This window comes from Rattus norvegicus, chromosome 8, assembly GCF_036323735.1.
Source record: "Rattus norvegicus strain BN/NHsdMcwi chromosome 8, GRCr8, whole genome shotgun sequence".
Classification (NCBI taxonomy): Eukaryota; Metazoa; Chordata; class Mammalia; order Rodentia; family Muridae; genus Rattus; species Rattus norvegicus.
The window spans coordinates 47,556,672-47,628,760 of NC_086026.1; the positions used below are offsets into that span (position 1 = coordinate 47,556,672).

The 72,089-nt window shown below is 36.8% G+C and overlaps 5 protein-coding genes across 5 annotated transcripts; all 5 read left to right on the plus strand.

Moving 5' to 3' along the window:
• The first annotated feature begins 2,793 nt into the window (after nt 1-2,793).
• Or8b46c (olfactory receptor family 8 subfamily B member 46C) lies at nt 2,794-3,714 on the plus strand. The gene has a single exon (NM_001000807.1). It carries the CDS (start codon nt 2,794-2,796, stop codon nt 3,712-3,714), a length of 921 nt encoding a protein of 306 aa, NP_001000807.1.
• Nucleotides 3,715-17,480: 13,766 nt separating this feature from the next.
• Nucleotides 17,481-18,413, plus strand: Or8b46 (olfactory receptor family 8 subfamily B member 46). The gene has a single exon (NM_001000452.1). The coding sequence runs from the start codon at nt 17,481-17,483 to the stop codon at nt 18,411-18,413; it is 933 nt and encodes a 310-aa protein (NP_001000452.1).
• A 13,633-nt stretch (nt 18,414-32,046) lies between these two features.
• Nucleotides 32,047-32,979, plus strand: Or8b46b (olfactory receptor family 8 subfamily B member 46B). The gene has a single exon (NM_001001020.1). The coding sequence runs from the start codon at nt 32,047-32,049 to the stop codon at nt 32,977-32,979; it is 933 nt and encodes a 310-aa protein (NP_001001020.1).
• Nucleotides 32,980-50,006: 17,027 nt separating this feature from the next.
• Or8b49 (olfactory receptor family 8 subfamily B member 49) lies at nt 50,007-50,939 on the plus strand. The gene has a single exon (NM_001000806.1). The coding sequence runs from the start codon at nt 50,007-50,009 to the stop codon at nt 50,937-50,939; it is 933 nt and encodes a 310-aa protein (NP_001000806.1).
• A 12,058-nt stretch (nt 50,940-62,997) lies between these two features.
• On the plus strand, nt 62,998-63,927 carry Or8b50 (olfactory receptor family 8 subfamily B member 50). The gene has a single exon (NM_001000453.1). It carries the CDS (start codon nt 62,998-63,000, stop codon nt 63,925-63,927), a length of 930 nt encoding a protein of 309 aa, NP_001000453.1.
• The last annotated feature ends 8,162 nt before the right edge of the window (nt 63,928-72,089 follow it).

Consider the following 72,089-nt stretch of genomic DNA (forward strand, 5'->3'; position numbering starts at 1 on the left):
AGTTATTACCTACTAGAGAAGCAGTAGTTTCTTACAGTATAATAGCCACTGGTACTTTCCATGTTCTATTAAACAGAGCATACAAATAGTAATATGGTTATACTAAAATTTTAATATTAAATATTTAATAAAGGGATAGGGATTTAGCTCAGTGGTAGAGCACTTGCCTAGCAAGCGCAAGGCCCTGGGTTTGGTCACCAGCTCCGAAAAAAAATTTAAAAAATTTAATTTATTGTATAGAAATCAGGTTATATTACCTATTTTCAAAATATTCATACACACACAACATACTATAGAAATATTGCAACTAATTGTCTATCCTAGTTGTCATCACCAAATATATGGGGTCACATATGTATACGATCATATAATCTGCAAATAGTTGTACCTTTATTTCTTGTTTGCAATTTGAATCCCCTTGATCTGTTTCTGTTTTATATAGCACATGGAGTATTATATGTAATAGATATGGGGAGAGTGGGCATCCTTGTCTTTTACCTAATTTTAGGTATTAGATGAGTAAAAAGACTGAAGCCCTGAGGGCCAGCAGAAAGAATGGAAACAGGCAACCTTTGGAGGTAGGAGATTGGCAGGACCTTCTATAAAGTACCAGAGACCTAGGAGGTGAGAGACTCCAGGACTCAAAAGGGAGGGTATCCTAGACAAAATACCCAAGCAGGTGACATATTACAGACCCCAGGTCCAGCCCCAAATCAGGGCATTAAAGTGAGGGATGGGGTTGCTATCCCACAGTCTAAACCCTGACCCATAATTCTTCCTGACTGAAAGAACATCTGGGATGGAAATGGAGAAGAGCCTGAGGAAAAGATGGCCCAGTGACAGCCCAGAGTGGGATCCAGCTCAAGGCGAGGCACCAAGGCCTGACACTATTATTGAGGCCATGGAACACTCATGAAAAGGAACCTACCATGACTGCTTGTGAAAGACCTCACAAGCAGCCGAAAGAGTCAGATGCAGATATGTGCAACCAAGAAATGAACAGATGCTGCTGTCCCCTGTCCTGGAACAAGGGAAAAGCTAGAAGAAAGTGTGGAGGGCAACCCTATAGGAGTACTAACAGTGTCAATCATCATTGACCCCTGAGATCTCTCAAACACTGGATCATCAAACAGGCAGAATACACCAGTTCATATGAGGATGCAAACACATATACAGTAGAGGACTGCCTACTCTGTGTTCAGTGAGAGAAGATGCACCTAACCCTCAAGAGACTGGAGGCCCTAGGGAGTTTAGAGGTCTGTTTGGGTCTGTGGTAGGGGCTGTCTTCATAGATACAGCAGGGAAACTAGGAGATGTGGGATGTGAAGCAATCAGAGGGTGGACCAGGAGGGAAATAAAATTTGGAATGTTAAAGAAATAAGGAAAAAAAGAAAGAAAGAAAGAAAGAAAGAAAGAAAGAAAGAAAGAAAGAAAGAAAGAAGCAAACAAACAAACAGGCAAACAGAGAAACAAACAGGCAAAAGACATTCATAAACAAAACCAAGAGGATCCAAAACAACGATTTCCCTTAAGTGATGAGGTCAGTGGGAGTTCAATATTAGCCTAAGGACAAATGACACATTAGTCCCTAAAGAGAAGGTAATACCTTGGTCCCTAAGTTCATAAAGTTATATCATGGCCCAGTAAGTTAAAAAGTGTCTCATTTCTGTTTTATAACTGCAATCTGTGTTCTAGGAAGAGTCTGAGGAAGATTTGACTGGGGATTCACAGGTAAGTGCAGTGCAGTATAGAAGTAGCTAAATAAAATTTTTGGTGTCTCCTACAGTTCGAGTGATGATGAGAAAAGCTATTTTTTTTTACATAGCTCATTAAAGGATTAAGGAATCACTCTAAACTTTATGATTAGCCTTTTATAAATATTTCCAAGCAATATGAGAAATTAGTTTGGTGCTTCAGATTCTTGAAATACTAGAAACGTAGACTTGTGGGGTGATATCATCCTTTAGTATAGCAAGAAGATATACAAAAAAAAAAACCCTCTGTTTTCTATCCTATGATAAGTTTATAAAACGATTTCTACCATTTTCTGAGATTGAAATAACTACATCATTTTCTGCTTCCTCTTCCTACTTTCAAACATGTCTATAAAAATCCTATCCTATGTTTTCATTCGTGTTATCTTCCTTTTCACAAATATGCATACCATACATACATGTACATACAGACACATATGCACAACTTTCTCAGCCTATGCTATTTATATGTATATTTTGGAGTCTATGTTAATGTATAAGTTTTATGTAAGACCTTTCTTGAGACATCCCCTAAAACTGATATAAATCATATAAGATTTACAACTTATTTTGAACAATATTTTCATTGTGAGATGCCCAAAATGAAGCCAATTCACATATTATTCCCCCAACATAGAGTATCCTTTTGTGTTTGGTGTGAATATAACTTACATAAAGTGAGTAGACAATTTTAAGATGTAATTTGTTCAGACTCATATACATATATATATACATATATATATATATATATATATATATATATATATATATATATATATAATCTCAGAGCATTGTTAAGTATTGTTAACATGTGGAGCACAGGGACTCCAGAACTGAATCATATTTTATAATTGAATTGATTTAGCCTTGATTAAGATTTCTTGACTTAGTCTCTGATGTACTCCAGAAAGCAGGAAAGTCATGTATAGGCCTTCCCAGCATATGTGTCACATGTATGGAAAAACGTCAGTTGTAAATTCTCTGTTCCACTTTACTTTCACTTTTTCCTTTTTATCTCCACAGATTCTACTACAGAAGAATGGTCCTGACAAATGGCTCTGTGGTAACAGAATTCGTTCTCTTGGGATTAACAGATAACTCTGACCTCCAAATACCCCTGTTCTCAGTTTTCCTAGTTATGTATATGATCACTGCCTTTGGGAACTTGACCTTGATCCTTCTAACTGTGCTGAACTCTCACCTTCACACCCCTATGTACTTTTTCCTCTTTAACTTGTCTTTCATAGACCTCTGTTATTCACCCAAAATGCTGATGAACTTTGTACTAAAGGAGAATATTATTGGTTTTGCAGGCTGTATGACTCAACTCTACTTCTTCTGTTTTTTTGCCATCTCTGAATGCTATGTCCTGACAGCAATGGCCTATGATCGCTATGTGGCTATTTGCAATCCACTCATGTATAATGTTGCCATGTCCCCTAAAGTCTGTTCTTATCTTATGCTTGGTTCATATTTGATGGGATTCTCTGATGCCATGATCCATACTGGATGCATCCTGAGACTGACCTTCTGTGATGGGAACACCATCAACCACTACTTCTGTGATCTTCTGCCTTTGATGCAGCTCTCCTGCACAAGCACCTATGTAAACGAGGTAGAGATTTTCATTGTAGGGGGGAAAGATATCACTGTACCCAGTATTATCATCTTTATTTCTTACGGCTTCATCCTCTCTAATATCCTCCAAATAAAATCAAATGTGGGCAGATCTAAAGCCTTCAACACCTGCAGCTCCCATATAATTGCTGTTTCCCTGTTTTATGGGTCAGGTGCATTTATGTACCTAAAGCCCTCCTCAGCTGGATCTTTGAATGAGGGGAAAGTGTCTTCTGTCTTCTATACCATTGTGGTCCCCATGATGAACCCTTTAATCTACAGCTTGAGAAACAAAGATGTTAAACTTGCCCTGAGAAAAACTTTGAGCAGGAAAAAGCTTTAGAGGTAAACTTTTTATCCGTATGACAATTGTGACAAATGTCAGTTTTTCTTGGTGTAGTCCCTGTTTCACTCCCTTTCTTTGTCATCACAGTGTAGTCATTTCTGTTTTTGCTTCCATATTTTTGGCATAAGTCTTTTATTTCCCCATGGCTGTCATGTGTACTTTCAGTATTTCAATGTTTAAAGATAGTTATTATTAATTGAAGGCTTTTTAAAATTGCTATTCTAGAATTTGTTCTGAAAAAATAATGTGCCAGTGTTTAAATAAAATAAAAATGTTTATTTATTATCATTAGTATCATATTTGACAATGCTGTTTAATTATTTTTTAAATTCCTTTGTTCTAATTCATTTGTTTCTTTACAAATTACAAAAATTTCTATATAAATATAGAACTCAGAACCACTTTTAAACACTTTAGCCATAATGTTATTATAAGGATATATATATATATATATATATATATATATATATATAGAGAGAGAGAGAGAGAGAGAGAGAGAGAGAAAGAGAGAGAGATCAAGATTAAAGAGTTTAATGAGATTAGATATACTTCGTGTAAAAATGCTCGTTAAATAAAATAAAAAGTCCAGGGTAGTCTATTAGACTTGATATCATGTCTATCACCTTTTAATATGGACTCAATCTCCTGCATTATTAAAATAACTTTTCACTAAGACAAAATTGGTATAAGCAGTCTCTTTTCGAATTTGACTGTGGATTCTTGCTCAATTAAATGCTAATTCAAAGATCATTCCTTTGTTTTATTTTCTCCATCATACTCTTGGTTAGAAAACAAGTTGATATCTCTCTTTTTGTGTAGGAGATTACATATTTTGACAGTGCAACCTGGAAATGATTGGCTGATATTTGATCCTGGCATTCATTTCTTTCTCTTTTCTTTTCTTTCTTTCTTCTTTCTTTCTTTCTTTCTTTTTTCTTTCTGTCTTTCTTTCTTTCTTTCTTCTTTCCTTCCTTCCTCCCTTCCTTCCTTCCCTTCTTCCTTCCTTCCTTTCTTTCTTTCTTTCTTTCTTTCTTTCTTTCTTTCTTTCTTTCACTTTTGGAAAAACTTGAACTTTATTTTATACTTTTTTGTTTTTGTTTTAAAAATTAGTATATTCTTTTTTAAGATTTTTTACTTACATTTCAAGTATTATTCCTTTTTCTGGTTTCCTGGAAATAAACCGCTCATTTCTTACTAAAAGATATTGCAAGGCTTTCAGAACGTTCTATAGCTCTGCTGACAATGCTTTATGCTGTGGTTTCTATTTCAATGACTGATTCACACCTTCTCTTTGGTTCTTTTCAGTGTATTGATTTCTATCTTCATTTCTATGTTAAGGTTTCCTCTTTGCTAATGTGTTGTTTTTGACATGTGTTCCTGCATTGTCTGGGTCTTACATTGATTTCTATGTTTCACTCATTTGCGTATTTGAGAACTCTATGTAGTCATGGATCCCTTTGTAAAGTATGCATTGGAAGTTTTATAGATGTGTATTTTTCTATTCTAGACTATTCACTAAATAAATCTGAATAGTATACTATTCTTTCTGATTGCATATATATATATATATTTGTGATTCATCCAAACTTTATTATGAGTCTGTGCTTTATTCCTACTTACAAATAAATATATTATGAAGTAGAGATGTATAACATTTTGTTTCTCCACTCAGTAGTTAATATATACCTGTTAAGTTTATACAAAACAACCCACATATTTTATTTGGTTTTGGCTTGTTTGTTTTGTGAGAGTTTTTTGGAGGATGTTAATTTTATTTCTTTCAGATTTGGCATTATTTTATACATATTCTCTCTGTTTTTGTCTCTGCTTGAGAAACATGAAGTTGAATAGATACAGAGGTGAGAGGATCTGGAAAGAGATGGGTGAGTGGAAAAATTATGAACATAATGTTTATGAAAAATTGTAATAAAATTATAAAACCAATAGGTAGTTACTCATGAATAATGCTCTAAAATACACATATTTATAAGAACCAAGTTTATTATACAGACATATGTTTTCAGTTCCACTCACTACCACTTAGAGGTAGACCTGCTAACATAGTGTCTATTCATAATTTTGTAAATATTATCTTACACAATTAAGCGTTTCTGTTTCGTTACATTTCTCTTCCATTGTTAATGCTTATGTACAGAATGCAAAAGATGTCAGATCCCCTCCGCTGCCATAAAGACTTGTCAATATCTTTCTTTTTTATTACCTACCACAGGGAGTAATATTGGAATTCATAGAAAAACCAGCTTAACTGAGTGTGTATCCTGTGAGATTAGTAGCAATACTTAAAATACTCTGCAAATATACTTTCAAATCAACTGAAAAACACAATCCACTTCAGAAAATAGAGATAATACCAATGCTCACGACACTGACCTGATCCCATAGTCTGAGGCACGTTTCAGGGATCCAGGAAAAGATTTCCCTAAATGTGATACTCATGAAAGCAGCAGAAGGATCAGCAGTTTTGAACTATTGAGAAAGGGAAACTTGGGAATCCCACTGAAGACATGCTGATTCACAGATTTTGAGATGCACCTCAGCTGTACTGTCCATAAATAAGTATGATATTGGTGGGGCTGGGGATTTAGCTCAGTGGTAGAGCGCTTACCTAAGAAGCGCAAGGCCCTGGGTTCGGTCCCCAGCTCCAAAAAAAAAAAAAAAAAAGTATGATATTGGTGTGTCCAAGATTATCAGAAGGTAGATTTATTTCAAAGCATATTCCCTATAAACCTCAACTCTACTGACTGCTAGTTAAGAAAGCACAATTAACCACAAAAAAGGATGATGAAGAAACACGAAAACAATTTTTTGAAAGGAACATTAATTGACTGGAAAGGATCAGCAACTTCTAATAGTGAGATGTACATTTTTCATACATGTTATAAAGAATTAATTAGAGACATAAAATTGGCTAGGAGGTAATAAATTTGTAAAAAGAATTTCTGGGTTTTTAATGTAATTCCATGAATACTTACTTGTATGTTTTATTTAGGATATTTTCAATTGTCATTATTCATTATTTCATTAATGGTAAAAGGGAAATTATAGGACTCTCACACATTAGCCACTTTCAAGGGTGAATATAACATCATGGAGCCATATCTCTGATGTATGTGCAATGGAAGTTTAAAAATAGTGGAAAATCATTTTGGTTTTTATAGAACAATAGGTTCTTTCCTTTATATTCACAATTGAAAAATCATCTGTTCTTTGGCTGCTGACCCAGCAGTGACATAGCTAGATCCCTTGGTAGACACACTTTTAGTTTTGAGAAAATGTCTATTTTGCTGTTGTACTTCATTTGCCATGAGATGCATGGGACTAGATGAATAAATTATTATTATAATTGACCAAGGCATGCAGTGTAAATGAATGAAGACATCATACCTCTGGTTTCTTTGTAGACAATTATTTTTCAGTAAGAGAATCTATTCCTTTCTAGAAAATTAGTAACAATAAGCATTTCTATATCTGAAAGAATTGTAGTGATTAAATTATTGCTATTCCTTTCAAATATTGACAATTTCACTGTATCTTTGTATAGTAATCAGGATGATATGTTCAAAATATAACTTTAAGGAAGTTTCAATGGAGGCAACTTTTATGCTGGTTACTTTTTATATAACTTTGACATAGGCTAGGGACATCAAGAGACAGGGAAATTCAGTTGAGAAAATGACTCCATAAAACAGGAACACGAACCATATTTGTGATTGATGATTGGTGGCCTAACACACGATAGGGTAATACCAACCATGGGCAGGTGTCCTTGAGTTCTGTAACAAATAGGGTGGGCAAGTCATGGAAGAAAATGAGCAAACAGTATCCTTTCATGACCTCTGCCAGATAAATCTTGGAGTGCCTGTCCTGACTTCTTTTGATGATGGATCATAAAGATACAAGCTGAAGTAACCCTTTCCTTCTCAAGAGGCCTTTGTTCATGATGTTCTACTACAACAATATAAACCTTGGCTCAAACAACATGATGAAATGGATAGGACTACTCCCAGAAAATCACATATGATTGGCAATTGTATGATACCTGTGACTTGTGGTAGGATGTACAATAAAAGGCATTACGGATTATCTTAATTTACAACTAAGATTGGATAATATTATCCTATGGATAAAGGTACCATGCATTTTAGTCACAGGACACTGAGAAATTAAGAAAGATATGAGATAGAACCTATTATTCTTTTGGCCAGACGTTGTGATGCTACAGTATATCATGTAGGATGCTGGTAGAGAAACATTTTCAACAATTTTATTCATCTGTGAACCCTGGAAGCTGGAGTACCTTCCTGCCAGGCACAATGTGCTCATTATCCCAATAGTAGCATTCCTGTTCTAGAAATAACCATTCATTACATTTCTGAGGTTCAGTCAACAAGAGGGAATTCTACATGTTATTGTATATGTAACCCTGATTAATAATAGCCCATGGCAAATGTTGCCCACACATATTTTGAGGAGATGTAATAAATTTGTTTTGCTAATGAGCAAGGTGTAAATTGTAGTTTTTAAAAAGATGCTTATATCCAGAAATTTGATTCTCCTTGACTTAGACAGAAAATTTAACTTCGTAGTATATTGCAGAGTTAAAGCAGAGACCCATAATACTGGACAAAGTACAAAGAATCAGTAAGAGTTGAATGTTCATCTCTAAATGTAACATCTATATCACTCCCAAGTCTCAGAAAGCAATAGGAAAGAGAGTGAAGAAAGCGTGTTAGACCCAAAAGATAGGGGGAGGTGTGATGTGCAATGTTTTCTTTGAGAAAGAATATAACCATTGCATTCATGAACTTAGAGAAACTGTGATAAACTAAACATGAATTGAACAAAATTGGCACATCTTCACTCAATACCGATGGTGGGGACATCATCAGGGTCCACCCCTTCCTGAAGAATTATTGGCAGTTATTGCCTGTTAGAGAAGTAAATCTTTCTTCCAGTGAAATAACTACCTATGTTTTCCATGTTCTAATAAACCGAGCATACAAATAGTGGTATGGCAACAAAAAATTTTAATATTAAAGATTTAATAAAAATCTAATTTATTATATAGAAATTAGGTTATATTACCTATTTTCAAAATACTCATACACACACACAACATATTATGGGAATATTGCAACTAACTATCCTAGTTGTCATCCTAAATACAAGGGTATAACAGCAATGCTATTTGGACTTAGCTAATTACTTTATAAATATGATTATATAACTTTTCATAAATAATTCATAGTGAAAATGTATCTGTATCAAGGAATTCCAAGTTACATAGGTACACATTATTCATAAAAGTTTGTATTTTATTTTATTTTGCATGTAAAATAATGACTTTCTCACTATATACATAGAAATAATTGTGATTTTTCATACTTATCGCCAGTACATATTCTTCTCCTTTCTTGGTTACACTAAACATTATGCTCATGTGCTTTCAACCATACCGGATGGAAAACCTGTGATGTTTATTTTTCTGAGACTTGTTCATGTTTATTAACCTCAAAATCTGTTTTTGGTATTCTCCTTCTAAAGTCTCAAGTTTTAGTTATGCTTGTGTAATATTTCAGTGTGTGTGTGTGTGTGTGTGTGTGTGTGTGTGTGTGTGTGTGTGTGTAAAACCTTCATGGAATACATTGAGACAATAGTTTATTTTCACCCTTTGATCTACATTTTCATGCACAGATTTAGAATGGTCCCTGTGGCCATTGTTGTCTCTCATCCCTTTTGAATGCACCATTGTTCACTGCAACAAAATCTCTATGATAATCTATCTTATCTAATTATTTCAATGGAGATCCAAAAAACTGAGTAGAAGAGTCCAAGTGGAGAAGCAGTGAGAGTGTGGTGTTGTAGATCATAAGTGGGAAAGATTCCATACTAATTTTCATAGTGACTACACAGATAGTAGATAGGAATTCTCTCTTACACCTGTTATTTGTTTTCTTGATGGAAAATATCCTTATAGGATTGAAATGTATAGAGCAATATTCAAATAAATAGCTTTCCAGATGATGAAGGAGGTAGGAAGGATGGAGCCATTAAAGTGTGTGTGTGTGTGTGTGTGTGTGTGTGTGTGTGTGTGTGTGTGCAATTACAAGGTCATGAAATTTAGGGATGATATAGTTCCAGCACGAACTGTTGCTGATCTTGAATAACAAAAAAAACAACAGAGAGTCCACATACACACATATGGAAACTGAACAACCCTCTACTCAATGATAACTAGGTCAGGGAAGAAATACGATAATTAAAAATTTTCTGGTATTTAAATAAAATGTTGATCTATAATACCCTAATTGATTCGACACAAGGAAGGCAGTGCTAAGAAGAAAATTCAGAGCATTGAGTGCCATCGTATAGATGGAGAGATGTTACACTAGCACCTGAATATTATACAGGAGAACTCTAGAACAACAACAACAACAACAACAAAAAAAACAAAAACAAAAACAAAAAACCTCATGTAAGTGGTGTAGATGGCAGGAAATAGTCAAATGCAGTGCTGAAATCAACCAAATAGAAACATAGAGAACAATACAAACAATTAACAAAACCTAAAACTGTTTTTTTTTTCGGAGAGAATCAACAATATAGATAAACCAGTAGCCAAACTAACTAATGTGTCCTGCAGCAGTATGTAAATTAACAAAATCAAAAAGAAGAGGGAGACATAAAAACAAAACAAGGTTGTTGGATTGTATTAAAAAGAAGTCATCAGACCCTACTGGAAAGCCTATCCTCAAAAAATTGGAAAATCTAGATGAAATGGATGGGTTTCTAGACAGATACCACATACCAAAGGTAAATCAAGAGAGGGTAAATTTTCTGCACAAGCCCATATACCATAAGGAAATAGAAATACTCATTAAAAACCTCCCAACCAACAGCATCCAGGGCATATTTAGTACAGAATTCTACCAGACCTTCAAAGAAGACCTGATACCAATTTGACTCAAACTATTCCATAAAATAGAAACAGAACAATTTGCAAATTCATCTGGAATAACAAAAAACCCAGGACAGCTAAAACTATCCTTAACAATAAAAGGACTTCAGGGGGAATCACTATCCCTGAACTCAAGCAGTATTACAGAGCAATAATGATAAAAACTGCATGGTATTGGGACAGAGACAGACAGATAGACCAGTGAAATAGAATTGAAGACCCAGAAATAAACCCACACATATATGGTCACTTGATTTTTGACAAAGGAGCCAAAACCATCCAATGGAAAAGAGATAGCCTTTTCACCAAATGGTGCTGGTTCAACTGGAGGTCAGCATGTAGAAGAATGCAGATCGATCCATTCTTATCACCCTGTACAAATTGGGGAAGAATCCAGGGGCACTGGAGAAAATTTCCTGAACAAATCACCAATGGCTTATGCTCTAAGATCAAGAATCGACAAATGGGATCTCATAAAACTACAAAGCTTCTGTAAGGCAAAGGACACTGTTGTTAGGAAAAAATGGCAACCAACAGATTGGGAAAAGATCTTTACCAATCCTACAACTGATAGAGGGCTCATATGCAAAATATACAAAAAACTCAAGAAGTTAGACTGCAGGGAGACAAATAATGCTATTAAAAATGAGGTTCAGAGCTAAACAAAGATTCACAGCTAGAGATTGCCAAATGATTGAGAAGCACTTAAAGAAATGTTAAACATCTTTAGTCATAAGGGAATCGCAAATCAAAACAACCCTGAGATTCCCTCTCACACCAGTTAGAATGGCTAAGATCAAAAACTCAGGTGACAGTAGATGCTGGCAAGGATGTGGAGAAAAGATCACTCCTCCATTTTTGTTGGGACTGCATCCTGGTACAAGCATTCTGGAAATCAGTCTGGGGGTTCCTCAGAAAATTGGACATTGCACTACCTGAGCACCCAGCTATACCTCTCTTGGACATATACCCAAAAGATGCTCCAACATATAACAAAGACACATGCTCCACTATGTTCATAGCAGCCTTATTTAAGATAGCCAGAAGCTGGAAAGAACCCAGATGCCCTTCAACAGAGGAATGGATACAGAAAATGTGGTACAGCTACACAATGGAATACTACTCAGCTATCGAAAACAATGACTTTATGAAATTCATAGGCAAATGGATGGAACTGGAAAATATCATCCTGAGTGAGGTAACCCAATCACAGAAAAACTCACATGGTAAGCACTCATTGATAAGTGGATATTAGCCCAAATGCTCGAATTACCCTAGATGCACAGAACATATGAAATTCAAGAAGGATGACCAAAATGTGGATCCTTCACTCTTTCTTTAAAGGGGAACAAGAATACCCTAGGGAGGCAAAGTTTCTTTTTTTTTTAAAGATTTATTTATTATATATAAGTACACTACAGCTGTCTTCAGACACAGGAGAAGAGCACATCAGATCCCATTACAGATGGTTGTGAGCTACCATGTGTGTTGCTGGGATTTGAACTCCAGACCTCTGGAAGAGCACTCAGTGCTCTTAACCACTGAGCCATCTCACCAACCCAGAGGCAAAGTTTCTAACAGATCCTGTCCCACATGTGGCCCAGACATATACAGCTAGATAAGATGGATGAAGCAAAGAAGTGCAGGCTGACAGGAACTGGATGTAGATCCCTCCTGAGAGAAACAGCCAGAATATGGCAGATACATAGGCGAATGCCAGCAGCAAAACACTGAACTGGGAAAAGGACCCCCTTTGAAGGATTCAGAGAAAGGTTTGAAAGAGTTGAAGAGGCTTGAGATCCCATACGAACAACAATGCCAACCAAGTAGAACTTGCAGGGACTAAGCCACTACCAAATTCTATACATGGATTGACCCTGTGCTCCAACTGCCTAGGTAGCAATGAATAGCCTAGTAAGAGCACCAGTGGAAGGGGAAGCCCTTGGTCCTGCCATGGCTCGACCCCCAGTGAACGGGATTCTTTGGGGGAGGGCAGCAATGGGGGTAGGATTGGGAGGGAACCACCCATATAGTAGGGGGGGAGGGGTTGGTGGATGTTGGCATGGAAACCGGGAAAGGGAATAACATTGCAAATGTAAATAAGAAATACCCAATTTAATAAAGATGGAAAAATTAAAAACAATAAAAAAAGAAGCAGAAGGAATGCTACCTAATTCTTTCTATGAAGCCACAATGTATCTGATACCTAAACACAAGGTCCTAGACAAAAACACAGAACTTAAGACCAATTTCACCTATGAATAGTAATGCAAATATATTCAATATAATTCTTGCAAACTGAGATAAGGAATAGATCAAAACAATCATTCACCAGGATCAAGTATGCCTCATTCCAGGGATGCAATATTGGTCCAATATTTGGATAGCCATTAACATAATCTACTATATAAACAAACTCAATGAAAAAAATCACATGATCATCTATTTAGATGCAGATAATGTATTTGAAAAAAATACAATACCCTTTCATGTTAAAATTACTGTAGAAATCAGGAATTCAAGGCCCATACATAAACATAATAAAATCAATTTAATTCAAACCAACAATAAATATCAAATTAAATGGAGAGAGAATGGAAGGAATCCCACTAAAATCAGGGACAAGACAAGGTTGGACACTTTCCCCATATCTGTCAAATATAGTACTCCATGTGCTAGATTAAACAGAATCAGATCAAGGGGATTCAAATTGCAAAGAAAAAATAAAGGTATAACTATTTGCAGTTTATATGATTGTATACATATGTGACCCCAAAATTCTACCAGAGAACTTGTCCAGCTGATAAACATGTTCAGTAACGTGGCCAGAAATAAATTTAGCACAAACAAATCAGTAGCCTTCTTTATACAAATGATAAACAGGCTGAGAGACAAATTAAGGAAACAACTCCCTTCACAATAGCCACAGATAATATCCAATATTGTGGGGTAACTCTAACCAAACAATGAAAGATCTGTATGGCAAGAACTTCAAGTCTCTCCAGAAAGAAATGGAAGAGGATCTCAGAAGATGGAGAGAACTCCCATGCTCATAGATTGGCAGAATTAATAGAGTAAACTGGTCATCCTTCCAGGGGAAATCCACATATTCAATCAAATCCCCATCAAATTCCCAGCACAATTCTTCAAAGACATGGAAAGAGCAGTTCTCAAATTCATCTAGAAAGCAAAAAAAAAAAAAAACAAAAAACAAAAAACAAAAAAAAAAAACAAAACCAAACAAAACAAACAAACAAAAAAAACCCAACCCCCCCCAAAAAAAAAACAAACCCAGAATAGCTCAACAATTCTTAACAATAAAAGAATGGCTTGGAGAATTCTCATACCTGACCTAAAGCTCTATCACAGAGCAATAGTGATAAAAATTGCATGCTATTGATAAAGACAGGTTTATCAGTGAAATGGAATTGAAGAACCAGAAATTAAATCATACACATACACACACTTGATCTTTTACAGAGATGCCAAAAAATATACAATGGAAAAAAGAAAGCATCTTCAATAAATGGTGCTGATCTATCTGGCTATCTGTATATAGAAAAATGAAAATAGACCCAAATTTGTCACCGATCACAAAGGTCAATTACAAGTGAATCAAGGACCTGAACATAAAGCCAGATACACTGAATTTAATGGAAGAAAAAGTGCAATAAAGCCTTGAACTCATTGGAACAGGGGGAAATTTCCTAAAAAGAAATCCAATAACACATGCTCTAAGATCATGAATTGATAAATGGGACCTCATGAAACTGGAAAGCTTCTGTAAGCAAAGGACATAGTCAATTTGACAAATCAGCAACCTACAGACAGAGAAAAGTCTTCACTGACCCCACATCTGATAGACGGTGAATGTCCAAAATATATAAAGAATTCAAGAAGCTAAGCAGAGAGAGAGAGAGAGAGAGAGAGAGAGAGAGAGAGAGAGAGAGAGAGAGAGAGAGAGAGAGAATTCACACTAGAGGAACCTTGAATGGCTGAGCAGCACCTACAGAAATGTACAAAGTCCTTAGTCATCAAGGAAATGCAAATCAAAATAACCATGGACAACAGGTTTTGGAGAGGATGAGGGAAAAGAGGAATATTCCTCCATTGCTGGTGGGATTGCAAACTGATACAAGCACTCTGGAAATCAACTTGGAGGTTCCTCATAATATTGGAAATAGATCTACCTGAGTACCCAGCAATACCACTCTTGGGAATATACCCCAAATGTGTACCACTATGTACATAGCAGCCTTATTTGTGATAGCCAGAAGCTGGAAACAACCCAGATGTCCCTTGACAGAAGAATGGATACAGAATATGTTGTTGTTAACTTACACAATGGAGTACTGATCAGCTATTAAGGATGAGGATACCTTGAGTTTTACAGGCAATAGGATGGAACTAGGAAAAAATTATCCTGAATGAAATAACTCAGATTCAAAAGGACATGCATGGCCTGTACTCACTAATAGGTGGATATTAGCCAAAAATGAAAAAAAAAGAATATCCAAGATAGTTCACAAAACACATCAATGTGCATAAGCTGAAGTGGCCAAGTAAGGATACCTCAATCCCATTTGTGTGGGAGAAGAAAGCTATTACAAGTGGGGAGGGAGGGACGAAGGGACATAGGAGGGAAAGGGGATGGGGCAGGGGAAAGAGGCGAACATGAACAAGTATTAGATGGGCTAAAAGGAATGAAGCCCTGAAGGCCAGCAGAAGGAATGGAAACAGGCAACCTTTGGAGGTAGGAGATTGACAGGACCTTCTATAAAGTACCAGAGACCTAGGAGGTGAGAGACTCCAGGACTCAAAAGGGAGGGTATCCTAGACAAAATACGCAAGCAGGTGACATATTACAGACCCCAGGTCCAGCCCAAAATCAGGGCATTAAAGTGAGGGATGGGGTTGCTATCCCACAGTCTAAACCCTGACCCATAATTCTTCCTGACTGAAAGAACATCTGGGATGGAAATGGAGAAGAGCCTGAGGAAAAGATGGCCCAGTGACAGCCCAGAGTGGGATCCAGCTCAAGGCGAGGCACCAAGGCCTGACACTATTACTGAGGCCATGGAACACTCATGAAAAGGAACCTACCATGACTGCTTGTGAAAGACTCACAAGCAGCCGAAAGAGTCAGATGCAGATATGTGCAACCAAGAAATGAACAGATGCTGCTGTCCCCTGTCCTGGAACAAGGGAAAAGCTAGAAGAAAGTGTGGAGGGCAACCCTATAGGAGGACCAGCAGTCTCAATCATCATAGGCCCCTCAGATCTCTCAGACACTGGATCATCAAACAGGCAGCATGCGCCAGTTCATATGAGGATGCAAACACATATACAGTAGAGGACTGCCTACTCTGTGTTCAGTGAGAGAAGATGCACCTAGCCCTCAAGAGACTGGAGGCCCTTGGGAGTTTAGAGGTCTGTTTGGGTTGGTGGTAGGGGCGGTCTTCATAGATACAGCAGGGACACTAGGAGATGTGTGATAATCAGAGGGTGGACCAGGAGGGAAATAAAATCTGGAATGTTAAAATAATAAGGAAAGAGAGAGAGAGAGAGAGAGAGAGAGAGAGAGAGAGAGAGAGAGAGAGAGAGAGAGAGAGAGAACAAAGAAGCAAACAAACAGGCAAACAAACAGGCAAAAGACATTCATAAACAAAACCAGGAAGATCCAAAAACAACGATTTCCCTTAAGTGATGAGGTCAGTGGGAGTTCAATATTGGCATAAGGACAAACGACACGTAAATTAGTCCCTAAAGAGAAGGTCATACCTTGGTCCCTAAATTCATAAAGATATATCATGGCCCAGCAATTATAAAAGTACCTCATTTCTGTTTTATAACTGCCATCTGTGGTCTAGGAAGAGTCTGAGGAAGATTTTTCTGGGGATTCACAGGTAAATGCATTTTAGTATATAAATAACTAAATAAAAGTTTTGGTGTCTACTACAGTTCAAATGACGATGAGAAAATCTCTTTATTTTTTATATAGCTCATTAGAGGATTAAGGAACCACTCTATACTTTATGATCAGCCTTTCACAAACATTCCCAAGCAATATGAGAAATTAGTTTGTTGCTTCAGATTCTTGAAATCCTAGAAACATGGACTTGTGAGATAATATCCTCTAGTATAGAAAATAGATATAACAAAAATCTGTTTTTTGCACAACTTTCTCAGTCTATGATATTTGTATGTATATTTTGAAGCCTATGTTAATGTATAAGTTTTCTGTAAGACCTTTCTTGAGACATCCCCTAAAACTGATATAAACCATGTAAGATTTATAACACATTTTGAACAATTTTTTCATTGTGAGATGACCAAAATGAAGCCAATTCACATGATATTCCCCCAACATAGAGTATCTTTATGTGTTTGGTGTGAATATAACTTAAATAAAGTGAGAAGACAATTCTAAGATGTAATTTGTTCAGACTCAAATATATATATATATACAAACACACACACACATATATATATATATATATATTTATATATATATATATATATAATATCTCAGAGCATTGTTAAGTATTGTTAACATGTGGAGAACTGGGACTCCAGAACTGAATCATATTTTATAATTGAATCGATTTAGCCTTGATTAACATTTCTTGACTTAGTCTCTGATGTACTCCAGAAAGCAGGAGAGTCATGTATAGGCTTTCCCAGCATATGTGTCATATGTATGGAAAAACATCAGTTGTAAATTCTCTGTTCCACTTTACTTTCACTTTTTCCTTTTTATCTCCACAGATTCTACTACAGAAGAATGGTCCTGACAAATGGCTCTTTGGTAACAGAATTCATTCTCTTGGGATTAACAGATAACCCTGACCTCCAAATACCCCTGTTCTTAGTTTTCCTAGTTATGTATACGATCACTGCTTTTGGGAACTTGACCTTGATCCTTCTAACTGTGCTGAACTCTCACCTTCACACCCCTATGTATTTTTTCCTCTTTAACTTGTCTTTCATAGACCTCTGCTATTCTTCTGTTGTTACACCCAAAATGCTGATGAACTTTGTTCTAAAGAAGAACATTATTAGTTTTGCAGGATGTATGACTCAACTCTACTTCTTCTGTTTTTTTGTCATCTCTGAATGCTATGTCCTGACAGCAATGGCCTATGATCGTTATGTCGCTATTTGCAATCCACTCATGTATAATGTTGCCATGTCCCCTAAAGTCTGTTCTTATCTTATGCTTGGTTCATATTTGATGGGATTCTCTGATGCCATGATCCATACTGGATGCATCCTGAGACTGACCTTCTGTGATGGGAACACCATCAACCACTACTTCTGTGATCTTCTGCCTTTGATGCAGCTCTCCTGCACAAGCACCTATGTAAACGAGGTAGAGATTTTCATTGTAGGGGGGAAAGATATCACTGTACCCAGTATTATCATCTTTATTTCTTATGGCTTCATCCTCTCTAATATCCTCCAAATAAAATCAAATGTGGGCAGATCTAAAGCCTTCAACACCTGCAGCTCCCATATAATTGCTGTTTCCCTGTTTTATGGTTCCTGTGCATTTATGTACCTAAAGCCCTCCTCAGCTGGATCTTTGAATGAGGGGAAAGTGTCTTCTGTCTTCTATACCATTGTGGTCCCCATGATGAACCCTTTAATCTACAGTTTGAGAAACAAAGATGTTAAACTTGCCCTGAGAAAAACTTTGAGCACGAAAATATTTTAGAGATAAACTTTTTATCTGTATGACAATTGTGACAAATGTAAGATTTTCTTGGGGTAGTCCCTGCTTCACTCTGTTTCTCTGTCATCACAGTGCAGTAATTTCTCTTTTTGCTTCCATATTTTTGGCGTAAGTCTTTTATTTCCACATGGTTCTTTCAGCATTTCAGTAGTTATTATTAATTGAAGGCTTTTTAAAATTGCTATTCTAGAACTTGTTCTGTAAAAATAGTCTGCAAATGTTTAAATAAAAAATGTTTAGTCAGTATCATATTTGACAATGCTGTTTAATTATATTTCTTTTAAATTCCTTTGTTCTGATTCAGTTGTTTCTTTACAGATATAAATATAGAACTCAAAACCACTTTTAATCACACTAGCCAAAATAATATTGTAAATATATATATATATATATATATATATATATATAGAGAGAGAGAGAGAGAGAGAGAGAGACAGAGACAGAGACAGAGACAGAGACAGAGAGAGCAAGATTAAAGAGTTTAATGATATTAGATGTACTTTGTGTAAAAATGCTAGTAAATAAAATAAAAAGTCCGGGGTAGTCTATTAGTCTTGATATCATCTCTACCACTTTTTAGTATGGACTCAATCTCCTACATTTTTTTTCTTTTTTTTTCTGTAGCTGAGGACCGAACCTAGGGCCTTGCACTTACAGAGCAAGTGCTCTACCCCTGAGCTAAATCCCCAATCCCAATCTCCTGCATTTTTAAAATAACATTTTATTAAGGCAAAATTGGTATAACCAGTCTCTTTTGGAATTTGACTGTGGATTCTTGCTCAATTAAATCCTAATTAAAGAACATTCCTTTGTTTTATTTTCTTGATCATACTCCTTTTTGGTTAGAAAACAAGTTGATATCTTTTTTTTTTTTTTTTTTTTTGGTGTAGGAGATCACATATTTTGACAGTGCAACCTGGAAAAGATTGGCTGAAATTTGACCCTGGCATTTCTTCCTCTTTTCTTTTTTCTTTCCTTCCTTCTTTCTTTCTTTCTTTCTTTCTTTCTTTCTTTCTTTCTTTCTTTCCTTCTTTCTTTCTTTCTTTCTCTCCTTCTTTCTCTCTTTCTCTCTTTCTTTGCTTCTCTCTCTCTCTTCCTCCCTCCCTCCCTCCCTCCCTCCCTTCCTTCCTTCCTTCCTTCCTTCCTTCCTTCCTTCCTTCCTTTCATTCTTTCTTTCATTTTTGGAATGACTTGAACTTTATTTTATACTTTTTTTAAATCAATATATTCTTTTTGTTATTAGATATTGTTTATTTACATTTCTAATATTATTCCATTTTCTGGTTTCCTGGAAATAAACCCGTTATTTCTTACTAAAAGATATTGCAATGCTTTCAGAATGTTCTATTGCTCTGCTGACAATGCTTTATGCTGTGGTTTCTATTTGAATGACTGATTCATAGCTTCTCTTTGGTTCTTTTCAGTGCCTTTATTTCTATCTTGATTTCTATGTTAAGGTTTCCTCTTTGCTAATGTGTTATTTTTGAGATGGTTCCTGCATTGTCTGAGTCTTACATTGATTTCTATGTTTCACTCATTTGTGTATATATGTATATTCTGAAAAAGTGATGTATAGCATTTTGTTTCTACACTTGGTAGTTAATATATACCTGTTACGTTTATACAAAAGAGAGCATATATTTCATTTGGTTTTGGCTTGTATTGTGAGAGTTTTTTGGAGGATGTTAATTTTATTTGTTTCAGGTTTGGCATTCTTTATTTTATACATATTCTATCTGTTTGATTTTGTGTCTGCTTGAGAAATAACATGAAGTTGAAGAGATACAGAGGTGGGAGGGTCTGGAAAGAGATGGGTGAGTAGAAAAATTATGAACATAATGTTTATGAAAAATCGTAATAAAATTATAAAACCAATAGGTAGTTACTTATGAATAATGTTCTAAAATACACATATTTGTTAGAACCAAGTCTATTATACAGACATATGTTTTCAGTTCCACTCACTACCACTTAGAGGTAGACCTGCTTATATAGTGTCTGTTCCTAATTTTGTAAAATATTATCTTAGAGAGTTAAGTGTTTCTGTTTCATTATATTTCTCTTCCATATTTAATGTTTATATACAGCACAGAAAAGATGTCAAATTCCCTCCACTTCCATAAACACTTGTCAATATCCTTCTTCTTTATTACCCACCACAGGGAGTAATATTGGAGTTTATAGAAAAATGAGCTTAATTAAGTGTGTATCCTGTGAGATTAGCAGCAATACATAAAATACTCTTCAGATATAATTTCAAATCAACTGAAGAACACAATCCACTTCAGAAAATAGAGAGAGTGCCAATACTCATGACACTGACCTGATCCCATGGTCAGTGGCACCTTTCAGGGTACCAGGGAAAGATTTCCCTAAACGTGATACTCATGGAAGCAGCTGCAGTAGGATTGGCAGTTTTGAACTATTGAGAAAGACAAACTTGGGACTCCCACTGAAGACATACTGATGCATAGACTGAGAGGCACCGCAGCTGTCCTGTCCATGAATCAGTATGATTTGGTGTGTCCAAGATCATCAGAAGGTAGAGATATTTCAAAGCATCTTCCCTGTAAACCTCAACTCTACTGACTACTAGTTAAGAAAGCACAATTAACCACAAAGAGGATGATGAGGAAACAGGGAAACAATTTTTGAAAGGAATATTAATTGATTGGAAAGGATCAGCAACTTCTACTAGTGAGACGTACATTTTTCATACAAGTTATTAAGAATTGATTAGAGACATAAAATTGGCTAGCAGGTAATAAATTTGTAAAAAGAATTTCTGAGGTCTTAATGTAATTCCATGAATACTTACTTGTATGTTTTATTTAGGAAATTTTCAATTATTGTTATTCATTTTTTGTTAATGGTAAAATGGAAATCACAGGACTCTCACACATTAGCCATTTTCAAGAGTGAATATGACATCATAGAGCCATTTATCTCTGAAGTATGTGCAATGGAATTTTAAAAATAGTGGAAAATCATTTTGATTTTTATAGAACAATAGGTTCTTTCCTTTATGTTCACAATTGAAAAATCATCTGTTCTTTGGTTGCTGACCCAGCAGTGACATAGCTAGATCCCTTGGTAGACATAGTTTTAGTTTTGAGAAAATGTCTATTTTGCTGTTCTACTTCATTTGCCATGAGATGCACGGGACTAGATGAATAAATTATTATTATATTTGACCAAGGGATGCAGTGTAAATGAATGAAGACATCATACTTCTGGTTTATTTGTGGACCACTATTTTTCAGGAGGAGAATCTATTCCTTTCTAGAAAACTAGTAACAATAAGCATTACTATATCTGAAAGAAATTGCAGTGATTAAATTTTTGCTACTCCTTTCAAATATTGACAATTTCACTGTATCTTTGTATACTTAACAGGATGATATGTTCAAACTATAATTTAAATGAAGTTTCAATGCAGACAATTTTATGCTGGCTACTTTTTTATATAACTTTGACCTAGGCTAGAGACATCAAGAACAGGAAACCTCAGTTGAAAAAATGACTCCGTAAAACCAGAACATGATCCATATGGTATGCCTAGCCCACTATATGGTAATACCACCCATGAGCAGGTGACCTTGAGTTCTGTAACAAATAGGGTGGGCAAGTCATGGAAGTAAACAAGCAAACAGTGTCCCTTCATGACCTCTGCCAGATAAATCCTAGAATTCCTGTCCTGACTCCTTTTGATGATAGCTCATAAAGATACAAGCTGAAGTAACCCTTTCCCTCTCAAGAGGCCTTTGTTCATGATGTTCTAATACAACAAAAGAAACCCTAGCTCAATCAACATGCTGAAATGGATAGCACTACTCCCAGGAAATTGCGTGTAATTGGCAATTGTATGATACCTTGTGACTTGTGGTTGGATGTACAATAAAAGGCATTACTGGTGATCTTAATTTACAACTAAGATTGTATAATAATATCCCATGGATAAAGGCACCATGCACTTTAATCACAGGACACTGAGAAATCAAGAAGGCATGAGCTAGAACTTATTATTCTTTTGGCCAGCTCTTGAGATGCTAGAGTATATCATGCAGGATGCTGGTAGAGAAACATTTTCAACAATTTTATTCATCTGTGAACCCGGGAAGCTGGAGAAGCTTCCTGCCAGGCACAATGTGCTTATTATCCCAATAGTAGCATTCCTGTTCTAGAAATAACCATTCATTACATTTCTGAGGTTCAGTCAACAAGACGGAATTCTGCATGGTACTGTATGTGTAACCCTGATCAATAATAGTGTTGCCCACACCTTGAGAGGAGATGTAATAAATTTGTTTTGCTAATGAGCAAGGTGTAAATTGCAGTTTTTAAAAAGATGCTTATATCCAGAAATTCAATTCTCCTAGACTTAAACAGAAACTTTAACTTAGTAGTGTATTGCAGAGTTAAAGAAGAGAACCATAAAACTGGACAAAGTACAGAGAATCAGTAAGAGTTGAATGTTCATCTCTAAATGTAACATCTATATCACTCCCAAGTCTCAGAAAGCAATAGGAAAGAGAGTGAAGAAAGCGTGTTAGACCCAAAAGATAGGGGGAGGTGTGATGTGCAATGTTTTCTTTGAGAAAGAATATAACCATTGCATTCATGAACTTAGAGTAACTGTGATAAACTAAACATGAATTGAACAAAATTGGCACATCTTCACTCAATAGCGATGGTGGGGACATCATCAGGGTCCACCTCTTCCTGAAGAATTATTGGCAGTTATTGCCTGTTAGAGAAGTAAATCTTTCTTCCAGTGAAATAACTACTTATGTTTTCCATGTTGTAATAAACAGAACATACAAATAGTAGTTTGGCAACAAAAATTTTAATATTAAAGATTTAATAAAAATCTAATTTATTACATAGAAATTAGGTTGTAATTCCTATTTTCAAAATACTCATACACACACACAACATATTATACGAATATTGCAACTAACTCTCTATCCTAGTTGTCATCCCAAATACAAGGGTATAACACCAACACTATTTGGACTTAGTTAATTACTTTATAAATATGATTATATATCTATTCATAAATAATTCATAGTGAAAATGTATCAGTATCAAGGAATTTCAAGTTACATAACTATGCATTATTCATAAAAGTTTGTATTTTATTTTATTTTGCATATAAAATAATGACTTTCTCACTGTATACATAGACATAATTGTGATTTTTCATTCTTATTGCCATTACATATTCTTCTCCCTTCTTGGTTACACTAAACATCATGCTCATGTTTTTCGACCATACAGGATGAAAAACCTGTGATGTTTATTTTTCTGAGTCTTGTTTATGTTTATTAACCTCAAAATCTGTTTTTGGCATTCTCCTTCTTAAATCTCAATTTTTGTTATGCTTGTGTAAAATTTCAGTGTGTGTGTGTGTGTGTGTGTGTGTGTGTGTGTGTGTGTGTGTGTGTTTGTGTGTGTGTGAAACCTTCATGGAATACATTGAGAGAATAGTTCATTTTCACCCTTTGATCTACATTTTCATGCACAGCTTTAGAATGGTCCCTCTGGCCATTGTTGTCTCTCACCCCTTTTGAATGCACCATTGTTCACTGCAGCAAAATCTCTATGATAATCTAATTATTTCAATGGAGATCCCAAAAACTGAGTAGTAGAGTCCAAGTGGAGAAGCAGTGAGACTGTGGTGCTATAGATCATAAGTGGGAGAGATTCCATACTAATTTTCATAGTGGCTACACAGATAGTAGATAGGCATTCCCTCTTGCACCTGTTATTTGTTTTTCTTGATGGAAAATATTCTTATAGAATTTAAATGTGTAAAGCAATATTCAAATAAATAGCCTTCCAGATGATGAAGGAGGTAGGAAGCATGAAGCCATTAAAGAGTGTGTGTTTGTGTGTGTGTGTGTGTGTGTGTGTGTGTGTGTGTGTGTGTGTGATAATAAGGGATGATATAGTTCCAGCATGAACTGTTGCTGATTTTAAATAACAGCAAAAACAACAGAGAGTCCACATATATATGGAAACTGAACAACTCTCTACTCAAGATAACTTGGTCAGGAAGAAATACGGTAATTAAAAATTTCCTGGTATTTAAATAAAATGTTGATATATAATATCCTAATTGATCTGACACAATGAAAGCAGTGCTAAGAAGAAAATTCATAGCACTGAGTGCCATTGTAAAGATGGAGAGATGTTACACTAGCAACTGCAAATTATACAGGAGAACTCTAGAACAACAACAACAACAACAACAACAACAGAAACAACAACAACAACAACAAAAAACCCAAAACAAAACCAAAAAAAAAAAAACCTCATGTAAGAGATGTAGATGGCAGGAAATAGTCAAATGCAGTACTGAAATCAACCAAATAGAAACATAGAGAACAATACAAACAATCAACAAAACCTAAAACTGGTTTTTTATTTATTTTTTTGGAGAGAATCCACAATATAGATAAACCAATAGCCAAACTAATTAAGTGTCCAGCAGCAATATGTAAATTAACAAAAACAAAAAAAAGAGGGAGACATAACAACAAAAGAAGGTTGTTGGATTGTATTAAAAAAAAGTCATCAGACCCTACTATAAAGCCTATGCTCAAAAAATTGAAAATCTAGATGAAATGGATGGGTTTCTAGACAGATACCACATAACAAAGGTAAATCAAGAGCAGGTAAATTTTCTGCACAAGCCTATATACCATAAGGAAATAGAAATAATCATTAAAAACCTCCCAACCAAAAGAGTCCAGGGCCAGAAATATTTAGTACAGAATTCTACCAGACCTTCAAAGAAGACATGCTATCAATTTGACTCAAACCATTCCATAAAATAGAAACAGAACAATTTGCAAATTCATCTGGAATAACAAAAAACCCAGGATAGCTAAAACTATCCTCAACAAAAAAAGGACTTCCAGGGGAATCACTCTCCCTGAACTCAAGCAGTAGTACAGAGCAATAGTGATAAAAAACTGTATGGTATTGGGACAGAGGCAGGCAGATAGACCAGTAGAGTAGAACTAAGACCCAAAAATAAACCCACACACATATGGTCACTTGATTTTTGACAAAGGAGCCAAATCCATCCAATGGAAAAAAGATAGGCTTTTCACTAAATAGTGCTGGTTCAACTGGAGGTCAGCATGTAGAAGAATGCAGATCAATCCATGCTTATCACCCTGTACAAAGCTTAAGTCCAAGTGGATCAAGGACCTCCACAACAAACCAGATACACTCAAACTAATAGAAGAAAAAGTGGGGAAGAATCTTGAACACAGGGGCACTGGAGAAAATTTCCTGAACAAAACACCCATGGCTTATGCTCTAAGATCAAGAATTGACAAACGGGATCTCATTAAACTCCAAAGCTTCTATAAGGCAAAGGAAACTGTTGTTAAGACAAAATGGCAACCAACAGATTCGGAAAATATCTTTACCAATGCTACAACTGATAGAGGGCTCATATGCAAAATATACAAAGAACTGAAGAAGTTAGACTGCAGGGAAATAAATAACTCTATTTAAAAATGGGGTTCAGAGCTAAACAAAGATTCACAGCTGGATAATGCTGAATGGCTGAGAATCACTTAAAGAAATGTTAAACATCTTTAGTCATAAGGGAAATGCAAATCAAAACAACCCTGAGATTCCCTCTCACACCAGTCAGAATGGCTAAGATCAAAAACTGTTATGACAGTAGATGCTGGCGAGGATGTGGAGAAAGAGGAACACTCCTCCATTGTGGTTGAGATTGCAGACTGGTACAAGCATTCTGGAAATCAGTCTGGGGGTTCCTCAGAAAAGTGGACATTGCACTACCTGAGCACCCAGCTATACCTCTCTTGGGCATATACCCAAAAGATGCCCCAACATATAACAAAGACACGTGCTCCACTATGTTCATAGTAGCCTTATTTAAGATAGCCAGAAGCTGGAAAGAACCCAGATGCCCTTCAACAGAGGAATGGATACAGAAAATGTGGTAGTCTACACAATGGAATACTACTCAGCTATCAAAAACAACGACTTTATGAAATTCATAGGCAAATGGGTGGAACTGGAAAATATCGTCCTGAATGAGTTAACCCAATCACAGAAAAACACACATGGTAAGCACTCATTGATAAGTGGATATTAGTCCAATGCTCGAATTACCCTAGATGCACAGAACACATGAAACTCAAGAAGGATGACCAAAATGTGGATGCTTCACTCCTTTAAAGGGGAACAAGAATACCCTTGGGAGAGAATAGGGAGGCAAAGTTTCGAACAGAGCCTGCCCCACATGTAGCCCATACATATACAGCCACCAAACTAGATAAGATGGATGAAGCAAAGAAGTGCAGGCTGACAGGAACAGGATAGATCCCTCCTGAGAGAAACAGCCAGAATATGGCAAATACATAGGCAAATGCCAGCAGCACACCACTTAACTGGAAATAGGACCCCCGTTGAAGAAATCCGAGAAAGGATTAAAAGAGCTGAAGGGGGTTGAGACCCCATATGAACAACAATGCCAACCAACTAGAGCTTGCAGGGACTAAGCTACTATCCAAATTCTATACATGGACTGATCCTGTGCTCCAACTGCATAGGTAGCAATGAATAGCCTAGTAAGGGCACCAGTAGAAGGGGAAGCCCTTGGTCCTGCTATGGCTGGACCCCCAGCGAAAGGGATTCTTGGGGGAGGGCATCAATGGGGGAAGAATTGGGAGAGGACCACCCATATAGTAGGGGAGGGGAGGTTGGGGGATGTTGGCATGGAAACCAGGAAAGGGAATAACATTGGAAATGTAAATAAGAAATACGCAATTTAATAAAGATGGAAAAAAATTAAAAACAATGAATAAAAAAAGAAACAGAAGGAATGCTACCTAATTCTTTCTATGACGCCACAATGTCTCTGATACCTAAACACAAGGTCCTAGACAAAAACACAGATCTTAACACTAATTTCACGTATTATTAATGCAATATTAATATTAAGAATATTAATGCAAATATATTCAATAATATTCTTGAAAACAGAGATCAGGAATACATCAAAACAATCATTCACCAGGATCAAGTATGCCTCATTCGAGGGATGAAAGGTTGGTCCAATATTTGGATATCCATTAACATAATCCACTATATAAACAAACTCAATGAAAAAAAAACCACATGATCATCTGTTTAGATGCAGATAATGTATTTGAAAAAAATACAATACCCTTTCATGTTAAAATTACTGGAGAAATCAGAAATTCAAGGCCCACACATAAGCATAATAAAATCAATTTAATGCAAACCAACAATAAATATCAAATTAAATGGAGAGATAATGGAAGGAATCCCACTAAAATCAGGGACAAGACAAGGATGCACACTTTCCCCATATCTATCAAATATAATGCTCCTTGTGCTAGATTAAACAGAAACAAATCAAGGGGATTCAAATTGCAAAGAAAAAATAAAGGTATAACTATTTGCTGATTATAAGATAGTATACATTCGTGACCCCAAAATTCTACCAGAGAACTTGTCCAGCTGATAAACATGTTCAGTAACATGGCCAGAAATAAATTTAGCTCAAATAAACCAGTATCCTTCTTTATACAAATGATAAATGGTCTGAGAGAGAAATTAAGGAAACAACTCCCTTCACAATAGGCACAGATAATATCCAATATTGTGGGGTAACTCTAACCAAACAATGAAAGATCTGTATGACAAGAACTTTAAGTCTCTCAAGAAAGAAACGGAAGAAGATCTCAGAAAATGGAGAGATAGCCCATACTCATAGATTGGCAGAATTAATATAGTAAACTGTTCATCCTTCCAGAGGCAATCCACATATTCAATGCAATCCCTATCAAAATCCCCTCGCAATTCTTCAAAGACACAGAAAGAGCAGTTCTCAAATTCATCTGGAAAGGCAAAAAGCCCAGAATAGAAAAAATAATTCTTAACAATTAAAGAATGGCTTGGAGAATTACCATCCCTGCACTGAAGCTCTTTTACAGTGCAATAGTGATAAAAACTGCATGGTATTGATATAGACAAGTTTATCAATGGAATAGAATTGAAGACCCAGTAATTGAACCATACACGTACACACACTTGATCTTTGACAGAGATGCCAAAAATGTACAATGGGAAAAAGAAAGCATCTTCAATAAATGGTGCTGATCAAACTGACTGTCTGTGTCTAGAAAAATGAAAAAAGACCCATATTTGTCACCTTCCACAAAGGTCAATAACAAGTGAATCAAGGACCTGAACTTAAAGCCAGATACTCTGAATCTAATAGAAGAAAAAGCAGAATAAAGCCTTGAACTCATTGGAACAGGGAAATTTCCTAAAAAGAACGCCAATGACTCAATCTCTAAGACCATGAATTGATAAGTGGGATCTCATGAAACTGGAAAGCTTCTGTAAGCAAAGGACATAGTCAATTTGACAAATCAGCAACCTACAGACAGAGAAAAGTCTTCACTGACCCCACATCTGATAGACGGTGAATGTCCAAAATATATAAAGAATTCAAGAAGCTAAGCAAAGAGAGAGAGAGAGAGAGAGAGAGAGAGAGAGAGAGAGAGAGAGAGAGAGAGAGAGAGAGAATTCACACTAGAGGAACCTTGAATGGCTGAGCAGCACCTACAGAAATGTACAAAGTCCTTAGTCATCAAGGAAATGCAAATCAAAATAACCATGGACAACAGGTTTTGGAGAGGATGAGGGAAAAGAGGAATATTCCTCCATTGCTGGTGGGATTGCAAACTGATACAAGCACTCTGGAAATCAACTTGGAGGTTCCTCATAATATTGGAAATAGATCTACCTGAGTACCCAGCAATACCACTCTTGGGAATATACCCCAAATGTGTACCACTATGTACATAGCAGCCTTATTTGTGATAGCCAGAAGCTGGAAACAACCCAGATGTCCCTTGACAGAAGAATGGATACAGAATATGTTGTTGTTAACTTACACAATGGAGTACTGATCAGCTATTAAGAATGAGGATACCTTGAGTTTTACAGGCAATAGGATGGAACTAGGAAAAAATTATCCTGAATAAAATAACTCAGATTCAAAAGGACATGCATGGCCTGTACTCACTAAAAGGTGGATAATAACCAAAAATGAAAAAAAAAGAATATCCAAGATAGTTCACAAAACACATCAATGTGCATAAGCTGAAGTGGCCAAGTAAGGATACCTCAATCCCATTTGTGTGGGAGAAGAAAGCTATTACAAGTGGGGAGGGAGGGACGAAGGGACATAGGAGGGAAATGGGGTGGGGCAGGGGAAAGAGGCGAACATGAACAGGTATTAGGTGGGCTAAAAGGAATGAAGCCCTGAAGGCCAGCAGAAGGAATGGAAACAGGCAACCTTCGGAGGTAGAAGACTTGGAGGACCTTCTATAATGTACCAGAGACTTGTGAGGTGAAAGACTCTTAGGACTCAAAGGGATCAGTGTACCCCAGACAAAATACACAAGCATTTGGCATATTGTAGACCCCAGGTCCAGTAAAAAAACAGGGCATTAAAGTGAGGGCTCGGGTAGGTGTCCCACAGTCTAAACCCTGACCCATATTTCTTCCTGTCAGAAAGATCATCTGTGATGGAAATGGAGAAGAGCCTGAGGAAAAGTAGGCCCAGTGACAGGCCCAAAATGGGATCCAGCTGAAGGCTCGGTACCAAGTCCTGACACTATTATTGAGGCTATGGAACGCTCATAAAAAGGAACCTACCTAATGCCTATCCCCAGAAAGACCACACAAGCAGCTGAAAGAGTCCAGTGCAGATATGTGCAACAGAAGCTGCTGACTCTTGCTGTTGAATTAAGGAAAAACCTGGAAGAAACTGAGGAGGGCCACCCTGTAGAAGTACTAGCGGTGTCAATCATCATGGAACTCTGAGGTCTCTCAGACACTGGATCATCAAGCAGGCAGCATACACCAATTTTTATGAGGATGCAAACACATATACAGTAGAGGTATGCCTGTTCTATGTTCAGTGAGATACACCTAACCCTCAGGAGACTGGAGGCCTTGGGGAATTTAGAGGTCTGCATGGGTCTAAGGTAGGGGACGTCTTCATAGAAACAGCAGGGTAACCATCAGTGGGTGGATCAAGAGGAAAATAAATAAATAAATAAATAAATAAATAAATAAATAAATAAATAAATCTGGAATGTTAAAGAGAGAGAGTTAGAGAGAGAGAGAGCGAGAGAGAGAGAGAGAGAGAGAGAGAGAGAGAGAGAGAGAGAGTGAGTCAAACAGACAAACAGGAAAACAAACAAGCAAAAAATATTCATGACAAAACCAAGAGGAACCAAAACTAAGATTTCCCTTAAGAGATGAGGTCAGTGGGAGTTCAATTTTGGCATAAGGACAAATGACATGTTAATCCCTAAAGAGAAGGTCATATCTTGCTCCCTAAGTTCATAAAGATATATCATGGGCCAGCAAGTTAAAAAAGTACCTCATTTCTGTTTCATAGCTGCAATCTGTGCTACAGGAAGAGTCTGAGGAATATTTTACTGTCAATTCACAGGTAAACCCAGTACAGTATAGAAGTAAAAAAATAAAATTATTTGGTGTCTCCTACAGTTTGAGTGATGATGAGAAAAACTCTTTATTCTTTTATATAGCTCATTAGAGGATTAAGGAATCACTCTTAACTTTATGATCTGTTTTTCATAAACATTTCCAAGCAATATGAGAAATTAGTTTTGTGTTTCAGATTCTTGACTTCAAAGAAACTTGACTTATGGGATGATATCATCCTTATCGAAAGAAGTTATTAAAAGACATATTTTCTCCCCACGATAAGTTTATAAAATGATTTCTACCATTTTCTGATTGATATAATCACATCATTTCTCCTTCCTCTTCCTAATTTCAAACATGTTTATATAAGAAACTATGTTTTCATTTATGTTTATGGCCTCCTTTTCACAAATATTCATACCATACATACATAGAAACACAGATACATATGCACAACTTTCTCAGTCTATGTTATTTTTAATGTATGTTTTGAAGTCTATGTTAATTTTAAATTATCTGTAAGAACTTTCTTGAGATATCTGCAAAAACTGATATAAATCATATAAGATTTATAACTTTCTTCGAAAAATTTATTCATTGTGAGATGCCAAAAATGAAGACAATAAACATATGATTCTTCCAACATAGAGCACCTTTTATGTGTTTGGTATGAATATAAGTTATACAGTGTGAGTAGACAAATGTAGGATGTAATCTGTTCAGACTCAAATGTATACATATATATATGTATATATATATATATATACACATTTGTGTGTGTGTGTGTGTGAGTATGTGTGTGTATGTGTACCAAAGCATTGTTTAGTATTGTTAAAATGTGGAACACTGAGATTCCAGAACTGAATCATATTTTATAACTGAATCAATTTAATCTTGATTAACGTTTCTTGTCTTAGTCTCTTATATACTCCAGAAAGCAGGAGAGTGATGTATAGGCCTTCCCAGGATATGTGTCATATGTATGGGAAAACATCAGTTGTAAATACTCTGTTCCACTTTACTTTCACTTTTCCCCTTTTATCTCCACAGATTCTACTACAGAAGAATGGTCCTCACAAATGGCTCTTTGGTAACTGAATTCGTTCTCTTGGGATTAACAGATAACCCTGACCTCCAAATACCCCTGTTCTTAGTTTTCCTAGTTATGTATATGATCACTGCCTTTGGGAACTTGACCCTAATCCTTCTAACTGTGCTGAACTCTCACCTTCACACCCCTATGTATTTTTTCCTCTTTAACTTGTCTTTCATAGACTTCTGCTATTCTTCTGTTTTTATACCCAAAATGCTGATGAACTTTGTTCTAAAGAAGAACATTATTAGTTTTGCAGGATGTATGACTCAACTCTACTTCTTCTGTTTTTTTGCCATCTCTGAATGCTATGCCTTGACAGCAATGGCCTATGATCGCTATGTGGCTATTTGCAATCCACTCATGTATAATGTTGCCATGTCCCCTAAAGTCTGTTCTTATCTTATGCTTGGTTCATATTTGATGGGATTCTCTGATGCCATGATCCATACTGGATGCATCTTGAGACTGACCTTCTGTGATGGGAACACCATCAACCACTACTTCTGTGATCTTCTGCCTTTGATGCAGCTCTCCTGCACAAGCACCTATGTAAACGAGGTAGAGATTTTCATTGTAGGGGGGAAAGATATCGCTGTACCCAGTATTATCATCTTTATGTCTTATGGCTTCATCCTCTCTAATATACTCCAAATAAAATCAAATGTGGGCAGATCTAAAGCCTTCAACACCTGCAGCTCCCATATAATTGCTGTTTCCCTGTTTTATGGTTCCTGTGCATTTATGTACCTAAAGCCCTCCTCAGCTGGATCTTTGAATGAGGGGAAAGTGTCTTCTGTCTTCTATACCATTGTGGTCCCCATGATGAACCCTTTAATCTACAGTTTGAGAAACAAAGATGTTAAACTTGCCCTGAGAAAAACTTTGAGCAGGAAAAAGTGTTAGTGATAAACTTATTATCTTTATGATAATTGTTTCAAATCCAATATTTTACCTGGGGTAGTCCCTGCTTCACTCTCTTAGTTTTTCATCATACTGAGGTAATTTCTCTTTTTAATTTCTTATGTTTGGCATAAGTTTTTGTTATTTCCACACAGTTGTCATGTGTAATTTCAGTATTTAAATGTATTGAAGTAGTCATTTTTAATTAAAGGCTTTGTAAAATTGCTATTCTAGAGTTTGTTCAAAAAATAGTCTGCCGATGATTAAATAAAATAAAAGTGTTTAGTCAGTATCATATTCAACAATGCTGTTTAATTATGTCTCTTTGAAATTCCTTTGTTTTGATTCAGTTGTTACTTTACAGATTATAATACAACTCAAAAACATTTTAGTCACATTTACCATAATAATATTGTGAATATATATATATGTATATTTATATATGTATATCTGTGTGTGTGATGATCGACATTAGAGAGTTTAATATGATTAGAGAACCTTAGTGTAAAAATGCTCATTAAAAATGTTCAGAGTAATCTATTAATCTTGATATCATGTCTTTCACTTTTTAATATAGACTCAATCTACAGCATTTTAAAAACATTACCTCACTAGACAATATTGGGATAACCAGTCTCTTTTGGAATTTGACTGGGAATTCTTCCTCCATATAATGCTATTACAAACAGCATTTCTTAGTTTTCTCTTCTTGGTCATACTCTTTTTTGGGTAGAAAACAAGATGATATCCCTCTTTTTTGCATAGGAGAATACATACTTTGCTGGTGCAGCTGGGAAAAGATTGGCTGCAATTTGGTCCTGATATTTCTTACTAAAAGAAACTGCAATGTTTTCAGATTATTCTATTGCTCTTTTGACAATGTTTTCTGCTATGGTTCCTATGTGAATGACTGATTCACAGCTTCTCTTTGGTTCTTTTCATTGTCTTGATTTGCATGCTTAGGTTTTCTCTTTGCTATTTTGTTATCTTGGAGATGTGTTTCTGAGCTGTCTGGGTCTTCCCCTGATTTCTATATTTCACCTATCTGCATATTTGAAACCTCTATAAGGTCATGGATGTCTTTGTAATGAATGCCTTGGAATTTTTCATACCTATATATTTCTCTATTCTATACAATTCATTAAATAAATCTGAATAATATATTCTTCTTTCTGATTTTCTTTTCATATGTTTGTGAGATTCATCCAAACTTTATAATGAGTTTGTGCTTTATTACTACTTACAACTAAATATATTTTGAAGAATGGATGTATAACGTTTTGTTTCTCCACTCAGTAGTTAATATATACCTGATAAGTTTCTACAAGACATACCACATACTTTATTTGGTTTTGTTTTGTGGGAGTTTTTGGAAGATATTAATTTTATTTGTTTTAGGTTTCGCATCCTTTATTTCATTCATATTCTATTTGTTTGTTTTTGTCTCTGCTTGAGAAATAACATACAGTTGAATAGATAAAGAGGTGGGAGGATCTGGAAAGATTTGGGGAGTGGAAAATTATGAACATTATGCATATAAAAATTTAATAAAAGTACAAAAACCAGTGAGCATTTACTTATGAATTATAACCTAAATATACACATATTTATAAGAACTAAGGTTATTATATAGACATATGTTTTCAGTTCCACTTACTAACACTTAGAGGTGGACTTGTTAACATTGTGACTATTTCTAATTTTGTAAACTATTATCTTAGCCTATTAAAGGTTTCTGTTTCATTACATATCTCTTCCACTGTTTATGTTCATACACAACACACAGAAGATGTCAGACCACCTTCACTGCAATAAACTATTGTTATTGTCCTTCTTTCATATTACCCACCACAGGGGGTGAAGAAGTTTATAGGAAAATCAACACATGATGAAATGTGTATTCTGTGAGATTAGCAGCAATACATAAAATATTCTGCAGATATAATTTCAAATCAACTGAAGAACCCAATCCACTTCAGAAAATAGAGAGATCAAATACTCATGATACTGACCTGATCCCATGGTCTGTGGGACCTTTCAGGGTACCAGGGAAAGATTTCCCTAAACGTGATACTCATGGAAGCTGCTGCAGTAGGATCAGCAATTTTGAACTATTGAGAATGGGAAACTCGGGACTCCCACTGAAGACGTGCTGATGCATAGACTGAGAGGCACCGCAGCTGTCCTGTCCATGAATAAGTATGATTTTGGTGTGCCCAAGATCATCATAAGATAGAGTTCTTTCCAAGCATCTTCCCTGTGAGCTCTACTCATTGCTAGTTATAAAAGCTCTATCACCCACAAAAAGGATGATGAGGAATTGGAAAAACAATTTTTGAAAGGATTATTAATTGATTGGAAGGTATCATCAACTTCTAATCGTGAAACATACATTTTTCATTCAAGTTCTTAAGAATTAATTATGGGCAGATAAAATTGGCTAGGAGGAAAGATTTGTAAAAACAATTTCTGAGGTTTTTGATGTCAGTTTATGTATACTTGCTCGTCTGTTTTGTTTAGGAAATTTCAAAGAGTATATCATTATTCCTTTTATGGTAAATGGTCAAAGGAAAATCACAGGACTCTCACAAATTACTCATTTTTAATAGTGAAGATGACATCATGGAGCCGTTTGCATCAGACCATATCTCTGATGTGTGCAATGGCATTTTAAGAATATTGGAAAATCATTGTGCTTTTATAGAAAACTATGTAATTTCTTTTATATTTCACGACTGAAAAATCATCTGTTCTTTGGCTGCTTGCCCAGAAGTGAGATAGCTGGATCCCTTGGTAGACATAGCTTTAGTTTTGAGAAAACGTCTATTTTGCTGTTCTACTTCATTTCCCATGAGATGCATGGGACTAGATGAATACATTATTATTATATTTGACTGAGGCATGAAGTGTAAATGAATGAAGATGTTATACCTGTCTCTGGTTAACATGTGCACCATTATTTGTCATGAAGAGAATCTATACCTTTCTAGAAAACTAGTAACACTAAGCATTACTATATTTGAAGGAACTGTAGTGATTAAATATTGGTACTCCTTTCAAATTTAACAATTTCACTATAGCTTTGAATACTAAACAGGATGATATGTTCAAAATATAATTCAAAGGAAGTTTCAATGGAGACAACTTTTATGCTGACTACCTTTTACATAATTTTGATATAGGCTAGGGACATCTAGGAACAGGAAACCTCAGTTGAGAAAATGACTCCATAAAACTGGACCATGGAACATTTTTATGATTGATGATTGGTTGCCTAGCCCACTATGGGGAAATGCCACACATGGGCAGGTGATCTTGATTTCTATAACAAGTAGGGTGGGCAAGTCATGGAAGTAATGCTCTTAGTACTGTCCTTTTATGGCCTCTGCCAGGTAAATACAGGAGTTCCTGGACTAACTCCTTTTGATGATGGATCTTAAAGATTCAAGCTGAAGTAACCCGTTCCTTCTCAAGAGGCCTCTGTTCATGATGTTCTACTACAACAATAGAAACCTTAGCTAAAACACCATGCAGAAGTGGACAGCACTACTCCCAGAAAATCACATATGATTGGCAATTGTATGATACCTCGTGACTTGTGGTTGGATGTACAATAAAAAGCACTACTATTGATCTTAATTTACAACTAAGATTGGATATTAATATTCTATAGTTAAAGGAACCATGCACTTTAATCAAAGGACACTGAGAAATCAAGCTAAGTATGTGCTAGAAGCTTTTATGCTTTTGCTAGCTCTTGTGATGCTAGAGTATATCCTGCAGGATGCTGGTAGAGAAAAAGTTTTAACAATTTTACCCATCTGTGAACCCTGGAAGCTGGAATACCTTCCTGTAAGGCACAATGTGTCCATTATCTCAATAATAGCGTGACTGTTCAAAAAATAACCATTCATTACTTTTTTGAACTTTACTCAACAAGAGAGAACTCTATATGATACTGTGTATGATCCCTGATCAGCAGCCCATGGCAAAGGTAGGCCATAAGCCTTGTCACGGAATCTAATAATTTTGTTTTTCTAATGAGCAAGGGGTTTAATTGCATTTTAAAAAGTTGCCTATATCCAGAAATTAGATTCTCATAAACTTAGAATGTTTTACTTAGTAGTGGATAGCACAGTTAAGGCAGAGACCATAGTAGTGGTAAAAGTATTGAGAATCAGAAAGGGTTAAATGTTCTTTTCTATATACAACATCTATATCACTCCCAAGTCAGAAAACATCGTGGAAGAGAATGAAGAAAGCATGCAAGAGCCAAAAGATGGGGGAAGAGTGATGTGAATTTCTTTGAGAAAGGACATAACCCTTGCATTCATGAACTTATGGTAACTGTGGTACCCTACATAGGACTTGAACAAAATTGGCCCATATTCACTCAATCATGATAGCAGGGACATCATTAAGGTCAACCCATTCCTAATGAGTTATTGGCAGTTATTTCCTGTTAGAGAAGACATTGTTTCTTATTGTGAAATAGCCACTGATGTTTTCAATGTTCTAGTAAACAGAGCATACAGATAGTAATATGGTAATAGTGAAATTTTAATATTAAATAAATTCAATAAAAATTTAATTTCCTGCATATAAGTCTTGTTAAATTACCTATTTTCAAAATATTCATGCACACACAAAACACACTATGGAAATATTTCCACTGTCTATTCTAGTGGTCTTTCCCAAATACAAGGATATAACAGTAACCCTAGAGGGACTTAATGAATTGGTTTATTTTATAAATATGTTTATAAATGTTTTTCATAAATATTCATAGTGAAAATATATCTGTATCAAAGAATTTCAGTTACATAACTACATATTATTCATAACATTTTGTATTATATCTTATTACTTATTTTAGCATAAAAATAATGAGTTTGCCATTGTATACATAGATATAATTATAATTTGCTTATACTTACCTACACTACATTTTGTTCTGCCTTCTTGGTCACACTAAACATCGTCCTTTTGTGTTTTTGGATCATACAGAACCTGTAATGTTTATTTTTCTAAGTCTGCTTTATGTTTATTAACCTAAAAATCTGTTTTCTGAATTCTTCGAAGAACTCAAGTTTTTGTTTATGCTCATGTAAAATTTCAGTGTGTGTGTGTGTCTGTGTGTGTGTGTGTGTGTATGTGTGTGTGTGTGTGTGTGTGTGTGTGTGTGTAAAACCATCATGGAATACATTGAGAGAATAGTTCATTTTCACCCTTTGATCTACATTTTCATGCACAGATTTAGCGTGTTCTTGGTGGCCATTGTTGTCTCTCATCCTTTTTGAATACACCATTGTTCACTGAAACAAAATCTCTATGATAAGCTCTGGGCATCTTATCTAATTATTTCAATGGTGATCCCAAAAACTGAGTAGAAGGGTCCAAGTGGAGAAGCCAGTGATAGAGTGGTGTTGTAGATAATATGTGGGAGGAAATTTCATACTAATTTTCATGGATGCTACACAAATAGTATATAGGCCCTGCATTTGTTGTTCTATTGCTATAGAACATAAATATCTTAAGCACAATTTAAATAAATAACCCTACAGATGATAAAAGAGCTAGGAAGAATGATGCCATTGAGGTGTGTGTATGTATGTGTGTAAATGAGAGAGAGAGAGAGAGAGAGAGAGAGAGAGAGAGAGAGAGAGAGAGAAACAGAGAGATAACAAGGCCATGAACTTAAGGGATATAGGAAGGGAAAGGGTGGGGTGGAAGTAATGTAGAAAGATAAATAAATACTAACATGAAATTCCAAGTAAACATTAAAATAAATGCTTTTGAAACACTTATATATGTATACAATGTTTCCTGGTCATATCTGTTCCCACTCCTTGCTCCAGTTACTACTGGACACCTCACCCTCATCTCTCTCACATTCATTTATTTTTTAATATAAAACTTTGATGAATTGACAACTTCTCAGTATATAATGTCTTCATTGTTCCAACTCATATCTTTTGACCTAACATATAGTTTGTCAGATATAACTCTTCTTACTGATATTCTCATTACCTTTATGTTTATGTAGAATGTTTTTGCTCTAACCTTACTTTCATTCTATGTGTATCCCTAAGATTAAAGTGACCCTCATGCAGACAGAATAAATATGCATTTTGTTTTGCTTCATTGAGTCATCCCAAGTCTCTTATATAAGGACTAATTGATTATTTCCCTATATCCTCAATATTTTATTTTGTTGTCTTGTTACTCTTTCTCCACCTACTATCTTTTCTTAAAGATTGTTATGTTGTGGTAATATTTTAATTTTGGGGGATCATTCCACTTTTAATCTTTTCTATTTTTATTTTGGCAGTTCTTATAAATTTTCATTTTATGATTAGTATAAAGGTATATCATGTATGTCTTAATAAGAAAATGATTTAACTTTGGTCTTACGACTATCTAACTGTTAGATAATAGGTAAAAATGCTGAGATAGTAAAATGATTTCATTTAGTAAAAAATTGAACTCTTTCAAATTGCATGTGAGAAGTTATAAGATATGGGGACCTAAGGGCCTAAGATTATAGTATCTGATGACATTCTTTGCTTATATGGTAGTGGAAGCTAGTGGTTTGCCATTCAATCGATTTCAAAGTTTTTATCTATTAATCAATAACCTGATGTTAGTTCTGATCCAGCACTGGGCAAGGCATGTCTATAGGAGGGTAAGGCCAAAGCTAGCCCCAAATAATTTAATTAGCATCTGGGCTTGCAAATTTCATACCTTGCCTGTCATTGCAGTTGAACCAGGCAATTGAACTTTGAGAACACTTTTCTTCCAGGACTTATTTTTTAAAATGATGTATATTTTAAAAAAATTATTTCAGGGGAAAGAGACCTCACCGCCTGGTCAGGTGGGCACTCCTGAGGCTGCAGAGCGGAAGAGACGACCAACACTGCCCACCCCTGCCCACATCCCTGGCCCAAGAGGAAACTGTATAAGGCCTCTGGGCTCCCATGGGGGAGGCCCCAGGAGCGGCAGGACCCCTGCCTGAGACACCGCCGGAACCTGAAGGAAACAGACCGGATAAACAGTTCTCTGCACCCAAATCAAGTGGGAGGGAGAGCTAAACCTTCAGAGAGGCAGACAAGCCTGGGAAACCAGAAGAGACTGCTCTCTGCACACACATCTCGGACGCCAGAGGAAAACACCAAAGGCCATCTGGAACCCTGGTGCACTGAAGCTCTCGGAAGGGGCGGCGCATATCTTCCTGGTTGCTGCTGCCACAGAGAGCCCGTGGGCAGCACCCCACGAGCGAACTTGAGCCTCAGGACCACAGGTAAGACCAACTTTTCTGCTGCAAGAAAGCTGCCTGGTGAACTCAAGACACAGGCCCACAGGAACAGCTGAAGACCTGTAGAGAGGAAAAACTACACGCCCGAAAGCAGAACACTCTGTCCCCATAACTGACTGAAAGAGAGGAAAACAGGTCTACAGCACTCCTGACACACAGGCTTATAGGACAGTCTAGCCACTGTCAGAAATGGCAAAACAAAGTAACACTAGAGATAATCTGATGGCGAGAGGCAAGTGCAGGAACCCAAGAAACAGAAACCAAGACTACATGCCATCATCGGAGCCCAATTCTCCCACCAAAACAAACATGGAATATCCAAACACACCAGAAAAGCAAGATCTAGTTTCAAAATCATATTTGATCATGATGCTGGAGGACTTCAAGAAAGACGTGAAGAACTCCCTTAGGGAAACACAAGAAAACATTAATAAACAAGTAGAAGCATACAGAGAGGAATCGCAAAAATCCCTGAAAGAATCGCAAAAATCCCTGAAAGAATTCCAGGAAAACACAATCAAACAGTTGAAGGAATTAAAAATGGAAATAGAAGCAATCAAGAAAGAACACATGGAAACAACCCTGGATATAGAAAACCAAAAGAAGAGACAAGGAGCTGTAGATACAAGCCTCACCAACAGAATACAAGAGATGGAAGAGAGAATCTCAGGAGCAGAAGATTCCATAGAAATCATTGACTCAACTGTCAAAGATAATGTAAAGCAGAAAAAGCTACTGGTCCAAAACATACAGGAAATCCAGGACTCAATGAGAAGATCAAACCTAAGGATAATAGGTATAAAAGAGAGTGAAGACTCCCAGCTCAAAGGACCAGTAAATATCTTCAACAAAATCATAGAAGAAAACTTCCCTAACCTAAAAAAGAGATACCCATAGACATACAAGAAGCCTACAGAACTCCAAATAGATTGGACCAGAAAAGAAACACCTCCCGTCACATAATAGTCAAAACACCAAACGCACAAAATAAAGAAAGAATATTAAAAGCAGTAAGGGAAAAAGTTCAAGTAACATATAAAGGCAGACCTATCAGAATCACACCAGACTTCTCGCCAGAAACTATAAAGGCCAGAAGATCCTGGACTGATGTCATACAGACCCTAAGAGAACACAAATGCCAGCCCAGGTTAATGTATCCTGCAAAACTCTCAATTAACATTGATGGAGAAACCAAGATATTCCATGACAAAACCAAATTTACACAATATCTTTCTACAAATCCAGCACTACAAAGGATAATAAATGGTAAAGCCCAACATAAGGAGGCAAGCTATACCCTAGAAGAAGCAAGAAACTAATTGTCTTGGCAACAAAACAAAAAGAATGAAAGCACACAAACATTACCTCACATCCAAATATGAATATAACGGGAAGCAGTAATCACTATTCCTTAATATCTCTCAACATCAATGGCCTCAACTCCCCAATAAAAAGAAATAGAATAACAAACTGGATACGCAACGAGGACCCTGCATTCTGCTGCCTACAGGAAACACACCTCAGAGACAAAGACAGACATTACCTCAGAGTGAAAGGCTGGAAAACAATTTTCCAAGCAAATGGTCAGAAGAAGCAAGCTGGAGTAGCCATTCTAATATGAAATAAAATCAATTTTCAACTAAAGGTCATCAAAAAAGATAAGGAAGGACACTTCATATTCATCAAAGGAAAAGTCCACCAAGATGAACTCTCAATCCTAAATATCTATGCCCCAAATACAAGGGCACCTACATATGTAAAAGAAACCTTACTAAAGCTCAAAACACACATTGCACCTCACACAATAATAGTGGGAGATTTCAACACCCCACTCTCATCAATGGACAGATCATGGAAACAGAAATTAAACAGAGATGTAGACAGACTAAGAGAAGTCATGAGACAAATGGACTTAACGGATATTTATAGAACATTCTATCCTAAAGCAAAAGGATATACCTTCTTCTCAGCTCCTCATGGTACTTTCTCCAAAATTGACCATATAATTGGTCAAAAAACGGGCCTCAACAGGTACAGAAAGATAGAAATAATCCCATGCGTGCTATCGGACCACCACGGCCTAAAACTGGTCGTCAATAACAATCAAGGAAGAATGCCCACATATACTTGGAAATTGAACAATGCTCTACTCAATGATAACCTGGTCAAGGAAGAAATAAAGAAAGAAATTAAATATTTTTTTAGAATTTAATGTAAATGAAGGTACAACATACCCAAACTTATGGGACACAATGAAAGCTGTGCTAAGAGGAAAACTCATAGCGCTGAGTGCCTGCAGAAAGAAACAGGAAAGAGCATATGTCAGCAGCTTGACAGCACACCTAAAAGCTCTAGAACAAAAAGAAGCAAATACACCCAGGAGGAATAGAAGGCAGGAAATAATCAAACTCAGAGCTGAAATCAACCAAGTAGAAACAAAAAGGACCATAGAAAGAATCAACAGAACCAAAAGTTGGTTCTTTGAGAAAATCAACAAGATAGATAAACCCTTAGCCAGACTAACGAGAGGACACAGAGAGTGTGTCCAAATTAATAAAATCAGAAATGAAAAGGGAGACATAACAACAGATTCAGAGGAAATTCAAAAAATCATCCGATCTTACTATAAAAACCTATATTCAACAAAACTTGAAAATCTTCAGGAAATGGACAATTTCCTAGACAGATACCAGGGACCGAAGTTAAATCAGGAACAGATAAACCAGTTAAACAACCCCATAACTCCTAAGGAAATAGAAGCAGTCATTAAAGGTCTCCCAACCAAAAAGAGCCCAGGTCCAGACTGGTTTAGTGCAGAATTCTATCAAACCTTCATAGAAGAACTCATACCAATATTATCCAAACTATTCCACAAAATTGAAACAGATGAATCACTACCGAATACCTTCTACAAAGCCACAATTACTCTTATACCTAAACCACACAAAGACACAACAAAGAAAGAGAACTTCAGATCAATTTCCCTTATGAATATCGACGCAAAAATACTCAACAAAATTCTGGCAAACCGAATCCAAGAGCACATCAAAACAATCATTCACCATGACCAAGTAGGCTTCATCCCAGGCATGCAGGGATGGTTTAATATACGGAAAACCATCAACGTGATCCATTATATAAACAAACTGAAAGAACAAAACCACATGATCATTTCATTAGACGCTGAGAAAGCATTTGACAAAATTCAACACCCCTTCATGATAAAAGTCCTGGAAAGAATAGGAATTCAAGGCCCATACCTGAACATAGTAAAAGCCATATACAGCAAACCAGTTGCTAACATTAAACTAAATGGAGAGAAACTTGAAGCAATCCCACTAAAATCAGGGACTAGACAAGGCTGCCCACTCTCTCCCTACTTATTCAATATAGTTCTTGAAGTTCTAGCCAGAGCAATCAGACAACAAAAGGAGGTCAAGGGGATACAGATCGGAAAAGAAGAAGTCAAAATATAACTATTTGCAGATGATATGATAGTATATTTAAGTGATCCCAAAAGTTCCACCAGAGAACTACTAAAGCTGATAAACAACTTCAGCAAAGTGGCTGGGTATAAAATTAACTCAAATAAATCAGTTGCCTTCCTCTATACAAAAGAGAAACAAGCCGAGAAAGAAATTAGGGAAACAACACCCTTCATAATAGACCCAAATAATATAAAGTACCTTGGTGTGACTTTAACAAAGCAAGTAAAAGATCTGTACAATAAGAACCTCAAGACACTGAAGAAGGAAATTGAAGAAGACCTCAGAAGATGGAAAGATCTCCCATGCTCATGGATTGGCAGGATTAATATAGTAAAAATGGCCATTTTACCAAAAGCAATCTACAGATTCAATGCAATCCCCATCAAAATACCAATCCAATTCTTTAAAGAGTTAGACAGAACAATTTGCAAATTCATCTGGAATAACAAAAAACCCAGGATAGCTAAAGCTATCCTCAACAATAAAAGGACTTCAGGGGGAATCACTATCCCTGAACTCAAGCAGTATTACAGAGCAATAGTGATAAAAACTGCATGGTATTGGTACAGAGACAGACAGATAGACCAATGGAATAGAATTGAAGACCCAGAAATGAACCCACACACCTATGGTCACTTGATTTTTGACAAAGGAGCCAAAACCATCCAATGGAAAAAAGATAGCATTTTCAGCAAATGGTGCTGGTTCAACTGGAGGTCAACATGTAGAAGAATGCAGATCGATCCATGCTTATCACCCTGTACAAAGCTTAAGTCAAAGTGGATCAAGGACCTCCACATCAAACCAGACACACTCAAACTAATAGAAGAAAAACTAGGGAAGCATCTGGAACACATGGGCACTGGAAAAAATTTCCTGAACAAAACACCAATGGCTTACGCTCTAAGATCAAGAATCGACAAATGGGATCTCATAAAACTGCAAAGCTTTTTGTAAGGCAAAGGACACTGTGGTTAGGACAAAACGGCAACCAACAGATTGGGAAAAGATCTTTACCAATCCTACAACAGATAGAGGCCTTATATCCAAAATATACAAAGAACTCAAGAAGTTAGACCGCAGGGAAACAAATAACCCTATTAAAAAATGGGGTTCAGAGCTAAACAAAGAATTCACAGCTGAGGAATGCCGAATGGCTGAGAAACACCTAAAGAAATGTTCAACATCTTTAGTCATAAGGGAAATGCAAATCAAAACAACCCTGAGATTTCACCTCACACCAGTGAGAATGGCTAAGATCAAAAACTCAGGGGACAACAGATGCTGGCAAGGATGTGGAGAAAGAGGAACACTCCTCCATTGTTGGTGGGATTGCAAACTGGTACAACCATTCTGGAAATCAGTCTGGAGGATCCTCAGAAAATTGGACATTGAACTGCCTGAGGATCCAGCTATACCTCTCTTGGGCATATACCCAAAAGATGCCCCAACATATAAAAAAGACATGTGCTCCACTACGTTCATAGCAGCCTTATTTATAATAGCCAGAAGCTGGAAAGAACCCAGATGCCCTTCAACAGAGGAATGGATACAGAAAATGTGGTACATCTACACAATGGAATATTACTCAGCTATCAAAAACAACGACTTTATGAAATTCGTAGCAAATGGTTGGAACTGGAAAACATCATCCTGAGTGAGCTAACCCAATCACAGAAAGACATACATGGTATGCACTCATTGATAAGTGGCTATTAGCCCAAATGCTTGAATTACCCTAGATGCCTAGAACAAATGAAACTCAAGACGGATGATCAAAATGTGAATGCTTCACTCCTTCTTTAAAAGGGGAACAAGAATACCCTTGGCAGGGAAGAGAGGGGCAAAGATTAAAACAGAGACTGAAGGAACACCCATTCAGAGCCTGCCCCACATGTGGCCCATACATATATAGCCACCCAATTAGACAAGATGGATGAAGCAAAGAAGTACAGACCGACAGGAGCCGGATGTAGATCGCTCCTGAGAGACACAGCCAGAATACAGCAAATACAGAGGCGAATACCAGCAGCAAACCACTGAACTGAGAATAGGTCCCCTGTTGAAGGAATCAGAGAAAGAACTGGAAGAGCTTGAAGGGGCTCGAGACCCCATATGTACAACAATGCCAAGCAATCAGAGCTTCCAGGGACTAAGCCACTACCTAAAGACTATACATGGACTGACCCTGGACTCTGACCTCATAGGTAGCAATGCATATCCTAGTAAGAGCACCAGTGGAAGGGGAAGCCCTGGGTCCTGCTAAGACTGAACCCCCAGTGAACTAGACTGGTGGGGGGAGGGCGGCAGTGGGGGGAGGGTTGGGAGGGGAACACCCATAAGGAAGGGGAGGGGGGAGGGGGATGTTTGCCCAGAAACCAAAGAATTATTATTAAGTATTAAATAATTAAAAAAAAATTATTTCAGTCATTAGCCCTTAGTATTTATACAAGAATTATCACATGAATGTCTGGGAACAACAGAGTCTGCATCTAAGTCTAAGTCACTAAGAATAAATCCCTATCACTTACTGATAAAAAGATACTTCAGTCTGATGTGTTTTGTAGAGCTCAGTATGGTGCCGTGGGAGGGAGTACATCAGCAGGCCCATCGTATGACAGGTATTGGCCATAGGACAGGTCTAGTGTGGAATACTCTTTATTTGGGAACATCAGAAGGGGGGGAGGGTTGAGAAGCGATTAGGGGCAAAGAAGGAGGAAAGACAGAGAAGGGGGAGAGAGAGAGAGAGAGAGAGAGAGAGAGAGAGAGAGAGAGAGAGAGAGAGAGAGAGACTGAGAAAGAGAAGACAGGAGGCCAGCTAGGAGCATGAGTCCAGAGAGAGTCGAGAGGGAAGGGGAAAGAGGGAGATAAGAATCAGGGAGAGTGAATGGGGTCAGAGAATCAGAGAGTCAGAAAGTCAGAGAAGCTAAACAGTTCCTTTTATAGCAATCCAGGCCTATCTGGCTGTTGCTAGGTAACCAATGGAAGGTACTTAGAAGGACTGCTCCACTTTGGAGTACAGAAGGAATGCAGTTTCTTGCATTTCTGATTATCATTCATATTCTGTATGGTGCTCTCTGTCCCTCACTCATGTTAGAAAGTGTGCAGAATTCAAAATATCTTGATATTTCTGGTTAGTCAAGCTATGGATGCATGAGCTCCAGACATGATTTTGAGATTGTTAAGCGGGAAGACAGGTATAAGTAGCTTATCAGGAAGGTTGGTGGCCCAAGCTAAGCTTGAATAAAGACCCCCATGCAATTACATCAAGTTGTGATTTCTGGTGGTCTCTGGAGTTTTTACAGTCTGGGTGAGCCACAAAAATGCAAAATATTTATTAACTGGATTCTTTGCCAAAAAAATGACAAATTTTAATTTTGTATGTTTGATATTATTTGACTCAATTTTCATTTTTTGTTTTGCTTTTAACTGACTTTATGTTGCTGTGTCAAGGTTTCACTGTACAGTCTAGGCTATCATGTGAGTGACTAGGCTGACCATGCTTACTTGACAGCCACAGTCTTCCAGCTGTAACCCCTTGAGTGTTTACATTACAGTATTGGGCCACTTGACAGAATTTTAATATATTTTATCTAATATGCTCAAATGTTGCCAGAACAGGGTGAGCATGGGCAACCCCTAAAATATACTCAGGCAGCATGAGCGTGAAGTATCTGTGCACACAGGCACAGAGAAGAAAGTATCAAAGTAAACAAGTAGAGTGACTGTTAGATCAGATCTATGGGGCATTTTGAAAATAAAATAAACAGACAAATGTGGGGATGGAAATCATGTCTCATGTCCGGACAAACCACAAAGGCCAACACAGTCTCACAAGGAGAGGTTTATTGGGTTGGTGGAGACATGGGGGTTTGGTGAGATAGGGAGAAGGGAGAAAAATGGGAAGGGGGTAGGAAAGGTCTGCCTTTTATTTGAAATATGGTGTGACTGCTACCAGGCATGCAACGCTGGGAGCTGAACCAAAGGTATGCTGAGAATATATGGCTAACAGGTGTGCAGTTGACTTCACTGCTGGAGGCAAAAGCAGTTCCTGATATCAACAACAAATATATCTAGAAGCAGAATGTTTCCTTTAATCAGGGCTGTGGTCTCTGTGTGAGAGAAGAGACTGTGGGCACATGTCTTAGTGTTGAGGATGTTATACAGCAGGTGATGGAGGATTCTATTTACAGGTTAGTTCCCCAGCACTGTCAAAGTGTTAGATACAAAGAGAAGGAAGCTTCCTGAATCTGAAAAGTCCACAGGTGTCACCAGTGAAGTCAACTGTCCCAGTCCGTCTAAGGCTTTTGTCATTACCCCTTCAGGGACAATATCTGAGGTGTTTTTCCTTTGCCTTCCAGGAGATGTTCTAAGAATGTGTTCTAAACTATCGATCCGAATATTAATTATGTTAGAGGGCTAGGGAAGGCAGCTTAGTGGTTCAGAACTTGTCTAATCTACATGCATACATTCACGGAGCAATAACAAACAAAAAGTAAATGAGCAAAATAATCTTAAACCTAATTATGAGAAACACATGTAAGAATACTGTGTGTGTGTGTGTGTGTGTGTGTGTGTTATGACATGCTGTAAACATCTTTACTTCTAGTTTTAAGAAAGCCTGAGGGAAGACTCTGTGGAAAATTAACATTAAAAACATGGTGACAGACTGAGAAATAACCATAACAATAGTTTTCCCTAAAGAGAGAGGGAGTTGGAATCTGGGAGTTCAGCTTTAGCTCTAGCATGGAGAAGGAATAATCCCCCAAGAGGAGGGTATTCTTAAATGAAATTCTGCGTTCCCAAGGAAGTATACATGTGTAGGCATCTAAATAGCATCACCTCATCTCCTTTTTGTATCTGCTATGTGTTTCCTGGGAAGCAGCTAAAAATGATTCTGTGTTGCTTATGATGTTTAATATGCAATTAAAGCCACATAAAATGTCTAGTGTCTCGTTTTAGGAGGCAAATATGAAAGCTGTTTTCATGTTTTCTCTTTAGAGAATTATGACTATAATTATTACACATGAACATGATTCGAAAAGATGTCCAGAGCACACAAAAAAAATTAAGGACCCAGTTCTTTGGGGCCCGATGTTTTCTTTCCAAAGTAAGAGGAACAAATATTAATGAAAGGGACCAATAAGATTTCTCTCTTAAATAAGGTAAGTTCTAAAATGTATTCATACTGAAAGCTTAAATTTTCTTGAACACATTTACTGAGAAATAAATACTGTGTAGAGTGTTTATGATGTATAGTATCCTTTGTGAAATGACCCAGCATTGAGCCCCTTTCACATGTCTTTCCTCTATTTTAATACACACTTGTGTGTTTGTGTAAATATACCTATAATAAGATAATTTCAGATGGATTCTATTTTCAGTTCACCATTAATTGAATTTAATATGTTGCACATTAGATTTCAAAACTATTTTAATCTTGAAGATTGATTTTTCTTCCCTTGGGCCATTTTCTCTCCCATTAGTTCTAGCAACAGATATTATTTTGTCTGTTTACGTGAGTAGAATTGTTCTTTGATTTCACATAGATGATACAGTATTTCTTCTAAGGTTTTCTTTGTTTTTTGTTTTCATAGAGGCCTGGTTGTCAAACACAGTCCAAAAATCTATAACATTAAGAGCAAGTCTAAGGTTCAAGAGAATTAAACAGAAAAAATATCCTAGATAGATTAAGAGACATGTCAGAGTCACTATAAATGCAAACTGCAGTGTCTTATTCAATCAGCTGCATTTCTATAAAGAAGGCCAATTTCTCTAGATTTGTGAATTTTAGTGAAATCTCTCTATATTATATATACATATTAAAGAGTTGGTTTCTTTTGCTTAATATTGGAAATACTGCTCATTTTCCTATGTATGCTGAAGAGCAGTCTAGAGATAGGTCCCCAGCAGATTGCTAAAATTTTCCCTTGAATCAAGGAGAGACAGAAGTAACAAAGAAAGGATGAGAAGAAAGAAGGGCAATTAGCTCCTGTGCATCGAATTTGCCCTTTGCCTTTGAATTTTCGAGTAGTCAGATTAACAATATTAAGTCACTTTTCAAAGCTGTGGTATACTAGTGATGCTCTATAAGGTAATTAACCTCTAAATGCTAATTGAGGAAGACAATGATGTTTTGTATCATGGTAGAGAAAATGTGTTTCTAAATTCTTCTTTTCCTGAAATTTCACTTACGTTTCTGTCTCTACAGATTCTCTGAGAAAAGAATGGCTTTTGAAAATGGTTCTGTGGTAATTGAGTTCATTCTCTTAGGGATAACAGACCAACCTGAGCTCCAAATACCACTGTTCCTACTATTTTTCGTAGTATACATGATAACTGTATTGGGAAATTTGACCTTGATCATTCTAATTGTGCTAAATTCTCACCTCCACACTCCCATGTACTTTCTCTTGTTTAACTTGTCTTGCATTGATCTCTGTTATTCTTCGGTGATTACACCCAAAATGCTGATGAACTTTATACAAAAAAAGAATGTTATCTCCTACATGGGATGTATGACCCAGTTATACTTCTTTTGTTTTTTTGTCATTTCTGAGTGTTATGTGCTGACTTCAATGGCCTATGATCGCTATGTGGCAATCTGCAATCCACTATTGTATAATGTTACCTTGTCTTCTAAGGTATGTTTTTATCTGATGCTTGGTTCATATTTCATGGGATTTTCTGGTGCCATGATACACACTGGATGCATCCTGAGACTGACATTTTGTGATGGAAATACCATCAACCACTATTTCTGTGATCTCCTCCCTTTACTGCAAATTTCCTGCACCAGCACCTATGTCAATGAGATAGAGCTGTTCATTGTAGCAGGAAAAGACATAATTGTGCCCACTCTCATCATCTTTATCTCTTATGGTTTTATCCTCTTCAGCATTCTCAAAATAAAATCCACTGAAAGCAGGTCCAAAACCTTCAGCACCTGTAGTTCCCATATGCTTGCTGTTTCTCTGTTCTTTGGATCAGGTGCATTCATGTATCTCAAACCTACCTCAGCTCTATCTATCAATGATGGGAAATTCTCTTCTCTTTTTTATACCATTGTGGTTCCCATGATGAACCCTTTAATTTACAGTTTGAGGAACAAAGATGTTAAAGTGGCCTTGAGAAAAACTTTGAGCAGGAGAATATTTTGATCAGAAACTGGACTTCTCTGAGCCTATACTTAAACAATAAAGAGATTGTCTGCATTTGCTATAATTCTGACACTACTTCTTTATTTAATTATTCTATTTTGATATATATTATATGTATTATGTTTTGTTTAAATTTTTTCATATTAACTTTCTTTCTTCTCAATTTAAATTTGATGTCCGCTTTTCATCATTTTTAAATAGATTTTTTTTCTCACTGTGTGTACGATTGATACTTTTCTCATTTTACCGCTATAAAATAGCATTGAGTAGCTCTTCTCTTTTGTTGTTTTATTGTAAACATTAGCACATTATCAATTTTGTCCATTGATCTGAGTAAAGTAATATGTACTTGTATGTATGACTATGCAGAAAACTAGCTACATTTGTCATATGAAATCAAATCTCAATCATCTTTGTGTCTTTGTGTATCTGTATTCTTGTTTTTGTATCCTTCACTGGACAACAATACATTACTCTCTAAAGCCAGTATTTGCTAGATGTCTAATATCTAACTTGTAAATATAAAGAAGTACATTTTATTGCTAAAATACACTATGACAAACATGGTGTGTGTGTGTGTGTGTGTGTGTGTGTGTGTATGTGTGTGTGTGCATATCTACCATATTTATTCAGCAAAACTGTTTGATATCTCTTTGTATTTTTTAACCACAGATGCATGTTTCCCTGGTGAAGTTAAAGACAATTGATTCAATATAGTATCTGAATTATTTGGACAAAAGACCTCGAAAATGTTTTGAGAGGCATTTAGATAAGGTCTTGGGAAGGAATGGAAGTTAAAGGTAGCAGGTCAAAGATAACACATCCAGGAAATATGAAATCTCCGTGTGTAAAATGAGAAATAAAAATTACACTGAAATTTTATCAGATTTCATGTGAAGTTTTAAACTGAGTTTTATATCTTTGATTATTTTAAATCTCAACTATTCATAAAACACTGAATATTATCCATGATGAATGGTTGGCAACTTGACACATTTGGGAAGAGGGAATCTCCATTGAGGAACTTTTTATATCGAATTGACCCGTGGGCATATTTTTTGTGGTATGTTCATGATTGTTCATTGACGCGGGAGGGCCCAGTACACTGTGGGTGATGCCACCCCTAGGCAGGTTTTAGGAGGTATAAGAATGTGGGTTAATGTGAGCCTGAAGAAGACCAGTAAATAACATTTCTCCATAGTCTCTGCTACATGGTTACTGCCTTGAATTCCTGGCCTGACATCCTTCAGTGATAGATCAGGACCCAAAAACTTGTAAGAGAAAATATGATTTTCTACTCCAAGATGATTTTGTTCATGGTCTTTTATCATAGTAACAGTAGAAGAGTTTTAGAGAATTATTGAAAATTTGGAGATTTTTGTGGCAAAGTTAATAGAGAACCACCTTAATAGACAAAATAAGTTGAAACTGAAACTTGCTTTTGGGAAATTGAACCTCTGTGTTCCTTGATTTTTCCCAGGGTGGGGTCTCAAGATGCTCGAGGATTAGGCTCATCTTCTCTGAATGAGGCCAGTCTAGGCAGTCCTCTGCTATATATGTGTCAGGGGCCTTGGACCAGCTCTTGAATGCCTCCCTCAGTATTTGAGAGATTTCAGGTGTCTGAATTAGTTGAGACTGTTGTTCTTTCTATGGGATTGCCCTTCTCCTCAGCTTCTTCCAGGCTTTTCTTAATTCAACCACCTGTCCCTTACTTCAGTGTTTGGGTGAAATTATCTGCATCTGTCTCAGACATCTGCTTGTTGAACCTCTAAGAGACACAGCCATGCAAGGCTTCTGTCTGTAAGCACATTATAGCATCACTAATAATCTCAGACCTTGCAGCCTCTCCTATAGAATTCAAGAATGTTAACAAGCAGAAAGGTACCACTTGGGAGGGAGAAGAAGATAATCATGGGAGGCAGAAGGAGGGACCTTGGTTGGAGGGGGGAGAGGGAGAAGAAAGGGAAAACGTAACACAATCAGGTATGGGGTGGGGGAGACAGGAGAGAAGCCCTGAGGGCCAGCAAAATGAATGGAAATATGCAAACTCAGGACATAGGAGGTGGGAGGGCCCTCTAGAAAGTATGAGAGACCTGGGAGGTCTTCTCCCATTGATGCCTGACAAAGCCACCCTCTGCTACATATGCGACTGGAGCTATGGATTGCGCCATGTGTACTCTTTGGTTGGTGGTTTTGTCACTGGGAGCTCTGGGGTATTTGCTTATTTGATATTGTTTTTGTGAATCTATCTGAACTCAAAGGGAGGGGCCTTAGAGGAAATGCACAACAGTGGGAGAGGGAACTCTTAGAGTCTACCTCCAGTAAAAAGACATAGAAAAACAGGGCATGAAGTGGAGGGGTGGGGTTGCCATCCCAGTCAAAAATTGTGACCCAGATTTGTTCCTTTTTAAAAGATCTGCAAGGACAAAAATGGAGACAAGGAGGTCCAGTGTCTTCTGATTCTTAGGAGACATTGCAAGAATAAATGACAAGAAGGCATGAAGAGCCCATAGAGGAAACAAGAGATCAGAAATCCTATAAGTACTCAGCCAGTGAGGACTTCAGCCATGTCCTTCTATTCTGCAGGGATAAAACTGCTGTTACTCTTGCTTTCTCTATAGCTTATCTGTCTTTCCTAGATTTCAGTTCTTTGTCTGTCAGGCAATGATCTCAGGCATTCATTAGTCATTCACTAACACCCCTGCTCCAGTTCCTTTTTTATTTTTCATGAGCAAACGATAGTAAATGACTGTACGTGGATTCTTTTCATCTTTCATTTTTCATCACCATGTTCCCAACAAACAGTTTTTAGGATAATTATTATAGCATTTATTATTTTTGCAGTGCTTTCCACTTTCCATTCAGAAATATCATATATAAAAACAAAGATGAATGGTGTGTTTTCTCAATTGCTGAATGTGTATGCACATTATGGTTTACATGATTTATTGTATGAGAGGGCTTGATCCCCATTTATTGACTCCATTATTGGTAATTTTGATTTTTATTAGGTGAAGTTAACATCTGTAGTAGAGTTAAAATTGAAAGAAAGGTCTTATTTTTTTTCCCCTTTAAGAAAAGGCTCGCTCATCCACCAACCAACTTCTTCCTCCCTCCCTGCCCTACACTGTGGGGCAACAAGCCTTCACAGGAGCAAGCACCTCTCCTTCCATTGATGCCTGACAAGGCCACCCTCTGCTACATATGCGGATGGAGCCATGGGTTGTTCCATGTGTACACTTTTGTTGGTGGTTTAGTCCCTGGAAGCTCTGGGATGTTTGCTTATTTGATATTGTCGTACTTCCTATGGGGTTGCAACTTCCTCAGCTAACTCATCCATCGGGATCGCCATGCTCAGTCCAATAGTTGACTGCAAGCATCTACATCTATATTTGTCAGGCTCTGGTAGATGGTCTCAGGAGACAGCAATATCAGGCTCCTGTCATCATGTACCTCTTGGCATCCCCAATAATGACTGGGTTTGATTACTGCATGTGGGATCAACCCCCAGGTATAGCAGTCTCTACATGACCTTTTCTTCAATCTTTGCTCCACACTTTGTCTCTGTCTTTCCTTCCATGAGTATTTTGTTTCCACTTCGAAGAAGGACTGAAGCATCCGCACTTTTGTCTTTCTTCTTCTTGAGCTTCATGTGGTCTATAAATTGTCTCTTGCACATTCTGAGGTTTTGGGCTAATATCCACTTACCAGTGAGTACATACCATGTATGTTCTTTTGTGATTGGGTTACTTCACTCGGGATGATATTTTCTAGTTCCATCCATTTGCCTAAGAATTTCATGCAGTCATTAGTTTTAATAGCTATGTAGTACTCCGTTGTGTAAACGTACCTCATTTTCTGTACCCATTTCTCCAGTGAAGGACATCTGGGTTATTTCTAGAATCTGGCTATTATAAATAAAGCTGCTATGAACATAGTAGAGCATGTATCCTTGGTATGTGTTGGAGCACTTTTTTTTTGGAAATATGCCCAGGAGAAGTATAATTGATTATTCTTTCTTTAGCTCTGTACCCTGAATTTTTTAAAATTTGAAGTCCATTAAATTCATTTTTAATTGGATATTTTTATTTATATTTCAAATGTTATCGCCTTTCCCAGTTTCCTGTCTATTAACCCCCTATTCCATCACCCCTTTCCCTTTTTCTATGAAGATGTTCCCCACCCAACCACCCACCTCTTCCTGCCTTCCTGTCCTGACATTCTCCTACACTGGGGTATCCAGCCTTGTAAGGACAAAGGACTTCTCCTCTCACTGGTGCCCAACAAGGCCATCCTCTGTTACATATGCAGCTGGAGCCATGAGTCTGTCTATGTGTGCTTTCTGGATTGTAGTTTAGACCCTAGGAGCTTGGGATAGTTGATATTTTTGTCTCATGGGGTTGGAAACCCCTTCAGTTTCCTCAATCCTTTCTCTAACCCCTGTACCCTGATTTTTAGTTGGGTTATTTGGTTTTCCAGAGTCTAACCTTTTGATATTAGCCTTGTATTGGAGGTAGGGTTGGTAAAGATCTTTTTCAAATCTGTAGGTTGCCATTTTGTGCTAGCGACAGTGTCCTTTGCCTTACAGAAGCTTCTCAGTTTCATGAGGTTCCATTTGTCAATTGTTGATTTTAGAGCATGAGACATTGATGATCTGTTCAAGAAAAGTTCCCCTGTGCCAATGTATTAAAGGTGATTTTCCCGCTTTCTCTTTTATTAGATTCAGCACATCTGGTTTTATGTGCAGATCCTTGATCCACTTGGACTTGAGCTTTGTGCAAAGAAATAAAAATAGATCAATTTGTGTTACATATGCATACCACCAGAGGAAAAAAAATGTCCTTCAAAGAATGGGATAAAGTTTCCATGAAGAAGCTTGAAATGTAATTAATCAAATATTTCTCTGGGCAAGCTTCTGGTGCTCTCAGGGTTGGTATTGCAAGGGCCATGACTAGGAGTAGTCTGCTGGAAAACTGGTAACTGAACAGTAAAGGGACTGTGAGTTCTGATTATAAGACTTAAATAGCATCACTTTATCAGGTGCAACTTATCTAGAATTTTTTTATGGATGTGTTTGTGTCTTTTTTCTTTCTTTCTTTTTCTTTTTTTTTTTTTTTGGAGCTGAGAACTGAACCCAGGACCTTGTGCTTACTAGGCAAGTGCTCTACCACTGAGCTAAATCCCCAACCCTGTTTGTTTCTATAGTATCTCTTATAATTCCCACCTTGAAAAAGAAATTTGATAGTTATTTGACAGACATATAGCCTTGTCAGTATGTATGTACATATATATATATATGTACATATATATGACAACCTTAATAAAAATTATAAAAAGGTCATATTTCACTTTGTATGTCAAGAATATTCCTGATAAAGAAATAACAATTAAAGAAAAGAGAATACATGAATTTGAAAGAGAGTAAAATTTGAGGCACATGGAAGATTTGGAGGGAAGAAAGGAAAGGTGGGAGTAATGTGATTATATTATAATTTCAAAAATAAAAATAATATTAAAATAGAATATAAAATGATTTATATATGCCCATATATTTCCCCAACACTTAATCTTTGTTAAGAACATTCTACTTCTATTTATGTTGAATTTTATAAAAATATATACATAGATATGCATGTATGTGTATATGTATACTCACATATTAACAGAAAGAGACATATTTAGAAACCTAAATTTTTATAAAATGTGTGCATAACTTCAACTGTATGTCATAAGAATCTACTTTTTTGCTATCTCAGTCCATTAAGGTGCTTTGGTTCCATAGAAATTAAAAGCTCATTACAACAAGGACAGACACAGGGGTTGGGGATTTGGCTCAGTGATAGAGTTCTTGCCTAGCAAGTGCAAGGCCCTAGGTTCGGTCCCCAGCTCCGGAAAAAAAAAAAAAAAAACAGGATACATTTTCACTCAGTTACTCACTGTTCCTGCATACACATTCGGTCAGGTATTTATATCCAACAAAGCCACAAGTGTATACCATTTACACATTTGTAGAAATAAATGACTATGAGATTTTAGCAATGTGTTATACATAAACAACAAAATCTAGGCACTAGGTGTGTCAAGATATGAAAGTTAGTTTTGACATTGGAAATAGAATATTTACATTCTATATCATATAATTCCCAATGATCATTAGTTAAAATTTTTTCCAAGAATTGGCATATATCACATAGCAAAATAAACATGGAAATTTTCCATCACTGCACATAGTTGTTTTTTTAGTCTCTGTCATTGGTATGTTTCACTGCTAATGAAGCTGAGCCCTTCAGGAGGGAAGAGACTTATGTTTTGTGCTTTTTGTAGGAAATATGAAGCTCTGAACATTGAAATCACTGTAAGTATAAGAAGATGAGCCTACATCTCCCCAAGTGAATTGGAGACTTGTGAATCATGAGTAGGACTTACATCTTTCTCAGGCAGAGTAAAGTCACTACTATCGAAGATCAGTATGAAGATACATTCTAATGTCACAATAGACCACAGAAGAGTTATGTAATTTTTTTCACAGTGCCTTATTTATTGATCTCTCTATTCTTCAAATGACAACTGACAACTCAAAAGAGAAAAGAAGTTACTCCTTCATATTTGCTACTCATGATGCTTAGAAATGTTTATAACTATTTTGAACTCATGATTTAAAAGTAGTATAGTCAACTGAGAAGATAGTTTCTACATAAGGTTACCTAGATAAAGCGAACCTGGGGATATGCAGTTAAGGTTCATGATGATTACACTAATTGATGTGTGTACCACTATAGGTGGCACTATTCCTTAGGATTTTAGACCTGTACTGTGGAGAAGTGGAGAAAATGAGGCTAGAGATGCAAGCATTCATTCTTTGTTCTTACCTTACATATTATCTCTAATACTGAGTATGTCTTTGACTCACTGACAGTGGTAACTCTTTATACCTTAAAGTTGCTTTTGTCAGTATGTACTATCACAACAACAGCAATGGCACAAGGGAAATATGGCTGACCACCCATGGTTATTATATAAGGTATAGCTAGAGTACAAAATCAAAAGTACATTGCAACCGACATTGGAACCAGGGTAATCGCTTGACTTCAGAGAGCCACTGGATTTGAGGAATGAAGACAAATCATTCTTCTAGACTGTGAGCAATTCCTCTAGGCTCCACCCACCAGTTACCTAGAAACAGTTGCCAGTCAGGTAAGATCCAGGAGCCAGGCATATAAGAAGACTGCTCCAAGCTACATACATGATTTTTCTGTAGGTGTCTGCACATGTCTGAATCAGTTGCTGGGTAGAATCTCTCAGAAGACAGCCATGCTAGACTTCTGTCTGCAAGCATGACAGAGTTTTGTTAATAGTGTCAGGGATTGGTGCTTTCCCATGGTCTGAATCTCAAGTTGGGCCCATTATTACTTGCCCATTCCTTCAGTATCTGCCCCATCCTCTCATTACTATATTTCTTACATATAGGATAAACTTGGAGTTGAAAGTTTTGTGGGTGGGTTGGTTTCCCTATCATTCCACTGGGGTTCCTATCTGGCTACAGGAAGAAGCCTGTTCAGGCTCCATATCCACATTGATGTAGTCGCAGAAAAGTTTACCCTTATTGATTTTTTGGTGCCTCCCTTATCCCAAGTCTCTGTCACATCTTTACACTTTCAAAAGAATAAGTGGAAGGAATGTAGCTCTGAAGGGCATAGGAACTCCACAGGGAGACGAACAGAATCAATTAAACTGGACTTTGGATTTCTCACAGACTGAACCACCAACCAAAGACCAGGCTCAGGCTGGACCTAGGCCTTCCCAAATATATATAGCAGATGTATAGCTTCATCTTCATTTGGGTCATGAACTGGAACAGGGTCTATTCAAAATGTTCTTCTAGTTGGGCTTCCTTGTCTGGCCTCAGTGGGAGAGGATATAGCCAGCCTTTCAGAAACTTAATATGCCAAGGTGGAGCAATACCTGTGGTGGGGCTACTCACTCAGATGAGAAGGGGAGGGAGGTTGGCGATAACAGAGGTGAGAAGGAGTGACCTGGAGGGGGCAGTGCTGGGAATGTAAATTGAATAAGTATAATAAAATAAAATGATTGTTCTTTACCCCCTCTCTCTCCTCTTCTCTTCCTCTATCTCCTCTCTTTCTGTCCTCTGTCCCCCTACTTTCTCTGCCTCTACCTCCTTCTGCAGGTCCCCTTCCTGCCAATGTACTTTCTTTTATGATAAGCCTGTCCTAAGCTGATTCCTCAGAGGGAGCACCTTTGCATGGGACTACCGAGGTGCACCCTGCCTCCTGCATTACATACACCATTGCCAATTGTGTAAAATACAACATGGACCAGACAAGCCAACTTGTGATAGATTCCAAAGGTAGGGTCCAAAGTCTCAGGACATTTGAGGTCTCAAAGAATTATTTTAGGTAGGAGCTGAAGTTGTTGCATGCTCCCTGACCTCAGAGAATCACTAGCAGTGAGTAGAAAGCTTCGGTCTTCATCTTGACCTGAGAAAGCAACTCAGGGTGGGATCTTAAGTGTCAGCATGTTCCTGAGAAGGTGACTGACCATGTGAGCCAAACACTTGATAACTTCATATATTTCTTTATATTCACATCTTGTTTTTAATACATTTAATACATTCATGTTATTCGAAGAGTTGATGATTTCCATCAGTAATCAGGTACATGTACTTCCTGAGAAAGCATGAGACATGAATTCAAATACCCATCACTCACAGGAGAAACCAAATGTGGTCATATGCATATTATATCCCTTAAAATTATCCAGGCTAGACACCAGGCAGTCTTCATAATCAATTAGAGACCATATTTCAGAGAATAAGGTGGATAATGATAGAGCAGTTCATGAGAGATCTTTCTGTGGTCTATATGCAATCACACAGGCCTACACCCAAAAGATGTATACACCAAGTACCTACTCACACCAATACAAAGTTTAAAAAGTAAAATTGATAATATACATGTAATTACATCACTGGCTGATTCCATTCTTTCTTTCTTTACACTCCCCCTGAAGTTGGTGTTACTCATTACACATCAGGCCACATCCCCGATACAAACTACATGTGTGACTGAGGAATACCCTCAATGTCTACAAGTAAAGTTCGATAGACCTTTGCCCACACTCATTGACTATTTGACAGTAGCAGACTGTGAATATGAGAGTCCTACATACATAATATATGGACTATCTAGTTATCAGGAAAGGTTGAGAGTTCTTAATATAGTGCTGGAACTATTCATTTTTTTTTCATCTTTATTAACTTGGGTATTTCTTATTTACATTTCAATTGTTATTCCCTTTCCTAGTTTCCGGGCCAATATCCAACTAACCCCTTCCCCTCCCCTTCTCTATGGGAGTTCCCTTCCCCATCCTCCCCCCATTACTGCCTGCCCCCCAACAATCACGTTCACTGGGGGTTCAGGTTGGCAGGACCCAGGGCTTCCCCTTCCACTGGTGCTCTTACTAGGATATTCATTGCTACCTATGAGGTTGGAGTCCAGGGTCAGTCCATGTCTAGTCTTTGGGTAGTGGCTTAGTCCCTGGAAGCTCTGGTTGGTTGACATTGTTGTTCATATGGGGTCTCGAGCCTCTTCAAGTTCTTCCAGTCCTTTCTAATTCAATTTTTAATTTATTTTTGTTTCTCTACTTTTTGTGGAGCACTGGATTGTTGATTCCTGGTCTCAGTAGGTAGCTCAGTTTACCCAGAATGTTATTGGGCCAGGCTGGCATGGAATTCACACCTGACTGAACTTAATCTCATGATATCTGGTTTATAAGAACATTTATCTTCACCAGGGTTTAAATAACTCATAATATATTCTATGAAATATACTCATACACAGAGAGGATATAAATGGTTATATGTAACATATGGACAATATTTAGATAATGTGAAAGTCCAATATTGGAGCAAACAAAAGCATCCTAAAGACCACAAAATCTAAGGTATCTGACTCGAATACTATGAACAAAACAAATTTAGATAACAATGGAAAATGACACTGTGCCTTTTATGCTCAAAGTAGTCTCGTCTTTAGTCTATTAGTAGTACAAGCATCATGACTGGCAACGAACAGATACTAGAAGTAGTATTTGTAACATTTGTAGAATTTTCATGGTCAGTATTGTTTGTAGCACCAACATTACATTTTATGCATCGGATTTAAATGTACTTATATTTGAGAATATTTTTTAAGATTTATTTATTCATTTATTATATATAAGTACACTGTAACTGTCTTCAGATACACTAGAAGAGGGCATTGGATCTCTTTACAGATGGTTGTGAGCCACCATGTGGTTGTTGGGAATTGAAATCAGGACCTCTAGAAGAGCGGTCAGGTGCTCTTAACCACTGAACCATCTCTCCAGCCCCCAAAAAGGTTTTGACTATTTTTTTCTTTTCTTTTCTTTTCTTTTTTTTTCTTTTTTTTTTTTTTTTTGGAGCTGGGGACTGAACCCAGGGCCTTGCGCATGCTAGGCAAGCGCTCTACCACTGAGCCAAATCCCCAACCCAACTAATTGAGAATATTTTAAGGCCATGAGGAGGTAAGGTCCATAGACTTTCATAAACTCAAGTACTGATTTATGTTTGAAATTCCTTTACTTCTTTTATGCGGGGCAACATTTCATTCTTAATTTAACACAGCCATCCAGGAAAGTTCATGATGTGTTTATGCTCTGTAGAGTAACAAGAAGAAGCATAGGTAAAGAAATATCAAATATTTTTTCAAATTATTATATTAGTGATGATATAAAGACAGAGGATTCAAATACAGAACCTGCAAGCATGAGGAAACTATTGTTTTTAAAACTAAATCAGTAATCAAGCAGTAATTAACATTCTTGTCAAAAATGTGGAAATATACAATAAATCAGTGGTAATTTTAGAGGCTGGAAAGTAACTGAGTGGTAAAGTATTTGTGTAATATCTTCAAGGTCCGGGGATCCATCCAAGAGAAACAAACAAAAGTAATTAAGTAACAAGCAAAAACTGATTAAGAGAGAAAATGTATGTGTGTGTTGCTGCTACACTTTTGGATTTTTTTTTTTTTTGAGAAATAATAAGGCCTTGGGATAGAGTTTTGGAACATTAGTGTTAAGACAATGTAATAAGCAGTAATTTCTTTATGAGAAGAAAGTGCTGGAGGATGGCAGTTTAATATGGGCTCAAGAATGAAGGATGTAAAACCCCAAATGAGACATTCAGAGCTGATTAAATTTTCAATCCCTAAGGAAATAAAAATATATCATGGTCCAGCATATAAATGTACTCACTTAATTATCTGCTTATTTAGATGTGATGTGCCTCTAGGAAGAGACTGAGAATATTTCTATTTTACCTATCCCAAAAGAAAAATGAAATGACCCCTGTTTGACTTTTATAGAGCCTCATACAGTGGCTCGTGGGACAAAAGAAATATTGTCTATTTTCCTTCTGACAACAGTGGCTAATATAACTGCATTATAATTGATGAGTGATGAGTCAGAAGTCATCCTAGAATTTTTTTTATAATATCCTTTTCAAAATCAAAGAAACTAACTACTTCAGAGCCCAACTTTCTAGGATAACTGATAATAGTGATGTTTAAGTGGCAACAAGGGTTTTTTTTCTCTTAGCTACTTAGGTAAGTTTTAAAATAAATTTGTGTTAATGCCTTCCATTTTTAAGATACCGATTATCATTAATGTGGAAAAATGACTTACATGATGAATGAGTACTTATTTTACATTTAAGATATAGCTTGTTACAAACTCAGGTATATAATATAAAATTCTTAACTGTGTAATAATGCTGACTTTAGATCCCAGAACCTGTTTATAATGTCCTTCCCAGTTAGCCTTTGTATTCAGCTTTCTCTCCACAGTCCTGTAACAGGGGGAAATGATTGTCATTTCACTTTATCATAGAGTGAGAAATGATTTTACTGATACCAGATTGTTCTTTGCAGACATCCCCTGCTTATACTTCAATTTGTGAGAGAAGATATTATTGGAAGTTCTGTGAGGTTCTCCCAGGTCTCTACAAATTCTTGAGAAAAAAATGGCTCTGGCAAATGGCTCTTCTGTAACTGAATTTATTCTCTTGGGCTTAACAGACCAGCCTGACCTCCAAATGCCACTGTTTCTAATTTTTCTAGTAATGTATTTGATAACGGCATTAGGAAATTTGACTTTGATAATTTTAATTATGTTGAATTCTCACCTTCACACACCCATGTACTTTTTCCTCTTTAACTTATCCTTCATAGACCTTTGCTATTCTTCTCTGATCACACCAAAAATGCTGATGAATTTTGTCCTAGAGAAGAACATTATATCTTACATGGGGTGCATTACCCAGTTCTACTTCTTTGGCTTTTTTGCAATTTCTGAGTGCTATGTGCTGACAGCCATGGCCTATGACCGATTTGTGGCCATTTGCAATCCACTCTTCTATAGTGTTGCCATGTCTCCAAAGAAATGTTTCTATCTTATTTTTGGTTCATATTTCATGGGATTTTCAGGTGCCATAATCCACACTGGTTGTGTAATGAGACTGACTTTCTGTGATGGAAACACCATCAACCATTACTTCTGTGATCTCCTCCCTTTGCTGCAACTCTCCTGCACCAGCATCTATGTCAATGAGATAGAGTTATTCATCGTAACAGGAAAAGACATCATTGTGCCCACTGTGATCATCTTTGCCTCTTATGGCTTTATTCTCTCCAGCATCCTAAAAATAAGGTCCACTTCAGGCAGGTCTAAAGCCTTCAGCACTTGCAGTTCCCACATAATTGCTGTTTCTATGTTCTTTGGCTCAAGTGCATTTATGTATCTCAAACCTTCTTCAGCTGTGTCTATGAATGAGGCAAAGTTCTCTTCCATATTTTACAGCATTGTGGTTCCCATGATGAACCCTCTAATCTACAGCTTGAGAAATAAAGATGTCAAAGTTGCCTTGAAAAAAACGCTGAGCAGAATGTTTTAGTCATAGCCTAATCTCATTACAGATGCAACACAGAGTCTTTGTTTCATGTATTTCTGGTGTCAGCTTTATTTCATTGTGATTTAATAATATGGAAATGGAAAGTAGATATTGACTTAGCATTTTATAGTGATCTATTCTTTTAAATAATTACAATTTCTCCTCATCGTTATACCTTGATAAGAATCACATTGCATATAGATTCTTTTAATTATACTTACAGATTATCAATAATGATTCTAGCATTTAGACTTCATTACAATTGTATATTTGTAGAAGACCAATTATATTTGTTACTTGAAAAAGTTGCTAAATTTCACATTCTCTCTGTTCTCTTTTCTTTGTCCAATCGGTGAGAAAATATCCCTTTGTGATATCTATATTGAATAGACACACGTTGTTCTAAACTGACTTTTAAACACCTGTATGAAACGTGTTTATACTATGTATTAAACATTCATTTGTCATCTGTATGACATTAACTTATAAATATAAACCAACACATTTACATTTAAAAATATTTTCAGTATATAAATAGTATAACTAGGCTCAGGTAGGTTAACAGCTTAGAAAATGGTTCAACAGTCCTCACTCAGAAGACAAACCTTCAGGCATTTGATTTCATCGCGACCATTCCTTCTCACTGTACCCCCTATATTTCCACTTGTATTACTGAATTGAAAGACAGTAATGCTGAAATTGCTGAGTTTACCACTGAAATGAAATATGAGGCAACATGTCAGCCTTGAGGTTTATGTGTTTTGTGCTACTTTAGGATCTCTAAATTCATTGGGCTTTGTTTCCATCATCTCCTCCTGACAAAAATTTGAATCATGGTGAGGATTCCTTGGATATAGAGTCATATCTACCCTCAATCAGCTGTAGATATGAAATAAATGTACTATTAAATTTTTATTACAAAAAAAGAAAAAGAAAATACCATGTGGTAGTAGGTGATTGGCTTAAGTAAGAATTCACGGTCTCATACAGAATGGTACTAAATACTTTAGGGAGCTTTTGGCTTAGTAAACCTGGACTTAGTAGAGAGTGGATTGTACAAAATTTACTTTCTATGAAAAAACTTATGAGATAGAGTGGCTTATGGGAGCAAAAGTGTGGAAAGCAATCTGTAAGAGCAAAACCTGAAAATAAAAAGTAGAAGTATCTTCCAAATTTTATATTTTACAGCTTTATTATTTAACTGAAAGTGTTTGATGTATTCATTACTTCAGCTGGTTTAGGTAATAAACGGGAACAGTATAAAGTGACCTATGTCATGCCTCTTAAATTGGATACACAAGCAGCGTCAAGTTAAGCACAGTTTCTGGTTTAATCCCACACCACTGCTATTACAAGAATAGACCATACCATTCAGGTAGAGGTGGCAGCTGTTCTTTCCCCCTTTTATTTCTCTTAATATTTTGGATTGTTTATCAAATATAAATGTCTTATCTTGGTAAGGTTCCATCGATGAAACACTCTAGCCAACTAGACTGTACCAGGGTATGAAATATTCTTTTTAGCAGTTATAAAGTTCTACGCCAAATGCAGGGTGTTTTTGTTTTTGTTTATGTTTTTGTTTTGAGTAAATGAAAGTCCTTATATCATTTTTGGTGTTCTGGCTAGTTTTATGTCAACTTGAAACAAGCTAGAGTCATTTGGAATGAGGAGAACACAATTGAGAAATTGTCTTCCTTGGACTGTCGGGTTGACAAGCCTGTTGGAATTTTCCTTTTGCTTTTGGATTGATGATTAATGTAGAAAGGCATAGTTTACCATGGTCAGTGCCCTCCTTTGGACCATTGGAAGATGGGCCTTGGTGCTATAAGAAATTAGGCCATAAGGAGCAAGTTGGTAAACAGAGACCCTCTATGGCCTTTGCTTCAGCTTCTACCTCCAGGTCCCTTCCCTTACTTCTGTCAGTTATGTATTGTTATCTGGAAGTGGTAGATGAAGGAAAAACTTTCTTCACCAAATTGCTTTTTATTTAAATATTTTAATTGGTTATTTTGTTTATTTATATTTCAAATGCTATTCTCTCTCTTGTTTTCCTCCACGAAAACCCACTACTCCACCCGTACCCCGGTCTGCACAAGGGTGTTCCCTTACTCATCCACCTACCTGCTACCGCTCTATAGCCCTATAATTCCCCTACACTGGGGCATCAAGCCTTCACAGGACCCAGGGCTTCCCCTCCCACTGATTCGAGACAAGGCCAACTTCTACTACATATGCAGCTGGAACCATGGGTCCCTCCCTGTGTATTCTGGGTTGGTGGTTTAGTCCCTGGAGTTCTGGGAGATCTGGTTGGTTGATATTGTTGTTTTTCCCATGATTTTGGAAACCCTTTCAGCTCCTTCAGTCATTCCCCCAACTCCTCCACTGGGGTTCCTGCGCTCAGTTTCTTGTTTTGTTGTGAGCATCCACATCTGCATAGGTAAGGCTCTGACAGAGCCTCTCAGGAGAGAGTTACAACAGGTTCCTTTCATCAAGAGCTTCCCAGCATCAGCAAGTGTCTGGTTTTGGTGACTGCGCATGGGATGGACACCAGGTGGGGCAGTCCCTGGATAGCCCCTCCCTCAGTCTCTGGTCTGCTACTTGTCCCTGCATTTCCTTTAGTCAGGAGCAATTCTTGTCTAAAACTTTGTGAAGCGTAGGTGGTCCCATCCCTCAACCAGGAGCCATGCGTAACCGCTGGATATGGTCTCTACAGGTTCTCTGTCCCCATTGTTGAGCATTTCAGCTAATGTCATCCCCGTTGGATCCTAGAAACCTCTTGCTTTTCTGGCATTTGGAACTTTCTGGTGGCTACCCGGTTTTACATTCCCCATTGCTACACACATCTGTTCAATTCTTGAAGAGAGGGAGAAGAAAAAGTGGAGACAGTATTAGGTATGAGAGGAGACGGGTAAGATGTATTTAAATACTTTTTAAAGATTTCATTTCATCATTTCCCTCTTCATTTTCTCCCTCCAAAACCTCCTCTATTTCCTCTTGCTCTGTTTATTCAAATTCATTACTATTGCATCATATATATATATAAAAGATATATCTTAAATATCTAAATACAACGTGTCCTGTCTCTATAATGTTACTTATATGTATGTTTCCAGGATTATTTGTTCATACTGGATAACCAATTACTGTTTTCTTTCCTGGAAATAACTTGCTCTCTCTCCTTCCTCTCAGGAATTTGACCCAAGTATCTTGTCTAGCATTTGACAACTATTGAGCTTTTCTTTAGACTATCTGAGAGTTCATAAGAGCTTTAATAATGTTGATTTAGAGAGTCTTGCTTTTGTAGTGTCTTTCATCACCAATGGTTTTTACAAATGCCAATCAGGAATGTGTGTTTTCTTGAACATCACTCAGGTGTTTATTCTTTTCCTCTTATCTCTAGTTCATCTTTAATGTCCTTGAATTATTTGATGAAGTAACTGAATGGTTTTTCTTCTTCAAATCTCTGTCCTGGAGTTCATGTAATGGAATTCTCATTGGAGATCATTTTTGTAGTACTAATGGTTTAATTGGTGCATAGTGTCACGGACTTTCATATGATTTGTGGTTTTTGCATTGTGACCTGAACATGTGACTTCCTTTTTTGTTTTGTGTAATATGTGAGACTATAGGCTGCTAGAGTTGGTCTGTGAGAAATGCATAATTGGAAATAGGCCAGAGACAGCTGGTGGATTGGATTAGCAATTTATCCATTCTTAAACTATATAGTGCTTGAAGTCTTAGAGCAGTAAGACAGGTCAAAAATAAATAAATAAAAGAGAAAAATAGGGAAAAATTTAGTGCCTTTACTATTTGAAGTTGTTATAATATTAAACAAAAAAGATTGTGAAAAACTCTCCAAAAATTCTTGTAGTTGATTGAAAAATAGATGCTTAGTATGATGAATAGACAGTATACTAAATTAACAATTTTCTCTAATACCAGCATGCTGTCAAATAAATCAAGAATCTTCCTGAACAAAATTGATCAATCTAATGATGTCACCGTTTGTTATTCTACAATGTAAAGAAATACCATAATATAGTATAATACTCAGGCAAAAACAATGGAACTTAATAGAGAACATGGCTATAAAACCATGAAGGTATATCTACCTAATTTTTGGCAACTATGCCAAATTTTGTCAAATATGCCAAAAATACATCATAGAAAAGATAGCTTGTTCAAAAATGCTGCTGTTAAATCTGTCTAACCACTATTAGAATAACGAAATGATGCTTATTTATCACAACAACAACAAAAAAAAAGATTAAGGACCTTAAGGTAAGGCCTGAAACCCTGAATCTGTTATAGGAAAAAAATAATATAGATACAGAGATAGGTGAAATAGGACTGTGATCACTCACTCAGATTAATGCCAACAATTGGAAAATGGAAACTTGTAAAATTAAAAAAAGTTCTACATAGCAAAGAAGTTAAACAAGAAAGGAGATAATTTACAGATTTTGATAACAAATAAATAGAAAATATAAACAAAATTAAATCAATCAACCAATCAATAAATGTGTTAAGAAAAATGGACTTGGGAGATGGGAGACTCTCAGTATTCAAAGGGAGGGACCCTAGATGAAATGCCATATGGTGGGGAGAGGGAACTTGTAGAGCCCACCTCCGGCAGAAAGATACGGCATCAAGTGAGGATGGGGTTGCCATCCTAAAATCAAATCTCTGACCCATACTTGTTTCTGCCGGAAAAAAACGGCAAGGGTGGAAATGAAGAAGAGCCTGAGTAAAAGAAGGTTCAATAACAGGCCCAAAGTGGGATCCAGCTCAAGGGGAGGCCCTGAGGTATGACACCATTAATGAGGCTATGGAGTGCTCACAAATAGGGACCTATCATGTCTACCTTACAAAAGACACAACAAGCAGCTGAAAGAGTCAGATGAAGATATTTGCACCCAATCAATGAACAGAAGCTGCTGACCCCTGTGGTTGATTTAGGGAAAAGCTGGAAGAAGCTGAGGAGAAGGGCAACCCTGTAGGAGGACCAGCAGTCGCAATTCTCCTGGACCAGTGAGATCTCTTAGACACTGGACCACCAACCAAGCAGCATACGCCAGCTGATATGAAGCCAACACATATCATAAATAGCAGAGGACTGCTGGGTCTGGGGTTAGTCGAAGATGATGAACCAAACACTCAGGACACTAGAGGCTCCAGGTAATTTAGAGGTCTGGTGGGTTGAGGACATCCTCGTGGAGACAAGGGAAGGAGGTATGGGATGTGGAAAAGTCAGAGGGTGAACCCAGAGGGGAATAAAATCTGGAGTGTAAAAAAAGGAAAAAGAAAAAGTTAATAATAATAATAAAAGAAAAAAGGACATTTATCAAAAGATAAAATGCAAGTATTCAGCAAACATGGAAAACATTCAGCTTCACGAAGCACCAGAGAAATAGAAATGAAATCCCCACTGAAGTCTACATGACCTCGGTTAAAACAGCAGTCATTGGAAAATTTTAAAAATTGGGGGAAGAGTGGCATTTGGTAACTTAAAAAATGTTCTTTTCTTTGAAACTTTATGTAAATATTTCTAATATAGTTTCACTTAATATGGAAGATGTATTTTATATGATTTTATTTACAAAAAAAAGAATTGTAAACTTCAGCTATTTGTAAGGTAGACAAAAGGGAGCTCATATATACTGCTTGTATTAATGCATGATATTCTAGTTTATATTGAATGAATATGAAAATTTCTCAAAAAATTAAAAAATAGATCTTTTATAAGAACCACTACTTCCTGGCATTTACCATAAGGTTTCCAAGTCAATAACTTTTAGGGATACCTGTGCAGCAGTGTTTATTGTAGAGTCAGTCATAATAGGTATGCTATTGACCAATCAACATATCCAACAACAGAGAAATGGCTGAAGAAAATGCACATTTTTACATTTTCAGCCATAAAGAAGAGCAAAGTTAGGTTGTTTGAAGGAAAATATATACAATGGTAGATAATTATTCTGTGCAACTAAGAGTTTATCAGAAAGGCAAATGCCATGTTTTTCATGTAGGCATAATATTTTGTGCACTGTGTAAATATTATTCTTGTGTTAGTTAAATAGATTATTTCAGTATGACATGGCATTGTAATGATTATGTCAAGAATCTCCTGTCTCAAGTTTGTGTAAACAATGCTGATCATTTATTCTCTGTGTTGTCAATAAAAACTGTTTACCCAATGGCTGAGCAGAAAAGATAATGGAGTGGGACTTCTGTCAGACAAGGGAAGGTGAAAGAGAGAGGAATACAGAATCAATGAGCCACAAGAAGGAAGAAGATTTTGATAAGAATTCATCTGAAGCAAGGTATATCCAAATGCAAGTTTATGGGAATTTGAGCTGGGCAATAGCCAAATGAGTTTAGGGGATTAAAATAGATCAAAATCACTACCCACATATTTCAGTAAAGCCTTAAATAAATCTTGGTATCTCTGTGCTATTATTAGAGAATTATCTAGGTTAAAAAAAAGCACCCATTGCATTAATTTACTACAAATATTTATATTAATGTTCATTCATTATATTTTCTTTCATTTATGATTCCTAGATTTTTACATATGTTTATGAAACTAAGTTTGCATATGATTTGAAACTAGAAGTGATCTGTTCAAGGGAATGCAAGACATTAACAAGAGAAGGACTACTTGATTAAGTAAGATAAAAACTGCAGAGGAATGTAATACATACACACTAACATGCTCTTAATGTAAATGTTCTTGGGCCACAAATTATCATATACAATGGTAATACCTGGTGAAATCTGAAAAACAGTACTTTCTTATAGTGTGTGTCAAATTTCATATCAGAGTTTCAGGTTTTTTATTAGTTAATTTTTTTAAATTTATATTTCAAATGTTGTCTCCTTTCTCTGTTTTTCCCCTCCAAAAAATCTCCCATTCCACCCCCTCTCCGCTTTGCCTATAAGAGGGTGCTCCCCACCCACTAACCAACTCCTGCCTCACCCTTCCAGCATCCCTCTGTGATGGGACGACATGCCTCCACAGGACCAAGCACCTCCCCTCTCATCGATGCCAGATAAGGCAATCCTCTGCTACATATATTTTGGGAGCCATGAATCCACCCATGTATATCCCCTCGGAGATGTCCATTTAGAGCTCCAGTGTTTAAACCTAATGACTCCCAGGAGGTACTTAGTATTCCAAATTCATTTTATTTGTTAAAGAAGTTTTAGTTGCTCTTATTGGGACACCATTACAAATTTCAAAGAATCTAGGAGTTGCCCTCTCCAGATATTGGACTGAAGAACTGAAACAGGATTAGTCAAACTTCTTCTGTCTCCTGCAATCTTGATTTCATTTTACAAGTAGGGATGAAGACTCCAAGATTCCTCCAGGTACTTAATAGTTTGCCTGCTGGACACCTGAAGTATATTAGACCCTCAGGTGCTTAAGTATAGGCGAATGTCATCATTAAACCACTGAACTGAGAACAGGATCCCCCTTGAAGGAATCTTAAAAAGGACTAAAAGAGCTTGAAGGGGCTTGAGACCCCATATGAACAACAATGCCAACCAACCAGAGCTTCCAGGGACTAAACCACTACCCAAAGACTATATACATGTACTGGCCCTGGACTCCAACTGCATATGTAGCAATGAATAGCCTAGTAAGAGCACCAGTGGAAGGGGAAGCCCTTGGTTTTGACAAGACTGAACCCCCAATGAATATGATTGTTGGGGGAGGGCGGTAATGGGGGTAGGATGGGGAGGGGAACACCCATAGAGAAGGGAAGGGGCAGGGGTTAGGGGGATGTTGGCCAAGAAACCAGAAAGCAGAAAACAATTAAAATGTAAATAAGAAATATTCAATTAATAAAGATGGGGAAAAAAGGGAAAATTCAACAGAAAGGCTTTAAAGCAAGGGTAAAGGAAACCCAAATTGTTCTATCAATTATGATTTAGGGTAACAAAATAAATTTCTGATCTAAGAGGTAAAAAAAAAGTATGGGTAAATACCCTCTAAATGATAAAAAATTTTGTCCCAAGTTTTCAGTTCAATGTAAATAGATTGAAAGACTATCATCAAGGAAATGAAAGTATAAAACAGATGGAATGCACAAGATAAAAAAGACAAGTGACAGCTCATGCTCACAAAGATGTGGAGCAAAGGAAATATCCCTCCATCGCTG

Bases quoted from the DNA above. Each gene is read 5' to 3' on its own strand.
- Or8b46 (NM_001000452.1), top strand. From the start codon at position 17,481: ATGGTCCTGACAAATGGCTCTTTGGTAACAGAATTCATTCTCTTGGGA.
- Or8b49 (NM_001000806.1), top strand. From the start codon at position 50,007: ATGGCTTTTGAAAATGGTTCTGTGGTAATTGAGTTCATTCTCTTAGGG.
- Or8b46c (NM_001000807.1), top strand. From the start codon at position 2,794: ATGGTCCTGACAAATGGCTCTGTGGTAACAGAATTCGTTCTCTTGGGA.
- Or8b46b (NM_001001020.1), top strand. From the start codon at position 32,047: ATGGTCCTCACAAATGGCTCTTTGGTAACTGAATTCGTTCTCTTGGGA.
- Or8b50 (NM_001000453.1), top strand. From the start codon at position 62,998: ATGGCTCTGGCAAATGGCTCTTCTGTAACTGAATTTATTCTCTTGGGC.